Raw genomic sequence first — 72,089 nt, forward strand, 5'->3', positions numbered from 1 at the left:
ACTGTATTTCAACAACTATTTCAGCACATACCATTTATTCCAGTGGCTTCATAACAAGGATTGCTTTGCTGCTGGAACAATTAAAGTGAATCGATTTTCTCATCCCCCTTTTATTTCAGATAGGGAAATGCGTAGATTAGGAAGAGGTCATGTCCAAGAAATTGTTAGTGGTGATGGAATAATTGTGACCAAGTGGTTTGACAACAAACCAGTTATCCTTGGGTCCAATTTTGTTCGAAAAGGTAAAGAAGACAATTGTCGGAGATGGGACAAGGCCCAAAAACAGGCCTTGAAGTTTCTCGTCCGGAAGTGGTGCAAATGTATAACAAAAATATGGGTGGTGTAGACACACTTGATTTTTTGATCAGTCTGTATAGAATTCATATAAAATCGAGGAAGTGGACGCTGCGCATGTTTGCACATGCAATTGACCTTGCCTTAGTCAATTCCTGGTTAGAATACAAGGAACAAGCAAAAAATGTGGGGGTAGATAAATCTAAAATAATGGATCTCCTCATGTTCCGCCACGAAGTCGCCGAAGCTCTCATCTTAGCAGGAAAACCTCTACCAAAAAAAAAGAGGGGTAGGCCCAGCAGTGCCCCAGAAGAGCCACAACGCCCAGGACATTCTAGGCCTCGATGTGAGGTTCAGTCAATAGCTGATGTCCGCGACGATCAAATTGCACATTTTTCTAATGTTGACAATAAGAAAGAGGCTACGAGCTGTAAATTGAAAGGATGCTCAAAAAAACTCATAATTATTGTACTAAATGTAATGTGCATTTGTGTAAAATGAGCTACAGAAATTTTTTTTTGAAATTTCAAAGTGAAAATAAAGTCTTGTATAAATTCATCCACAGAAATCAATTCAAACAGTTTCAGTTAATAGTAAAAGTGTATTATGTTCAATAAATTAGCAAACAGTTCAGAATAAAGAAATTTAAGCAATTTTTTATTATTATCTATGTTTCCTCAATAGTTCCTTTGAGTCACAGTGTCCATCTAGATGGACATGCCATAAAATGGTGACCTTGAAGTTTAAAATTGAAAAAATTATGTGAAAAATCTTAGAAAAAGTAGTTATAAAGGATATTATCATTGGTTGAATTTTTGCATGCAGAATGAAAATTCGTTACTGATTGGGCTATCAGAGATTGACAATGGTGTAATAACCGAAACCGGTCTTTCTAATTATCAATAAATCAGTGGTTTTTGACAATTTCTCAGTCTTTTTCATTCAATATGAATAATTACCACAATATCATGTTCTCAACTACACAAAAAGTAAAATTAAGCTCTATAAAACCATTATCAGACCTGTTGTCACATATGGATCAGAAGCATGGACACTCTCCATCGTTAACGCCAATGCCCTCAAGATATTCGAAAGGAGGATTGTTAGGAAAATATATGGGCCTGTATATTACGATGGAGAATTAAATATAAGATCCACTGAAGAAATTGATAGAATTTTACAAGGAGCTAATATTTTACAATTTGTCAAATCCAGAAGAATCAGCTGGCTTGGACATGTATACAGAATGAGCGACAATAGAATACAGAAACAGATGCTTGGAGGCAGGATGCTGGGCACAAGGAAGAGAGGTAGACCAAGGAGACGATGGCTGGATGATGTTGAGATCGACCTGACGTCAATGTTAGTGAGAGGCTGGAGACGAAAAGCGGTGGTGCGAGATGAATGGAGGCGAATAGTTGAGAAAGCCAAGGTCCACCAAGGACTGTAGCGCTTAGAGAAGAAGAAGAAGAAGAAGCCACAAACTACTATGAGATACTCCGAGGTTGAAGTAATATATCAACAAATAGTACATAACAAAAAGAAGGAGAGATTACTTACTCTCACTGGTCTTTCATTTTGTTTCCGCAAATCTCGCATTCAAACAAAAAATTCAGCGGGCAAACGGGGCCACCTCCAAACATTAACAACATACAACGAAATTTACTATTTTCAATCCAACATTAATTATTTCTAGTGGTATTAATAGGGCGAGTTAGTTTAACAAGGCTACACTGACAAAATCCTATTGTACCCCTCCTCAATGGAGTTGGTTGGAAACTACATAAAAACACAAAATTTGTTTTGAAAAGTATAAATTGAGGAAGTCATAAAGTATTGAATAAATTTTCAAGTATAAAAACGGTAACATTGATCATAGAACATGGATCAGTTTACAGCAGATTGTATCAGGAGGAAACTGCCATACTTGTCAGACTAACGAACACAAACAAGTGATTCGCCACAATGCACATAAAACATACATTCCCAGTCAGTTCATAGGTTAGAAAGATTCTCTCCAGTTATTTACTCATTAACATATTATTTGCTGATTGTGTGGTGGGAAATATCGCGCATTACTTGGCCATGAATGTCTGTTGCGTGGCTAATGCCTTGACTGGAAACATCATGCAATATGATTTTGCCATTTCAAGGTAGTTCAACCATTATGAAGGTTGGTAGCACTGGCTGCCTTGTTTGTTTGTTCTAGAACTGCATCTGTATTTAACGTTAAACTATTGAGAATTAAGGAGGTTTTTTAATGGTTCAAAAGTGTTTTCTGTGAAGGTTTGTGAGTGACCTCAGGATTTGTTCTTAAAATTGAGTGTAGGGGTCTTGGATCCCTGGTTTCTTGTTTTTTGCGTTGTGAATCTGTTTCCTAACCTATATAGTGTGATTTCAGCGAGGATAGGCTATAATGCTTTTGATGGGCTTGTGGTGAACTCTGATCCTCTTGCTTTAAACTTGACGAAGAGAAATTATCCCTAGCAAATCTTTCATCACGGGACACTCAGTTTGAGAGGGGCTAAAAAGTAAGACGTGCTCTGTATCATTGCAATGGAAGTGAGAAGATTGGCTAGAATTACAGAACAGCTACTGCTGTCTGTTATCTATTGATACTGAATGAATACTGTATCTTTTCTCGGAGTCTTACTGACTGTTTTCTTCCGAAGAAAACGTAACTAATTTTAATCAGATGATTTGTAACCTGCGATAATTGGGACTTGCGAGTGGGATTGTAGTCCTTATCTATGACTGACTAACAACGTTTAGTTCATCTATGTTGTATTGATGAAAATGAGAGTAAGATAAGTGGTATAAAATTATAATGTGAATAAAATTATGGAGATTGGAATGAATTATTTGGTGAGTATTCTGAATAATTCTGCATTGACATCCTTGGGTATTGATTGTGGCTTCATAGATGCTGTTGTATCTTACAACAGGAATGGTGCACAGCTGAAGGTACCAGTACTTGATTTGCACTGCTGTGGGTTCTTTTCTTCCAATGATTATCGGTGTGAAACATTTGACAATATCTGCAAAAATATAATCAGTTATGACTACCTGAATATCAAGTGCCTGAATATCAATCACGATGTCAAAATTATTTATAATTTTATTTCACAGTAAGATAAGCGAAATTGACAATAGCAAGAAAATCAATGTTTTTATTTTCTTAATTATTGTGGTTTGAAAAGTGTTTCTTCCATATGACATTCCAATATCTATTTATATAAAACACCTCAGAAAAATCGACTTGAGCGCTCTTCTTATGAGAACTTGCAACATTACTCTCAATTTCCTTTCTTTTCTAACCTATTACCACCTATGTAATCAGGAGGTATGGCAAACATGAGTTGGGAGTTGGTTTCATTGTTCAGAAAAAGTTTATGCATAACATACTGGATTTCAAAGCAGTGGATGAGCGTATATGTACCTTGCGAATCAAAACAAATTCTTCAATATGTCCATTATAACGTACATGCAGAAACTGAAGATAAGGAGGATGAAGTAAAGGAACAGTTCTACTGTAAAGTGGAAAGCATTTATGACAGCTTGCCCTCGAATGACATAAAAATGGTTATTGGGGATATGAATGCTAAAGTGGGTAGAGAAGATCACTGGAGAGATATTATTGGCTCAAATAGTCTTCATGAAGTCAGTAACGACAATGGGAGAAGAGTTATTGAATTTTCAGCATCCAGAAACATGATTGTCGCATCAACACAACATCCCAGGAAAAATATACATAAGCAAACATGGATGTCTCCAGATGGCAGAACCTTCAATCAGATTGACCATGTCATTATCAGTAAAAGGGGAATGTCCAGTGTCATGAATGTGCGTAGTTACAGAGGGGCAAACTGTGACTCGGACCATCATCTAGTAGGTGTGAAGTTTCGATGCCATATTGCAGTTAATAAAGAGAGATATCAAGAGCGACCAAAGTTTGATATAAACAAACTGCATGTGGCTGAGAAGAGAGAAGAATATGAAGAAGCACTGAATAGAAAAATGGAAGAGATGGATGGGTCTATTGAAGATATGATGATAGAAGAGCAATTACAAATCCTGACCGAAGCGGTAACTACCTCAGCAGAAGCAGTACTTGGCCTGGAAAGGAGAAAAATAAGAGAAGTTTGGTTTGATGAGGACTGCAGAAATGCAATTGAAGAAAAAAATATGAATAGAAATAATTATCTGCAAAGGCCCACTAGAGCAAAGAGGGAACTGTACGAAACGTCAAGAAAGGTATCTAACAAGACAATTAGAAGAAAAAAGAGAGAGTACCAAAATAAAATTGTAGAAAGAATTGAAAAGAATTTCTTGGACAATGAGACACATCACGCATATAAAGAAGTCAATGTTTTTAAAAAAGGATATCAACCCCATACAGTGTTGTGCAGAAACAAGGAAGGAGAAGTGATTGGAGATAGGGAAGCAATCAAAGAGATATGGAGAACCCATTTCAGTGAATTGTTGAATCAGGCTGCTCCCCGAATAGTACAAAATGGAGATCCTAGGTTGGAACAGGATCAGGAAAATGTAGACGGTGCTGAACCTCCAACTCTGGAGGAAATTATTGAGGCCACTAAGCTGCTAAGAAACAATAAAGCTCCCGGAACAGATGGAATTTCAGGTGAACTATGGAAGTATGGAGGCATGCAAATATACAGACGGCTTCACAAGCTTATTGAGCAGGTGTGGTGTGAAGAACAGCTCCCAAATGAATGGAAGAAAAGTATTATTTGTCCCATTTACAAAAAGGGAGACAAACTAGACTGCCGAAACTATAGAGGTATATATCTGTTGAACACAACATATAAAATATTCACCACAGCATTAAAGGCACGATTAGGGGTGTATGTGGAAAACATAATAGGAGAATACCAGGCAGGATTTAGGCCAGGTAGATCAACTACTGATCAATTATTCACCCTCCGACAGATTACAGAAAAATGCTGGGAGAACAATATAGATATATTCGCAATGTTTGTCGACTTCAGGCAGGCCTATGACAGCATCACAAGAGACAGGCTGTATACAATCATGTTAGACTTCAACATTCCATCAAAGCTGGTGAGGCTAGTCAGAGCCACAATGGAGAATACGGTTTGCCAGGTCAGAGTGGCTGGAGAGCTGACAGAATATTTCGAAACGAAGCATGGCCTAAAGCAAGGAGATGGAATTGCACCAATGCTCTTCAACTTGGCACTAGAGCATGCAATAAGGAGGACTTCAGTGGATAGGTGTGGAACACTGATGATGAAGTCAGTCCAAATACTAGGCTATGCAGATGATATTGGCATACTTGGTAGATCTATGATGGCTATGAAGAATGTAGCAATGGAGTTGGAGGAGGGTGCATCGGATGTTGGGCTGGAGATAAACACTGAAAAAACAAAAGTATTACTCCAGAGTAGACAGCATCGGAATAGACTCGGACAACGTATGGAATGTGGAGGGAAGCACTATGAAGTAGTTGATAATTTCACTTACCTAGGGAGTTGCATAACAGATACTAATGAGGAACTCAAAGAAGTTCAAAAACGTATCACTGCAGCCAACCGCACATTTTTCTCCCTTATATGCATATTCAAAGCTAGGAATGTACACCGTGAATGCAAGATAAAACTATATAAAAGCATTATAAGGACAGTGGTGTGTTACGGAAGTGAGACATGGACAATGACAGCCAGAACAGCAGACCTGTTGAATGTATTTGAGAGAAAGATGCTGCGAAGAATATATGGACCGGTGTGTGAGGCAGGACAGTGGCGTATCCGTACTAATGCAGAGTTAGCAACACTCTATAGAGAACCCCCACTATCGGCCCACATAAGATTGATGCGGCTCCGATGGGCAGGACATTTGCAACGGATGCCAGATATACGTGTGCCAAGGAAGGTATTCGTGGGACAGCCTGGAGGAAGGAGACCTGTTGGAAGACCAAGAGAGCGATGGGAGGATAGAGTGGCAAAGGACGCTAGGGAAATGCTACGTTTGAGGAGATGGAAAGGTGCAGCAATGGATAGAGATGGCTGGAGGCAAAGTTTAATTGAGGCCAAAGCCCGATTTGGGCTGTAGCGCCATTGGAGAGAGAGAGAGAGAGTGTTGATAATATTTATTGAACAAAGTTACCTGTCTGTTACCTTTTCTCCCCCTATCAATATTTTTCATTGAGAGTCAACCTAAACACTGACACAGAATAATGCTCACCAGTCATGGTGAACTGTCAAAATTGTCTGGTGAAGATGGCATGCATCTATATGAAGGTTTGATGCATGAAGAAGTCATTGAATTAGCTATTGAGATCCATGGCGCACTCGGTGTCATATCGTCGCATTGTTCGGGTGATGCATTGGTTGATATGGTTGTGGAGGTGCGCGCGCAGCTTGTACTGCCGGAATGTTGTGTCTGTTGTTGCTCTGTAGAAAATAGCTTTGTATTTGAAGTTTAGTGAAAGGTTTGCTATCTAAGTAAATTTCTCATTCTCTATTAGTGTTTGGGTACAGACTTTTCGACTGTTACTCTAAAAAGTGTAGAGAGGTTAGATGGAATAGTTGAAGTATCTGGTAATGTTTTGGAGGTTAGGTTTGAAGAGTAAGTGAGTATTGTTACTTGTCAGTGAATATTGTTATCGGCTAGAAACAGCAGAAGTTGGATGCTTTGTTGATAAGGTAAACTACTGTTAGCCCAGATCAGTGATTATTTCAGAGGCTCCAAAAGGGTGCTCTTGTTGTTCTGCTTTCGCCCGCCGGCAATTTGAGTTTGATAAGCACATCTGAAGCGTCGCCGGTTGCTATGACAACGACTGTTTTGAAACAGGTGTAAGAGACGCGGTAATTTTAAAACTCTTTTTCTGCCTTCGCGCTCTATTGCATTATCACTGATTACGAGAACAATAATATTAATTATGGGATCTCATACTGTTGCTATTTCAATTCCCTATATATAATCGCATTCCTCTAACCAGGAGCTTCCCGTTTCTCCCGCCTTGAAAGCTCTCTAGGCTCTTTCGACACCTTTCTATACTTTCCTGTCCTCGATAGTTGAATAGCACCCAAGTTATTTTAGAAAAGATCAAAATGACTAGAACTCGTAGTGAATATGACAAAGCCAATGGTATGGCACAGCAACACTTAAATGATATAAAAAACGACTTAATTAATCAGGAAGTGGCTGAGACTGCAGTAACCCTTCATGGAATCCTCTCAGTGTTATGTGAAAAGTACTCAAGTGATGCAATAATTGATTTAGTGCCTGAAATCACGTCGCTATTAAACAAATTTGATGCATCCATCAAAACAAATAACGACTTGCAGGAGTGTGTTACCGATATGACTAAAGAAAATAAGTTGTTATTGAATTCTTTAGAATTAGAAAAAAGTAAAAGAAAACTTGATTTTGAAGAGTCATTACATTGCGAAGAGATAGCGGAAGATGAAATAAAAATCCTAAAAATTGAAATTGAAATGTTAAATAAAAATAAGCTATCATTAAAGAAGGAGATAGAGGATAAGAATGCAATCATTAGTCTTCTAAAATCCGACTGTGAGAAACTCTCTCACACAATTCAGCCGGAAAATACTGATGGAATATTTGTTAGACCTAAGTACAATACCAGACTGAAAAATCGTGCTCCTAATCCCTCAGTTAGAACTCAAAATAGATTCTCTGCATTGGAAGTAAGCGAATCACCACCCCTACCTGCTGGGGACGTTGACCACAACCATGTGCAGCCAACACGTCGTCCACAAACGACTGCTAGGACTAGGTCATTGAACGTACATTTGTATGCTGATAGCCAGGGTAGGGACGTCTTCAAGCATTTCAATGTCAAGAACCATAAGTTTCTTGGTATGGTGAAACCTGGAGCTAGATTCAAGGATGTAGTTGAGGAGACCATTCAACCAAGTGCCAATGATATAGTCGTCTTCTTAGCTGGTACAAATGATGTTGCTCATAATGAAAGAAAGGAACTTCACACCTCTCTCCGGAATAAACTACGGGAACTGCACAACAAACGGGCTAGGAATGTGATTGTATTTTCAGTCCCTCACAGACATGATCTCCCAATCTGGTCAGCCATCAACAAAGAAATTCAGGAGGCTAATGAAGAAAACTTTAACTTATGTGAGCATTTTAGTAATGTAACTTTTGTAAATATTAGTAACATAGGTAGACGTTTTCACACATCAAATGGACTACATCTAAACAGGCTAGGAAAGAAATATGTGTGTGATAAAATCATGGGTTTAGTCGATAAGATAGCTTGTGATCATGAAATCGTTTCCAAATCTATACCTTTAAAGTTTACCTTCGAACCGCAAACTGCAATGGACTCTTCCAATAATTTAAACTGTATAGCAGCGTCGACAGCAGTCAATACCTAACCAGCGAAGAAGTACAACATACGGATTCAACAATAAACAGGAGTGAATTGAACATTTTTTTCATAAATATCTGCTCACTTAAATACAAGCTGAACCAGATAGAGCAAATTTTGTTGGAGAAGGGAATTAATATTCTATGTATTAATGAACACTGGTTAAATTATGATGAGATATCACTATATGTCCCAGGTAGCTTCGTCCTAGCAGCCTCTTACTGCAGGACACCTCCACTCATACACGGAGGCTCATCTATATTAGTCAGTCCTCTATCAAGTACAGTACACTGAATGTTAGTAAATTTTGTAAGGATAGGGTATTTGAAATGTCAGCCATAAAAATTGTCCAAAACAACTGTATTATAATGTGTCTATACAGGACACCTGACTCTGATCTTCAGGACTTCTTAACTAGATTGGAAGAAGTTTTAAACTTTATCACTGAAAAACCCTACTCTTCTATTGCAATCACTGGAGATTTCAATATAAACATACTTTATGATCATAGACCGGAGGTCCTCCAATTCATGGATGTAATGAGATCCTTCAATTTATATAATGTACACTCCCTTCCAACAAGGGGAAGAGCAAGCCTGGACAATGTGTTTACATGTATTAAACCTGAGTTTACTAATATGAATTGTATGAACAGGACCTTATATCTGACCATGCAGGTATTTTTGTTAATTTTTCAATAGGAGTTACCAATAGTACAAAGAATGACAAGGAAACAGAATTCCGCAAAAAGCGTCTTATCTCGGCTGTTAGACTAAATAATTATAATAGGTGTCTATCTAATTACGACTGGTCGAATATTTTCAATGTCTGTGATACAAATACTGTGATATCTACGTTTATAAATGTTTTAACGTTTTACCTGAATGTTCATTGTCCTCTAATTGACTATAAACTTAGGCCCAAATCTAGTCAAAAAAATTGGTTCACGCCTGAACTGAAGCTAATGAGGGAACGTCTAATGATGTATTATAGTATCTGGAAGATAAACAATACTGGGAATGCAAAGGATGACTTCAAAAACTATAAGAAGCTGTACAATACAGCTATAGATCAAGCAAAAATTGCAGCAAATGATAACATTATCAGCAAATCAGCTAATAGATGTAAAACAGCCTGGAGAATTGTTAAAAAAGAGACAGGGCAAAACATGGCGCATCCAAAAGTTATCTCTCACCAGAAACGCTAAATGATTACTTTATTAATGTCCCAAATAATGCAGCCAAAAAGCAAAACTCCTCTCCACTCACCTATTCTGATTTTTTAAAAAATTATAAATTTACTGAGGGTATTAATAGACAAATGCTCAACTTTTCATGGAAAGTGGTAGATCCAGATACTATTAGATCGATTGTTAGTAGTTTAAGTGCATCAAAAAGTGAAGATTGTTTTGGTATGTCCAATTTTTTGCTAAAAATATTATTGAATCTATATTGGCCCCCTCAACAGTGATAATAAATTTAGTTTTGCTTACTGGAAAATTTACCGATTGCTTAAAGCTCTCATTACTCAGTCCGATTTTCAAAAAAGGCCAATAGCAATTGTTACAATAATTAGCAAGATAATAGAGACTTGTATTTTCCATCAATTGTATGACTATTTCACAATCAACAAACTGTTAAATGTCAACCAATTTGGGGTCAGGCCTAACTGCTCAACCACAATGGCGGTTGAAAAAATAGTAAATTACATCCTTGATGGTTTTGAGAAGAGGATGGTTGTAGGAGGTAAAATGTTGGACCTGAGTAAAGCGTTTGATGTTGTTTCACATGACATTCTTTGCAGGAAGCTTGAACACTATGGAATCAGAAACAGTAAACTAGAATTAATAGAAAGTTACCTTAGAGATAGATACCAAATTGTTAAGCTCAATAATAATTGTAAATCCAAACCAAAGAAAGTATTGGCTGGAGTACCTCAAGGTTCGGTCCTTGGGCCCTTTTTATTCTTAGTTTTTATGAATGATTTTAATGTAAATGTACCCAGCTTTTCTGTGCTTTATGCAGATGACACTACCATTTTGGATTCGAATGGAAATGTAGATAATGTGTTAGACAGCCTTGTTTTGTCAATGGACCGTAGTAAAGAGTGGTACGGAGCAAATTGCCTGACACTTTCTTTGTAATAATTTAAATATTGAACACCAGCCGTACCTAAAGCCAGTGAAATTATTAGGAATCATGCTGGACAGCAAGCTGACCTGGACTAGTCATGTAGAGTATTTATGTAAAAAGTTGGCCAGAGTCATGTTTCTTTTAAGGAAATTGAAATGTAATGTTAGTAAGGAAGTCTTGATTCTTACCTATTATGGTCTTTTTCACTCTCAACTTAATTATGGACTTCGACTGTGGGGTAATAGTAGTGAGATGAAAAAAGTATTCGTATGGCAGAAAAAAGCTATTCGTTGCATAGTTGGCCTGAAGAGTGATGAAACTTGTAAAAATAGCTTTATTGAACTGAATATTATGACTCTTCCATCTATGTACATTTACTGTAACCTAATTTATGTTAAAAAAAATATAAATGATTTCAAACAACACCATCATCAGCATGCACATCTAACAAGACACAGGGATAACTTAGTTATGCCATATATTAGACTAAGCAAATCATTAAAAAGCCATAGGTATCAGCAATATTTATTGTTTAACAAATTGCCGCGCACAATCAGGATCCTGCCAACAAAAAAATTTATCCCAGCAATATCCTATTGGCTGAAGCAAAGTGCTTTTTACTCTACTGAAGAGTATCTTAATCTTACTGACATAAATAACTGGACTGGTAATTGATTTGTAATCTTAATTTTTGTAATATGTTTGACTGGGTCGCGTGTTGCGCCCTCACAAAGTGACAAAGCCTATTGTATAATATTATGTACTTATTGGTCAATAAAGATTCTTATTCTTATTCTTATATCATCCCTCATTTGATAAAGACATTGAATCGTCTGGATGCATGTTTAAAAATAAACGGTGACCTTCAGATGAGTTTAACTGACATTTCAACGGAAAACTCGCAGATAAAGAAGAAACTCAATGAAGAAATTCAAAGAAGATTTCAGTGCTTCAAAGAGTCACTGAACATGGAGGAACAGACGGAGAGTGAAATTGGAGAGTTGAGATCAATGGTGAATGATTTATTGATGGGTGAAAAAAGACTTCAAAATGAAATTTTGGAGAAGGATAAAATGCTTGAAGCGTTGAGGGCTGATTGTACTGATCGTAATCGCAACCATACACTTCTCCATAAAATTCAACAACTTGAGAGGCAGCTGGAGAGTTATGAGCGGACACGGGAATCGTTGGATGGCCGGCCGGGTGAGCGGAGTGAGGCTGCTGATGGGGGAGTGGAGCGGCCGAATCGCTGTGCAGCTACTCTTGGACTTTTGGCTGAGCAGAGCTTTCCACCTGTCGTTCAACCACAATGTTCTACATTGCTTGAAAGATTGAATATGTTTGTTTGTAATGAACTCTTATGTGATAATGATATAAACGCCTATTGTTGTGAAAGGTTTTCCCAAATTAGAGATCTTGCAGTTATTGATCCGGTTGTGACATCGCTTTTAATTAATGACAGTAACTACGATCCTTCTTTTCTAGTTTCCGAAACATATGCACAAAAATATAGCTTTCATTATCAATGACAATAATATCATTTGTGAAGGTTACTTGAGCTCGGGTTGGAATGGCTCACACTGGAGCCTTCTTATCTATGATTATACAAAATCCTGACTCCTCCTTCTACAATTTTGATTCTTTAAAGAACTACAATGAGAAAATCATGCGTAAGTTATTTGATACATTGAAACTAACTTTCAACACAGAAAGGATAACAAACGTAAACTGCCTTCAGCAGGACAATTCACTTGATTGCGGAATTTATGTACTGTATCATCTCAAAAACTATGTAAGATTGAGGGTAGGGAATAAAGATAAATGTTTTACTCAAAATCTTGTATTATCAAAGTTTGATACAAAAAGGTTCAGATGGAAGGTGTTGAGTACGATTGGTCAATATTTGAAACATGAAACATTTAATGGTGCGAATTGTGTTAGTCAATCGGAAGAAGATATTGGACCTCTCAGGAAGGAAAGAGAATGTGATTTGCTAATTGCAAACAGTCTAATGGAGTGTGGAAAACCAGATGAAATAAAAGTGATAAGTGATGAAAATGAAGTGTGTGATGAATTACCCAACGGTGATGGAATTGATTCACGTCATTCGTCCCAGACTAGATCTGTCTCTAAAAAGAAAATAAGAATTTTTGCAGATAGCCAAGGTAGAACAGTGAGTGACTTATTAGCTAGTAAGAGTGATTATGACATCCGAACGATACTCAAACCAGGAGCAAAATTTCAAGATGTCACGAAGGAATACATGAAAGTGTTTAGATCTGGGATTACAGGATGCGGCAGTTTTTATATCGGGCACTAATGATATAGCCTGTAATCAGGCTGAAAAATAACACTGCGTCAAAGACTTTACCACATGAGACATACACAAGTTTTTGTAACGGATGTTCCTTTCAGGTATGATTTACCAGACTGGTCTTGTGTTAACACAGTGCATGATGATTCCGGATGGAGTCAACTTTGTTTTACAGATGTTGAGCTGAAATCTTGACTCTAAACATAATCTTTATGCATTCAGGAATCGTTTCAATACTATAGAAGCTCTAATAGTTACACCAGAAGGCACTAGATAGCAGCTCTGTACAGTAACATATGATTGAATAGTGAGCGGTTCCATAACAAGAATTCACGGATTTTGACAGTTTTGTTTGATTTTTAGAAATTATTCTATTTCCAAATTGCACAAACAAAAAATGTATTACTATTTAGCATATTATAATGTACTTATCTAACTTATAATGCAAGTGTTTAATGACTTCTAGATTATATTTTTACTAAAAAAGCTTCGCGACTCCATTTGGAGTCTTCATGCATTGGCGGTAATAGTATGAGAGTCAAGTTTATAGGTTAGTTTGTACGTTTAGTCTTTCGAGTTGTGTATTGGTGTTGTGCGTTCACATTTATCTCTGTTTGTTCTGTTTTATGAAACTTTTTTATCTGATTTTATTTCATATTTGGTAATTTAAAAATGGAAGAAGAATGTGTGTATATCGTGGGAGATGACGGATCTCTAACAGAAATAACAGAAGATGTAATATATTCCATACCTGTGACTATACCAGACGATAGTGAAGATGAGTTTGATGTGAATGAAGATGAAATTTTAGAAGTCAATGATGTGTTTTTTTTTCGAAAAAAGCCAATGAAAATATTATTCCGTTGATGTGTGATACTGCTTTGAAGTGATCCGTGGTCTAGTGGATAGAGTGCTTGCGTAGCAGCATAGAGATCCCGGGTTCAAACCCCACTGAGAGCCAAAAGTTTTTTAAACAGATCACTCCCGTGTTATCGGATGGGCACGTTAAACTGTCGGTCCCGGCTGAAGTATGACAGTCGTAAGGCCCATTGACGGCTTAAATTATATATTCAGGCGGTGGAACATTCCCGCAAGGAACTCCCCACCAACAAAAGCCATACGAATTTATTTTTATTTTTACTGCTTTGACTACACTATCAGCTTCAACTACATTACCAACTCCAACTGCGAGTACATCATCAGCTTCAACTACATCACCAGGTCTGTCAACATCACCTACTACAATTAACCAGTCACTACCTAGTACCTCAGAGAGAGAAAATACTGATGAACAAGTAAGTAGGCAGCCAATGAAGAAATTACCAAAGAGGAATGTAATTTGGAAAAAATCAACATTGAATATTGAAGATTCAACTTTCATAGGAGACTCATCACTCCCAAAAAATATTCTTGAATTGAATACCCCATTTGAGTTTTTCTCCTACTTTTTTTCAAATGATTTATTAGAAAAAATTGCTGCAGAATCTTCATTGTATTCTACAAAGAAGGATCCAAATAAACCGGAAAATGTGACAACCAAAGACATTAGAAATTACTTGGGAGTCCTACTCATAACATCTATAATGACTGTGAAAAATGTTAGGTTATATTGGCATTCAAAAATAGGACTAGATATTATAAAAGAAACTATGACTTTAAACAAGTTCGAGTTGCTGAGACGAGTTCTACACTTCAATGATATGGAAAACCCTGATGATAAACTGTGGAAGCTTAGACCTGTGCTAGACCATCTCCTGAAGAATTTTAAAAGCATACCTATTGAAGAAAATTTGAGTGTAGATGAACAGATGTGTGCCACCAAAGCACGGCATCATCTGAAAGTCTACATGCCAGATAAACCGCACAAGTATGGCTACAAAATATTCATATTATGTGGAGTCTCAGGATTTGCATATAACTTCGAGATTTATACTGGCAGAGAGAATGATTACAGACCATTGGATGAACCAGACTTGGGTGCTAGTAGTAATGTTGTTGTTCGTTTAATGATGATTGTACCCAAAGATCAAAATTACAAAGTATATTTTGATCATTATTACACATCTCTCAACCTATTAGACTATTTGAAAAAATGCGGAATTTATTCACTAAGGACTGTAACGAGAAATAGAGTGAACAACTGTAAACTACCAGAAGATAAAGAATTGAAAGATATGGCAAGAGGTGAAATAATAGAATATGTTGGTGATTATGATAGGACCCTAACTTCTAATCTTCTTTGGAAGGATAACAAACCAGTGGTTATGCTGTCAACATTAGCTGGGACTCATCCAGTCACTCAAATAAAACGCTATGACAGAAAACAGAAGAAAGATGTGATGTTGAAATGCCCAAACGTGATTCAAGTTTATAATAAACACATGGGCGGTGTGGATATGTTGGATAGCTTGATTGGACGATATAGAGTGATTATGCGATCAAAAAAATGGTATATGCGAATTTTTTATCAACTACATTACCAACTCCAACTGCGAGTACATCATCAGCTTTACTTATACTTTTCTTGTCCCAAATTGTTGTGCGTTATCAAATTTTCATCTTAAACTATAGGAGGCAGAGTTCCAGTAATGGTTTAATGGTCATAGTTGTTACCTGCGATTGCGGCAATTCTATTGTCATAATCTTTGCCGTATTACATAATATTTGTGAGTCCATCAATTATAGAAATTACTTTTGCAAAATGGAATCCCATGAAGAAGCTGAAACTTGTACGGACATTTGTTTATGGTCCTTTTAAACGCAGGAGGCAAGCGAGCAAAATCGTCGTTTTCAACTGCACCGGGCTCGACGAAATTTTTAGATTTGTTTAGCCACAGTTTGGAAATCGCATACAATGTTGAAGATCATCGGCAATGTGCAAGGCCCACTCCCTTTTTTCACGGGTTGCAGGGCTGTCACGTTTTCTGAAACATTCATACAGCATACATTTCAAACTTGACAAGTGCAAGTACAACTTTAATAGGCTATAACTATATAGTGACTAGTGATTTTACTCCAAGGAGTTTTCTAGAAACTGTGAATCAAACTGTAAGAGGAAAAGTCTTACAGCTAAAAATATATATTTGTCATCTACTTGGCATAATCTAGACACTAATAGTAAAACACTGAAATATTGCCTACATATATCACGAATTTATAAATAAGTTACAAACACGTTTCAACATCTACGGTATCATCTTCAGTGTGAAAATTCAAAATCTAAATGAAAATTAAAATTTTTACACCACAGATGTTGAAACATGTTTGTAACTTTTCAATAAATTTGTGATATTTTTACACAATATTCCAGTGTTCTATTATGAATAAATATCACTATATCTCACCAAAAACAGTATCTGAAATCTAGACACTTTTGTCATCATGAACCTATCAGTAGTTCAAGTAAAATTCAACGCACTTTGTCATATCATCTTCATTATCTAATTAGTGCTGAATAAAATTATTCACATCAGAAATGTCAATAATGCTAAACTTGAATACTTTATTATTATTATTATTCATGATATCCTTATTGTTTAACAGTGTACAACAACTGGTTAACATTAATAGTATGAAGAAGGGTCTTCACATGAGCTAATGCCTATGATTGAGGAGCGAGTTCCTAAGATAATGTATAGTATTAGAAGACCATTAAAATGACATTATTATACTGTACATGATGACATTGAAGCATACTGATTAGAAAATAGAGAAAGAAGGTTACATTCTGTACACCAGGAGCGTTAAATCAAGCATCTATCCTTCGTATTACCAGTAAAATTGAAAACATGTGTAAATCAATGGAAATGGACTAACCTATAAACCAGTAGGTATGCTTCACATGAAGCAACCTTGTCATCTGTGACATTGGTCACACGTTCATCATCATATTCAAACCAGATGTCCGCTATTAGGACTCTCTCCTTTGTGGCATATAGTTGCCATAAGGTCGTAGGTTTTCCCCTCCGACTGGCATTCTGAAAAACAAGTCAAACATGTTACCTTGCAATACCTTACCTTAATCGAATAATGCCTTACAATAATCGAATGATGCATCGTCTTGGAGCTCTTCCCTTGCTCAGTTATTTCACATACATTAGCTCCGAAACCACTAAAGCAATACATATCAAAATTCAATTCAAAAACATTTTGATTTCACCAACACAATTGAGAAATGCCAATTGAGATACTGGTTACTTGGAAATTGAGGAATTCATAAAAGTTTGAAAGTAATAAACAAATTATTCAGAAGCCAGCAAATTCTGTACTACTACAGGCATTCATCAAGTGGAATTTCGTCATTGATTGGCTTCATCTATTTGACTATGTTTAACATCATCTAGTCAATAGCAAAACTGGAAATAATGGAATGTTGTAGGACAACTCACACATGAAAATTCAATCAGTTTCTAGACAAGGAGAGAGAATAGCAGAGAAGCATTACCAGAATGAACATATGGTGTCATGTCGAGTTCAGTGAACGGGAATGAAACCTGTCGAATTTTTTCTGTTGAGTCCGGCAAGAACCTCTTGAGGTTGATACACAGTAACTCGGGTAACTGCATAATTTTGGAAAATGTTATCCCATCACGGGCTGCATTACACTTTTTACACCTGCAAATTGAATAAAATTTAATAATTTGCCAGAAATTGAGCAGGGGTCGCTTGGTAAAGCTCTTTAAATACATAACTACAATTAATGGATTCACTCAAAATAAGAGTGAATTTGTTCTACTGCATAACTATAACAGCTCTAAGCACCATTAGCCAGCAAGCTCGCTTTCAAAACATTCCAAAACATTCATTTCACCCTTTCAAGTTTCAATCTACTTGAAAAATCTAGAAGAACTACTGTAAAAGTTCTTTGAAAAACTGTAAAAAGGAACCCTCAAAAGTAGCATCACGACCTAATCCGAACGTATTTGGTTCAGTAGATTTACAGTTCTGTTGATTTATGAATCTAAGTGAGTGATTGAGGGGATGAATCAGTGCAATTTCGCTTTTATATACAGAGTGTTTCCGAACTCCCTACCATTATTCTAGGGCATTGTTTCTGGGTACAAAAAATGATTCAATCAATTTACATGAAATTATTAGGTGAGTAGGTGGTACATACATTTCATAACTGGATTTGCAATATAGACTCCAAATATTTGATGGTCTGACAGATGTGGTTCTTCCACTGCACACTAAATTTCACCCCGACTTATATTAGGAGAAACGTTGTACAGACAAGAGTTGAATCAAGTCGGTTCGTAGTTAAGGCAGTAGAAATTTGTTAATTGCAGCATATTGAGAAAATTGAGAGTCTTTGCACGACTATGCCTAACATCAACATCAAGATTTATGTCACCTGTTACAACCACTCTAAAATGTTTATACTTTTGTGAATTACAGAGCAAAGAAGTAGAATTGTTGATATTCTCTGTAAATAGTTCAATATTAGAACTAGGAGTTCTATATACAGAGGCGATAATTGAATGTTGACTAGGAAAAGCAATAGCCACTATTTCACATTAAATGGGACACTAACATTAAAGGAAAGTAATAAAGTATTGAGTGAATTTTCAATTATAGAAACGGCAATAATTATAGGAAACTGCCATACTTGTCAGACTAAAGAACGCAAACAAGTGATTCACCACAATGCACAGAAAACAAACATTCCCAGTCAGTTTCTAGGTTAGAAAGATTCTCTTCAGTTATTTACTCATTTACATATTATTTGCTGATTGTGTGGTGGAAAATATCGTGCGTTACTTGGCCATGAATGTCTGTTGCGCGGCTAACGCCTTGACTGGAAACATCATGCAATATACTTTTCTTGTCCCAAATTGTTGTGCGTTATCAAATTTTCATCTTAAACTATTAATAGGAGGCAGAGTTCCAGTAATGGCTTAATGGTCATAGTTGTTACCTGCGATTGCGGCTATTCTATTGTCATAATCTTTGCCGTATTACATAATATTTGTGAGTCCATGAATTATATAACTTACTTTTGCAAAATGGAATCCCATGAAGAAGCTGAAACTTGTACGGACATTTGTTTATGGTCCTTGTAAACGCAAGAGGCAAGCAAGCAAAATAAATCGTCATTTTCAACTGCACCGGGCTCGACGAAATTTTTAAATTTGTTTAGCCATAGTTTGGAAATCGCATACAATGTTGAAGCTCATCGGCAATGTGGAAGGCCCCCTCCCTTCTTTCACGGGTTGCAGGGCTGTCACGTTTTCTGAAACATTCATACAGCATACATTTCAAACTTGACAAGTGCAAGTACAACTTTAATAGGCTATAACTATATAGTGACTAGTGATTTTACTCCAAGGAGAGTTTTCTGGAAACTGTGAATCAAACTGTAAGAGGAAAAGTCTTACAGCTAAAAATATATATTTGTCATCTACTTGGCATAATCTAGACACTAATAGTAAAACACTGAAATATTGCCTACATATATCACGAATTTATAAATAAGTTACAAACACGTTTCAACATCTACGGTATCATCTTCAGTGTGAAAATTTAAAATCTAAATGAAAATTAAAATTTTTACACCACAGATGTTGAAACATGTTTGTAACTTTTCAATAAATTTGTGATATTTTTACACAATATTCCAGTGTTCTATTATGGATAAATATCACTATATCTCACCAAAAACAGTATCTGAAATCTAGACACTTTTGTCATCATGAACCTATCAGTAGTTCAAGTAAATTCAACGCACTTTGTCATATCATCTTCATTATCTAATTAGTGCTGAATAAATTATTCACATCAGAAATGTCAATAATGCTAAACTTGGATACTTATTTAGAATCTATGGGCGACTCAACATACATCAGTAAATGCAAAGGAAATGATTAATATAAATCCTTAGAAACATGATCAATCTCAATATTATTATTATTCATGATTGGTATTTTGAATTGAAATTGTATTCATCCTTATTGTTTAACAGTGTACAACAACTGGTTAACATTAATAGTATGAAGAAGGGTCTTCACATGAGCTAATGCCTATGATTGAGGAGCGAGTTCCTAAGATAAAGTATAGTATTGGAGACCATTAACATGACATTATTATACTGTACATGATAACATTGAAGCATACTGAATAGAAAATAGAGAAAGAAGGTAACATTCTGTACACCAGTAGCGTTAAATCAAGCATCTAACCTTCATATTACCAGTAAAATTGAAAACATCTGTGTATATCATTGGAAATGGACTAACCTATAAACCAGTAGGTATGCTTCACATGAAGCAACCTTGTCATCTGTGACCTTGGTCACACGTTCATCATCATATTCAAACCAGATTTTTTCTTTGTCCTTAAACGCGTAGCAAATGTAATGTCCGCTATGAGGACTCTCTCCTTTGTGGCATATAGTTGCCATAAGGTCGTAGGTTTTCCCCTCCGACTGGCATTCTGAAAAACAAGTCAAACATGTTACCTTGCAATACCTTACCTTAATCGAATAATGCCTTACAATAATCGAATGATGCATCGTCTTGGAGCTCTTCCCTTGCTCAGTTATTTCACATACATTAGCTCCGAAACCACTAAAGCAATACATATCAAAATTCAATTCAAAAACATTTCGATTTCACCAACACAATTGAGAAATGCCAATTGAGATACTGGTTACTTGGAAATTGACGAATTCATAAAAATTTGATTGTAGTAAACAAATTATTCAGAAGCCAGCAAATTCTGTACTACTACAGACATTTATTAAGTGGAATTTCGTCATTAATTGGCTTCATCTATTTGACTATGTTTAACATCATCTAGTCAATAGCAAAACTGGAAATAATGGAATGTTGTAGGACAACTCACACATGAAAATTCAATCAGTTTCTAGACAAGGAGAGAGAATAGCAGAGAAGCATTACCAGAATGAACATATGGTGTCATGTCGAGTTCAGTGAACGGGAATGAAACTTGTTGAGTTTTCTCTGTTGAGTCCGGCATGAACCTCTTGAGGTTGATACACAGTAACTCGGGAGGCAAGCGAGCAAAATCGTCGTTTTCATCTGCACCGGGCTCGACGAAATTTTTAGATTTGTTTAGCCACAGTTTGGTAATCGCATACAATGTTGAAGCTCATCGGCAATGTGGAAGGCCCCCTCCCTTCTTTCACGGGTTGCAGGGCTGTCACGTTTTCTGAAACATTCATACAGCATACATTTCAAACTTGACAAGTGCAAGGACAACTTTAATAGGCTATAACTATATACAGGATGATTCATAATTATGGTGAAATAATTTAATACGTGATAGTAGAGGTGAAAATAAGAAAAAAAGTTCATATAAACATATATCCATAAACGCTTCATTAGCGAGTTATACAGGATGAAAGATTTCGCCCGGAATTCAGTTCCTCTGGTGAAATACACCGATGCTGAATTGTTTGGGGACTAGTTTTTTAAAAACTTATGCTATATTCATATGGAAAAATATCTGAAAAATTGAATAAAACTAGTCTGGAAGCTGTAGTGTGAGTAGTTTTTGAGAAAAAAGTTGAAATATGCAAAAAATCCAAGTAGAAAAACACAGACTTTTACGTTTGATGCCCAATAACTTTCTTTAATAACCAGTGAACAAATAATTTTTCGCAATAAAAATTGTAGAGAATTTAATTCTGAAAAGAATTATGTAAGCTGTGTAAACTAAATTTAAATAAAAGTTGAATAAAATGAATTCTTATGTAGTACATTACACCACAAAAATTTGCTGTTTTATGAGGAGAGAACTAATAACTCATATGTTGTAGCTGATTGCAAATAAAACATGGATTTTAATAATAGCTGTTCCAAAACAGCTGATTTATTATGTTTTAAATAAGAAAATATTTAAAAGAAATTATCAGCTGAAAATTATTTTCAGAAATATTCTAGTTCACTGTTGAACAAAAAAAAAAAAACAAACTGTAAGTTAGGCCTACTGTAACCACGCTGTTTTTTTTGTTCAATCTATTAACCAGTTATTTGTAACCATTCCACTCTGCTTTTGTGTTAAGTGCTAACTTTTAAAAAATGGCAGGTAATCTTAGACATTATTCATACTCCGAATAAGCTGACATGCATTTAATGTATGGAATGGGACACTACTGTAATAGTACTGAAGCAAGACGTTTGTATCAAGAGAACTTTCCCAACCGAGTATGTCCAAGTTCAAGGTTTTTTGCCACTATTCATCAACGTCTGTCTGAAACAGATTCTTTGATATCCAAAGAGCACATTTATGCAGGCAGACCCCGATCTACTATGACTGTTGAGTTAGAAGAACAAGTTCTTAATGAAATTTATGAACATCCAGAGAAGAGCACAAGAGAATTGTCAGTGCAGTTTAATGTCCATCAATCTATTATTTGGAGGAAACTAAAATAGCAACAATTACATCCATACCACCTCCAGAAAGTTCATACTCTATTGCCACGAGACTGTATTCCCTGTGCTGGTATTTGCCGATGGTTTTTAGTAAAACTTGTCTACCCAAACTTTTTAACAACCGTTTTATTTACCGACGAGGCACACTCTCCAAGAACAGCTATCGTTAACGTCAACAACCAACATATTTGGGCAGCTGAGAATCCTCATTCCATCAATCCTAATCTTCCACAACATCAGTTTTCAGTAAAAATTTGGGCAGGAATCATAGGAGATCATCTACTTCTGTTCGAGCTTCCTCCCAGGCTTAATGGCATAATCTACTAGTCTTTTGGTATAAGTTTAATGTCATTTAGATATGCTACTTTCATAAAAAAAAACTTTTCATAAAAAACCGAATATTCTATTTGCAATCAGCTACAACTTATGAGTTATTAGTTCTCTCCTCATAAAACAGCAAATTTTTGTGGTGTAATGTACTACATAAGAATACATTTTATTCAACTTTTATTTGAATTTAGTTTACACAGCTTACATAATTCTTTTCAGAATTAAATTCTCTACAATTTTTATTGAGAGTGTGCCTCGTCGGTAAATAAAACGGTTGTTAAAAAGTTTGGGTAGACAAGTTTTACTAAAAACCATCGGCAAATACCAGCACAGGGAATACAGTCTCGTGGCAATAGAGTATGAGCTTTCTGGAGGTGGTATGGATGTAATTGTTGCTATTTTAGTTTCCTCCAAATAATAGATTGATGGACATTAAACTGCACTGACAATTCTCTTGTGCTCTTCTCTGGATGTTCATAAATTTCATTAAGAACTTGTTCTTCTAACTCAACAGTCATAGTAGATCGGGGTCTGCCTGCATAAATGTGCTCTTTGGATATCAAAGAATCTGTTTCAGACAGACGTTGATGAATAGTGGCAAAAAACCTTGAACTTGGACATACTCGGTTGGGAAAGTTCTCTTGATACAAACGTCTTGCTTCAGTACTATTACAGTAGTGTCCCATTCCATACATTAATGCATGTCAGCTTATTCGGAGTATGAATAATGTCTAAGATTACCTGCCATTTTTAAAAGTTAGCACTTAACACAAAAGCAGAGTGGAATGGTTACAAATAACTGGTTAATAGATTGAACAAAAAAAACAGCGTGGTTACAGTAGGCCTAACTTACAGTTTGTTTTTTTTTTGTTCAACAGTGAACTAGAATATTTCTGAAAATAATTTTCAGCTGATAATTTCTTTTAAATATTTTCTTATTTAAAACATAATAAATCAGCTGTTTTGGAACAGCTATTATTAAAATCCATGTTTTATTTGCAATCAGCTACAACCTATGAGTTATTAGTTCTCTCCTCATAAAACAGCAAATTTTTGTGGTGTAATGTACTACATAAGAATTCATTTTATTCAACTTTTATTTGAATTTAGTTTACACAGCTTACATAATTCTTTTCAGAATTAAATTCTCTACAATTTTTATTGCGAAAAATTATTTGTTCACTGGTCATTAAAGAAAGTTATTGGTCATCAAACGTAGAAGTCTGTGTTTTTCTACTTGGATTTTTTGCATATTTCAACTTTTTTCTCAAAAACTACTCACACTACAGCTTCCAGACTAGTTTTATTCAATTTTTCAGATATTTTTCCATATGAATATAGCATAAGTTTTTAAAAAACTAATCCCCAAACAATTCAGCATCGGTGTATTTCATCAGAGGAAATGAATTCCGGGCGAAATCTTTCACTCTGTATAGCTCGCTAATGAAGCGTTTATGGATATATGTTTGATATGATAAACCATATGTTTTCGTTGTCATTGATTCATTCATAAATATCAAATGTTGTTGATCCGTTACTAGTAGAAAGTCATGTTCAATTTTATTTGATTAAAGCTCTACAAATGAAGAGTTTACTTATTTCAATTTAATCAAATAAAAATGCCGACAAAGAAAAAGAGAAAAACGATTGAAAACCGTAACTACGAAGAAGATAAGATGGAATCACATATTGACAAGTTTCTCAAGCCAAAGGAATTATCTATCGACCCAGATTCGCCTACGGCAGAGAGAGAGTGGAAACATTGGAAAAAGACGTTCGAAAATTTCTTAGAAGGAACGACAACCAAAGACAAAATGAAAATATTGGTAAACTTCTTATCACCTGCTTTATACGAAATTGTGGAAAGCTATACTTCATATGAAGAAACTATATCCATGTTGGAAGATATGTTCGTTAAACGAAGAACGAAATTTATGCACGATACTGCCTTGCTAATGCAAAACAACAAATAGGTGAGTCCATTGATCACTACTATTCTGAACTAAAAAGATTAAGTTTATCATGTAACTTCACTAGAGTGTCAGCCGAAGAAAACAAAAACGAGCATATTAGAGATGCTCTTGTTTCAGGGTTATGTTCTATTGAAATTAAAGAGAAACTTTTTCAACAAGAGATTTGAGTCTACAAGAAACCGTTTCCCAAGCACGTGTTCTTGAATCCGCAAAAACATATGCCGACTCCTTTAAAAGTACTTGTTATACAAACTCTGTTGAAGAAAATAAAAACATAAGCTTGAGTGAATCTTTCTCAGATGTTAATGCTGTAACCCAAAATCGACAGGCAATTGTAGAGAAATCCGTTCAATGCCAACGTTGCGGATATAAAAAACACTCAAATTCTCAAGAATGTCCTGCAATAGGAAAGACTTGTCATAAATGTTCCCGAATTGGACACTTTTCCCATGTGTGTAAAAGTAAAACGCTCAAAGAAAAACTAACTACGTCAACTATTACTGCAGCTGGTATAGCCAGTAATCTTTCTAAAGCTACAATTATTGTTTCGGTGAATGGAATAAATACACCAGCTCTTATTGATACCGGAAGTGTTGCCAGTTTTATTGATGAAAAATTTGCAAAAACAAATAAATTTAAAACTGCATCAGATTCTTGTTTTATAAGATTTGCATCTGTTCAACATAACACCGCTACAAAAGCATGTGTTTATAGCAATATTGTGTACAAGGAAATGAATACAACAATATTAAACTCTTGGTATTAAAAGAATGCTGTTGCAATGTGATACTTGGTCACGATTTTTTGATGAATCACTCTACAATAAGTTTAGCATTCAATGGTAATAAACAGCCTCTTGTAATAGATAATAATTCTACAACCACACCACCCTTGAAAGATTGCCTCTTGGTGGAGGCCATGATAAAACCATGTTCCCTTTTCAATGACTTGACTCCCGATTGCCACCCAATAACTACCTGATCCAGAAGACACCCACAAGATGACTATGAATTCATGAAGAATGAGGTCAATCGCCTCCTTACAGAAGGAATAATTGAGGAAAGCCAGTCCAGTTGGCGTGCCCAGCCTTTCATTGTAACCAATGGACAGAAGAAACGAATGGTCATAGACTATTCACAGACTATTAATAAATTCACAATTTAGACGCATACCCTCTCCCATTGATCGAAGATCTTGTAAACACAATTGCCAAGTACAACTTTTTTAGTACTGTAGATTTCAAGTCAGCTTACCATCAAATACCGATTCTTGAGAATGAACGACATTACACTGCCTTTGAAGTAGGCCGAAAACTTTATCAGTTCAAACGAATACCATTCGGAGTAACCAATGGAGTAGCTGCCTTCCAACGTACAATAAACGGACTTATAGAAAGAGAGAATTTGAACGACTGCTTTGCCTATTTGGATGATGTTGTCATTTGCGGTTCAGATCAAGAAGAACATGACAGAAATCTTAAAAAATTTCAACAAGTAATTGAATTGTATGGCTTGACTATAAATGAAGAAAAATGTAAATTTTCAAAAAAATCATTGAAGTTCCTTGGGTATGAGATAAAACATGGAGAAATTAAACCTGACCCAGAACGTCTTGCACCACTCATGAACTTTCCACCCCCAAGAAATGCTAAAGAAATGAAACGACTCATGGGATTACTGGCTCATTACTCCCGATGGATTAAAAACTTTTCTCAAAAGATTCACCCCCTTGTCCACATACAGAAATTCCCTCTATCTCAAGATCAGATGGAAACTTTGGAATTGTTGAAAAATGAAATTGCTTCCACGGTACTGCTCTTTGTTGATGAAAATGTACCATTCATAATTGAGACAGATGCATCAGATTTTGCAATTGGTGCAACATTAACACAAAATTCTCGACCAGTAGCCTTTTTCTCACGAACTTTGTCCCAAAGTGAAACCAGGCATTCAGCTGTTGAGAAAGAAGCCTATGCCATTGTGGAGTCTATAAGAAAATGGAGACACTATTTACTACGAAAACAATTCACTTTGATCACTGACCAAAAATCAGTCACATTCATGTTTGGCACTCAACACAATAAAAAAATAAAAAATGAAAAGATACAAAGGTGGCGCCTAGAATTATCTGAATACAAATTCAACATAGTCTACAGACCTGGAAAAGAAAATGCACCAGCTGATGCACTCTCTCGTATATGTATTACAGCTGGTTGTTCAACATTGAACTCAGCTTTGGCAAAATACCATGATGAACTTTGTCACCCTGGTGTAACTCGTTTCTACCACTGGCTCAGAATGAAAAATCTCCCCTATACTGTAGATGATGTAAGGAAAATTTGCTCCAATTGTGCAATTTGCTCTGAAATAAAACCACAGTATATGAAGACAAAAGGAAATCTCATAAAGGCAACAAAACCTTTTGAACGAATTAATATGGACTTCAAAGGACCCGTACAATCAAAAACAAGAAATAAATACCTACTGGTGATGGTTGATGAGTACTCAAGATTCCCTTTCGTATTTCCTTGTCCAGACATGACTGCGAGAACAGTCATAAATTGCCTGGTCTCATTAATATCAATGTTTGGCCTTCCAAGCTATATTCACACAGACAGAGGAACATCCTTCATGTCAACTGAGTTGAAGAGCTTTCTTGGCTCAAAAGGGATAGCAACTAGTAGATCAACGCCTTACAATCCGAGAGGGAATGGTCAAGTAGAGCGATATAATGGAATTATATGGAAAGCAATAACACTAGCTCTAAGATCACGAGGACTTGATTCAAATCGATGGGAGGAAGTGTTGCCTGATGCACTTCACTCTATTCGATCTCTTTTGTGTACTACAACAAATTGCACCCCTCATGAACGAATGTTCCTACACATGAGATCCTCAACAAATGGACAGTCACTACCATCTTGGCTAATGAGCCCAGGACCAGTTTGGCTGAAGAAAATGAACCGAAATTCAAAGCAAGATTCATCAGTAGAAGAAGTTGAATTGATTGAGGCAAACCCAGAGTATGCTCACATTCGTCGCCCTGATGGACAAGAGTCCACTGTGTCGCTCCGTCATCTTGCCCCTAAGATAACACGAAAATCTAGCCGGGTAGAATGATATGATAAACCATATGTTTTCGTTGTCATTGATTCATTCATAAATATCAAATGTTGTTGATCCGTTACTAGTAGAAAGTCATGTTCAATTTTATTTGATTAAAGCTCTACAAATGAAGAGTTTACTTATTTCAATGTTTATATGAACTTTTTTCTTATTTTTACCTCTACTATCACGTATTAAAATATTTTACCATAATTATGAATCACCCTGTATTGACTAGTGATTTTACTCCAAGGAGGGTTTTCTAGAAACTGTGAATCAAACTGTAAGAGGAAAAGTCTTACAGCTAAAAATATATATTTGTCATCTACTTGGCATAATCTAGACACTAATAGTAAAACACTGAAATATTGCCTACATATATCACGAATTTATCAATAAGTTACAAACATGTTTCAACATCTACGGTATCATCTTCAGTGTGAAAATTAAAAATCTAAATGAAAATTAAAATTTTTACACCACAGGTGTTTTTCAATAAATTCGTGATATTTTTACACAATATTCCAGTGTTCTATTATGGATAAATATCACTATATCTCACCAAAAACGGTATCTGAAATCTAGACACTTTTGTCATCATGAACCTATCAGTAGTTCGAATTCAACTCACTTCGTCATATCATCTTCATTATCTAATTAGTGCTGAATGAATTATTCACATCAGAAATGTCAATAATGCTAAACTTGGATACTTATTTAGAATCTATGGGCGACTCAACACACATCAGTAAATGCAAAGGAAATGATTAATATAAATCCTTAGAAACATGTTCAATCACAATATTATTATTATTATTCATGATTGGTATTTTGAATTGAAATTGTATTTATCCTTATTGTTCAACAGTGTACAACTGCTTAACATTAATAGTATGAAGAAGGGTCTTCACATGAGCTAATGCTTATGATTGAGGAGCGAGTTCCTAAGATAATGTATAGTATTGGAAGACCATTAACATAACATTATTATACTGTACATGATAACCTTGAAGCATACTGATTAGAAAATAGAGAAAGAAGGTAACATTCTGTACACCAGTAGCGTTAAATCAAGCATCTAACCTTCATATTACCAGTAAAATTGAAAACATCTGTGTAAATCATTGGAAATGGACTAACCTATAAACCAGTAGGTATGCTTCACATGAAGCAACCTTGTCATCTGTGACCTTCATCACACGTTTGTCATCATATTCAAACCAGATTTTTTCTTTGTCCTTAACGCGTAGCAAATGTAATGTCCGCTATTAGGACTCTCTCCTTTGTAGCATATAGTTGCCATAAGGTCGTATGTTTTGCCCTCCGACTGGATTCTGAAAAATAAGTCAAACATGTTAATACCTTACCTTAATCAAATAATGCCTTACAATAATCGAATGATGCATTGTCTTGGAGCTCTTCCCTTGCTCAGTTATTTCACATACATTAGCTCCGAAACCACTAAAGCAATACATATCAAAATTCAATTCAAAAACATTTTGATTTCACCAACACAATGGAGAAATGCCAATTGAGATACTGGTTACTTGGAAATTGACGAATTCATAAAAGTTTGAAAGTAATAAACAAATTATTCAGAAGCCAGCAAATTCTGTACTACTTCTTCTTCTTCTTCTTCTGGCTTTACAGCTCGATGTGAGCTTTAGCCTCTCGCACAAGAGCCCTCCACACATCGCGGTCACATGCCTTTTGTCTCCATGCTCTTATCCCCATCTTTCGGAGATCATCCTCCACTTCATCAATCCATCGGTTGCGTGGTCTCCCCTGTCGTCTTCTGCCTTCCATCCTGGCCTTCTAAATTGCTCTTGGCATTCGATGTTCTGCCATTCTCTCAACATGACCAGCCCAGCGCAATCTTTGTGATTTAATAAAACGGACCACATCCTCACCCCCAAGAATTTCATTGATTTCATTGTTAGATCTTCTTCTCCACACTCCATTGTCGTTGACACCCCCATATATTCGCCTGATAATTTTTCTTTCAAAAATTCTTAGTTTAGAGGCATCAACAGCGGTGACGTTCCATGTCTCTGAGCCATAAGTGATTATTGGTCGGATCAGCGTTTTGTAAATTTTCAGTTTGGTTGCCCTGAATAGAGACCGAGAGGTGATCAATTTAATATTGGCATAATAGGCACGATTGCCAGCTATTACTCTCTGCTTTATTTCATCACTCAATCTGTTAGCATTTTTCACATTGGCACCAAGGTATGAAAATTGCTGTGTTCTTTTAAAAGCTAATCCTCCAACCACAAAGTCGTTCACCACTCTTCGTGCAACATTTCTTGACATTGTCATATGCTTTGTCTTTTCCGTATTCACTTCCAGACCCATCCTCTTTCCTGCTGTCAGAAGCTCCTCAAACATTCCTTTCAGCTCTCTCTCGTTCCTGGAAATGAGCACAACATCATCAGCATATGCGCAGATTTGTCGTGATTTGTAGACAATACAGCCTGTGTCGTTAACGCTTTCTAAAACCTTCTGAATAGCAATATTAAACAAAGTCGCCGATAGAGCATCCCCTTGCCGCACCCCTCTTGACAGCCTGAAGCGAGCTCCACTTCTACCCTCCACGAGTACCTTAGCTCCAGCTTCATTCAGCGTCATTTGGACTAACCTGACAACCTTCTTGGGCACTCCTTTCTGCTCCATATAACAGTATAGACCATCTCTGTTTATGCTGTCAAATGCCTCACGGAAGTCAACAAACAGCACGTGTAGGTCAATGGAATGCTCGTATGCTTTCTCCATCATCTGCCTTATCATAAAAAGTTGGTCAACGGTTCCTCTTTGCTTTCTGAAACCACATTGGTATTCTCCAAGAATCTCTTCTGAGTATACACTTAGTTGTTGCAGTAGAAGGTTTGAGAAAACCTTATAAGCTATATTAAGCAAGGTTATGCCTCGATAATTGGCACATTTCATCTTGTCCCCTTTTTTATATATTGGACATATCAGACCTATCTTCCAACTTTCTGGCATCACTTCATCATTCCATATCTTTACAATTATTGCATGCAGTTCCTTAATCAATGCACTTCCAGCACTCTTCAACAACTCACTGGTTACTCCATCTTCACCAGGGGCTCTATGATTCCTCATTCTCTTAACTGTGCACTCAACATCTGCCAGTTTTGGGATCTGTATATCTGGCTCTGCGCTATGATAGTCCAGTCGTTCAATTACTTCTTGATCAGTTGTTTCCCTGTTAAGGAGTTCTCGGAAATGCTCTGTCCACCTTTCAGTTACCGCAGCCTCCTCACCCAGCATTTCACCAGTCTTGGCTTTACATCCAGTCAGACGTGGGCGAAAACCTTTCCTAGACCATGCTGTTTCTTTGTAAAAATTTCTCACTTCATTTTGTTGATTGAGTAATTCAATGGCCTCCAGCTTCTTCCTCCACATTTCCTTCTTTTTCGATTTACATATCCTATTTGATTCTCTCCTCAACCGATCATACATCTCCTGTTTCTGCCTAGTTGGTCTTTGCAGCAGTTGCTTCCTAGCCTGGTTTTTGGCCTCAATTGCATCCAAACACTCCCGGTCAAACCATTCATTTTTTACCCTTCTTTTCTCTCCTATAACTTGCTCAGCTGTTCTCACGATGATGTCTCTCACACATCTCCATCTCTCTTCAACCTGTTCCTCTCCATTACTTCGATTCTGCATCTCCCTCAAACCTTGCTCGACTGACCTTCTGTATCTGTCACCTACATCAGGGTCACTGAGCTTTTCCAAGTCCCATCTTTTCCTTTCTTGAGGCCGTCTATGCTGCGCATTTGATAGTCTTTCTCTAATAACTGCCTTGACAAGAAAATGATCGGAATCGCAATTAGGGCCTCTACAGGCTCTAACATCAATAACTGATGAGGCATGTCGTGAAGAAACAATCACATGATCAATTTGGTTCATCATATTAGTTCCTGGCACTCTCCATGTACCCTTATGTATATTTTTATGATCAAAGGCTGTACTCTTAATGAGGAGATTGTGTGCTGTTGCCATCTCTACCATCAGCAATCCATTTTCATTGGTATCATCATGAAGTGAGTGTTGCCCAGCAATGCCTCTCAGGAAGTCCTCTTTTCCTACCTTTGCATTGAAGTCACCTAGTATCAGAATCATGTCATATCGTGACACTCCATCAATTGCCTTGAAAAGCTCATTGTAGAAGTCCTCTTTTACTGCAACTTCTGCATCCTCAGTTGGCGCATATGCTGATATGAGTGTTATGTTGCGGAAACGACCTTTCATTCTCAATTTGCAAAGCCTATCTGTTATTGGTTCAAATCCCAGTACGCTCTTGGTGCATTTCCTCATTACCATGAATCCAGTGCCTCTCTGCCCACTTTTTTGTTCATTTCCACTATAATAAATCGTGTATTCACTTTTCTTGATCTCACCCTGTCCCTTCCACCTTATTTCCTGCAATGAAACAATATCAATACCAAATTTCATGATTTCTCTAGCAATTTCTTGCATTTTTCCAGGCATGAGCATTGTTCTCACATTCCATGTGGCCAGTTTCAAATCATATCTTTTCATAATTTTCCGTTTTCGTGATTCTGTTCCATTTCCATTTAATCCGTGAAATCCGTCCGTCCGAGGCTCTGCGTGAGTGTTCTTAACAAGTTTTTTTTTTATGAGATGGAGAAGTTAACCCCATGCTCAACCCCCAACCTGGAGGACCAGGGTCGTTTGTTTAGAGTTGCCCTCTCCTAGGCACTTGCTTCCACCATAGCTCTCAGAGTGTGCCTATCCTGGATTTTGTTCGGGTTCACTCCCTAGGCTCTTCCGCCCTCTCCGCCGTTGGGATTTCTCATCATTCGCCTTTGAGGCCGTTGACCGGGTATCACCTAGTAACCCTAGGAAGGGGCGCAGTGGATGCTTAAAATGCTGTGTCTCCAGATGTTGTGAGGCCAATATATAGCATCCACCACTTGCTGGGATTCCCGGGATTGCCACACCCGTTAACTTTCATAATGAAAGTTCCCCTGAGGGTAATTCTGTACTACTACAGGCATTTATTAAGTGGAATTTCGTCATTGATTGGCTTCATCTATTTGACTATGTTTAACATCATCTAGTCAATAGCAAAACTGGAAATAATGGAATGTTGTAGGACAACTCACACATGAAAATTCAATCAGTTTCTAGACAAGGAGAGAGAATAGCAGAGAAGCATTACCAGAATGAATATATGGTGTCATGTCGAGTTCAGTGAACGGGAATGAAACCTGTCGAATTTTTTCTGTTGAGTCCGGCAAGAACCTCTTGAGGTTGATACACAGTAACTCGGGTAACTGCATAATTTTGGAAAATGTTATCCCATCACGGACTGCATTACACTTTTTACACCTGCAAATTGAACAAAATTTAATAATTTGCCAGAAATTGAGCAGGGGTCGCTTGTTAAAGCTCTTTGAATACATAACTACAATATTAATGGATTCACTCAAAATAAAAGTGAATTTGTTCTACTGTATAACTATAACAGCTCTAAGCACCACTAGCCAGCAAGCTCGCTTTCAAAACATTACAAAACATTCATTTCACCCTTTCAAGATTCAATCTACTTGAAAAATCTAGAAGAACTACTGTAAAAAGGAACCCTCAAAAGTAGCATCACGACCAAATCCGAACGTATTTGGTTCAGTAGATTTTCAGTTCTGTTGATTTATGAATCAGAGTGAGTGATTGAGGGGATGAATCAGTGCAATTTCGCTTTTATGTACAGAGTGTTTCCGAACTCCCTACCATTATTCTAGGGCATTGTTTCTGGGTACAAAAAATGATTCAATCAATTAACTGAAATTATTAGGTGAGTAGGTGGTACATAGATTTTATAACTGGATTTTCAATATAAACTCCAAGTCTTTGGTGGTCTGACAGATGTGGTTCTTCCACTGCACACTAAATTTCACCCCGACTTATATTTGGAGAAACGTTGTACAGACAAGAGTTGAATCGAGTCGGTTAATAGTTGAGGCAATAGAAATTTGTTGATTGCAGCATATTGAGGAAATTGAGAGTCTTTGCACGACTATGCCTAATATCAACATCAAGATTTATGTCACCTGTTACAACCACTCTAAAATGTTTATACTTTTGTGAATTACAGAGCAAAGAAGTAGAATTGTTGATATTCTCTGTAAATAGTTCAATATTAGAACTAGGAGTTCTATATACAGAGGCGATAATTGAATGTTGACTAGGAAAAGCAATAGCCACTATTTCACATTAAATGGGACACTAACATTAAAGGAAAGTAATAAGGATTGAGTGAATTTTCAATTATAGAAACGGCAATTATAGGAAACTGCCATACTTGTCAGACTAACGAACGTAAACAAGTGATTCACCACAATGCACAGAAAACATACATTCCCAGTCAGTTTCTAGGTTAGAAAGATTCTCTTCAGTTATTTACTCATTAGCATATTATTTGCAGATTGTGTGGTGGAAAATATCGTGCGTTACTTGGCCATGAATGTCTGTTGCGCGGCTAACGCCTTGACTGGAAACATCATGCAATATACTTTTCTTGTCCCAAATTGTTGTGCGATATCAAATTTTCATCCTAAACTACAGAAGGCAGAGTTCCAGTAATGGTTTAATGATCATAGTTGTTACCTGCGATTGCGGCAATTCTATTGTCATAATCTTTGCCGTATTACATAATATTTGTGAGTCCATCAATTATTTATAACTTACTTTTGCAAAATGAAATCCCATGAAGAAGTTGAAACTTGTACGGACATTTGTTTATGGTCTTTGTAAACGCAGGAGGCTAGCGAGCAAAATAAATCGTCGTTTTCAACTGCACCGGGCTCGACGAAATTTTTAAATTTGTTTAGCCACAGTTTGGAAATCGCATACAATGTTGAAGCTCATCGGCAATGTGGAAGGCCCCCTCCCTTCTTTCACGGGTTGCAGGGCTGTCACGTTTTCTGAAACATTCATACAGCATACATTTCAAACTTGACAAGTGCAAGTACAACTTTAATAGGCTATAACTATATAGTGACTAGTGATTTTACTCCAAGGAGAGTTTTCTGGAAACTGTGAATCAAACTGTAAGAGGAAAAGTCTTACAGCTAAAAATATATATTTGTCATCTACTTGGCATAATCTAGACACTAACAGTAAAACACTGAAATGTTCCCTACATATATCACGAATCTATCAAAAAGTTACAAACATATTTCAACATCTACGGTATCATCTTCAGTGTGAAAATTCAAAATCTAAATGAAAATTAAAATTTTTACTCCACTGGTGTTGAAACATGTTTGTAACTTTTCAATAAATTCGTGATATTTTTACACAATATTCCAGTGTTCTATTATGGATAAATATCACTATATCTCACCAAAAACAGTATCTGAAATCTAGACACTTTTGTCATCATGAACCTATCAGTAGTTCGAATTCAATTCCCTTCGTCATATCATCTTCAGAATCTAATTAGTTCTGAATAAATTATTCACATCAGAAATGTCAATAATGCTAAACTTGGTACTTATTTAGAATCTATGGGCGACTCAACACACATCAGTAAATGCAAAGGAAATGATTAATATAAATCCTTAGGAACATGATCAATCACAATATTATTATTATTATTCATGATTGGTATTTTGAATTGAAATTGTATTTATCCTTATTGTTTAACAGTGTACAACAACTGCTATACATTAATAGTATGAAGAAGGGTCTTCACATGAGCTAATGCCTATGATTGAGGAGCGATTTCCTAAGATAATGTATAGTATTAGAAAACCATTAACATGTCATTATTATACTGTACATGATGACATTGAAGCATACTGATTAGAAAATAGAGAAAGAAGGTATCATTCTGTACACCAGTAGCGTTAAATCAAGCATCTAACCTTCATATTACCAGTAAAATTGAAAACATCTGTGTAAATCAATGGAAATGGACTAACCTATAAACCAGTAGGTATGCTTCACATGAAGCAACCTTGTCATCTGTGACCTTGGTCACACGTTCATCATCATATTCAAACCAGATTTTTTCTTTGTCCTTAAACGCGTAGCAAATGTAATGTCCGCTATTAGGACTCTCTTCTTTGTGGCATATAGTTGCCATAAGGTAGTAGGTTTTCCCCTCCGACTGGCATTCTGAAAAACAAGTCAAACATGTTACCTTGCAATACCTTACCTTAATCGAATAATGCCTTACAATAATCGAATGATGCATTGTCTTGGAGCTCTTCCCTTGCTCAGTTATTTCACATACATTAGCTCCGAAACCACTAAAGCAATACATATCAAAATTCAATTCAAAAACATTTTGATTTCACCAACACAATTGAGAAATGCCAATTGAGATACTGGTTACTTGGAAATTGACGAATTCATAAAAGTTTGAAAGTAATAAACAAATTATTCAGAAGCCAGCAAATTCTGTACTACTACAGGCATTCATTAAGTGGAATTTCGTCATTGATTGGCTTCATCTATTTGACTATGTTTAACATCATCTAGTCAATAGCAAAACTGGAAATAATGGAATGTTGTAGGACAACTCACACATGAAAATTCAATCAGTTTCTAGACAAGGAGAGAGAATAGCAGAGAAGCATTACCAGAATGAACATATTGTGTCATGTCGAGTTCAGTGAACGGGAATGAAACTTGAGTTTTCTCTGTTGAGTCCGGTTGATACACAGTAACTCGGGTAACTGCATAATTTTGGAAAATGTTATCCCATCACGGGCTGCATTACACTTTTTACACCTGCAAATTGAACAAAATTTTAATTTGCCAGAAATTGAGAAGGGGTCGCTTGTTAAAGCTCTTTGAATACATAACTACAATATTAATGGATTCACTCAAAATAAGAGTGAATTTGTTCTACTGCATAACTATAACAGCTCTAAGCACCACTAGCCAGCAAGCTCGCTTTCAAAACATTCATTTCACCCTTTCAAGTTTCAATCTACTTGAAAAATCTAGAAGAACTACTGTAAAAGTTCTTTGAAAAACTGTAAAAAGGAACCCTCAAAAGTAGCATCACGACCTAATCCGAACGTATTTGTTTCAGTAGATTTTCAGTTCTGTTGATTTATGAATCTAAGTGAGTGATTGAGGGGATGAATCAGTGCAATTTCGCTTTTATATACAGAGTGTTTCCGAACTCCCTACCATTATTCTAGGGCATTGTTTCTGGGTACAAAAAATGATTCAATCAATTTACATGAAATTATTAGGTGAGTAGGTGGTACATACATTTCATAACTGGATTTGCAATATAGACTCCAAATATTTGATGGTCTGACAGATGTGGTTCTTCCACTGCACACTAAATTTCACCCCAACTTATATTAGGAGAAACGTTGTACAGACAAGAGTTGAATCAAGTCGGTTCGTAGTTAAGGCAGTAGAAATTTGTTGATTGCAGCATATTGAGAAAATTGAGAGTCTTTGCACGATTATGCCTAACATCAACATCAAGATTTATGTCACCTGTTACAACCACTCTAAAATGTTTATACTTTTGTGAATTACAGAGCAAAGAAGTAGAATTGTTGATATTCTCTGTAAATAGTTCAATATTAGAACTAGGAGTTCTATATACAGAGGCGATAATTGAATGTTGACTAGGAAAAGCAATAGCCACTATTTCACATTAAATAACCATCAATGCTATACTCACTGACATTAAAGGAAAGTAATAAAGTATTGAGTGAATTTTCAATTATAGAAACGGCAATAATTATAGGAAACTGCCATACTTGTCAGACTAAAGAACGCAAACAAGTGATTCACCACAATGCACAGAAAACATACATTCACAGTCAGTTTCTAGGTTAGAATGATTCTCTTCAGTAATTTACTCATTTACATATTATTTGCTGATTGTGTGGTGGAAAATATCGTGCGTTACTTGGCCATGAATGACTGTTGCGCGGCTAACGTCTTGACTGGAAACATCATGCAATATACTTTTCTTGTCCCAAATTGTTGTGCGTTATCAAATTTTCATCCTAAACTTTTAATAGGAGGCAGAGTTCCAGTAATGGCTTAATGGTCATAGTTGTTACCTGCGATTGCGGCTATTCTATTGTCATAATCTTTGCCGTATTACATAATATTTGTGAGTCCATGAATTATATAACTTACTTTTGCAAAATGGAATCCCATGAAGAAGCTGAAACTTGTACGGACATTTGTTTATGGTCCTTGTAAACGCAAGAGGCAAGCAAGCAAAATAAATCGTCATTTTCAACTGCACCGGGCTTGACGAAATTTTTAAATTTGTTTAGCCATAGTTTGGAAATCGCCTACAATGTTGAAGCTCATCGGCAATGTGGAAGGCCCCCTCCCTTCTTTCACGGGTTGCAGGGCTGTCACGTTTTCTGAAACATTCATACAGCATACATTTCAAACTTGACAAGTGCAAGGACAACTTTGATAGGCTATAACTATATATTGACTAGTGATTTTACTCCAAGGAGGGTTTTCTAGAAACTGTGAATCAAACTGTAAGAGGAAAAGTCTTACAGCTAAAAATATATATTTGTCATCTACTTGGCATAATCTAGACACTAATAGTAAAACACTGAAATATTGCCTACATATATCACGAATTTATCAAAAAGTTACAAACATATTTCAACATCTACGGTATCATCTTCAGTGTGAAAATTCAAAATCTAAATGAAAATTAAAATTTTTACACCACAGGTGTTGAAACATGTTTGTAACTTTTCAATAAATTTGTGATATTTTTACACAATATTCCAGTGTTCTATTATGGATAAATATCACTATAACTAACCAAAAACAGTATCTGAAATCTTGACAATTTTGTCATCATGAACCTATCAGTAGTTCAAGTAAATTCAACTCACTTCGTCATAAATCATCTTCATTATCTAATTGGTGCTGAATAAATTATTCACATCAGAAATGTCAATAATGCTAAACTTGGATACTTATTTAGAATATATGGGCGACTCAACATACATCAGTAAATGCAAAGGAGATGATTAATATAATTCCTTAGAAACATGATCAACCACAATATTATTATTATTATCATTATTATTATTCATGATTGGTATTTTGAATTGAATTTGTATTTATCCTTATTGTTCAACAGCGTACAACAACTGCCTTACATTAATAGTATGAAGAAGGGTCTTCACATGAGCTAATGCCTATGATTGAGGAGCGAGTTCCTAAGATGAAGTATAGTATTGGAAGACCATTAACACACATTATTATACTGTACATGATGACATTGAAGCATACTGATTGGAAAATAGAGAAAGAAGGTAACATTCTGTACAGACCTTGTGATTCTGGCAAGCTTGTCATCTGTGACCTTGATCACACGTTTGTCATCATATTCAAACCAGATTTTTTCTTTGTCCTTAAACGCGTAGCAAATGTAATGTCCGCTATTAGGACTCTCTTCTTTGTGGCATATAGTTGCCATAAGGTCGTAGGTTTTCCCCTCCGACTGGCATTCTGAAAAACAAGTCAAACATGTTACCTTGCAATACCTTACCTTAATCGAATAATGCCTTACAATAATCGAATGATGCATCGTCTTGGAGCTCTTCCCTTGCTCAGTTATTTCACATACATTAGCTCCGAAACCACTAAAGCAATACATATCAAAATTCAATTCAAAAACATTTTGATTTCACCAACACAATTGAGAAATGCCAATTGAGATACTGGTTACTTGGAAATGACGAATTCATAAAAGTTTCAATCTACTTGAAAAATCTAGAAGAACTACTGTAAAAGTTCTTTGAAAACTGTAAAAAGGAACCCTCAAAAGTAGCATCACGACCAAATCCGAACGTATTTGGTTCAGTAGATTTTCAGTTCTGTTGATTTATGAATCAGAGTGAGTGATTGCGGGGATGAATCAGTGCAATTTCGCTTTTATGTACAGAGTGTTTCCGAACTCCCTACCATTATTCTAGGGCATTGTTTCTGGGTACAAAAAATGATTCAATCAATTTACATGAAATTATTAGGTGAGTAGGTGTACATACATTTCATAACTGGATTTGCAATATAGACTCCAAAAATATTTGATGGTCTGACAGATGTGGTTCTTCCACTGCACACTAAATTTCACCCCGACTTATATTTGGAGAAACGTTGTACAGACAAGAGTTGAATCAAGTCGGTTAATAGTTGAGGCAATAGAAATTTGTTGATTGCAGCATATCGAGAAAATTGAGAGTCCTTGCACGACTATGCCTAATATCAACATCAAGATTTATGTCACCTGTTACAACCACTCTAAAATGTTTATACTTTTGTGAATTACAGAGCAAAGAAGTAGAATTGTTGATATTCTCTGTAAATAGTTCAATATTAGAACTAGGAGTTCTATATACAGAGGCGATAATTGAATGTTGACTAGGAAAAGCAATAGCCACTATTTCACATTAAATGGGACACTAACATTAAAGGAAAGTAATAAAGTATTGAGTGAATTTTCAATTATAGAAACGGCAATAATTATAGGAAACTGCCATACTTGTCAGACTAACGAACGCAAACAAGTGATTCACCACAATGCACAGAAAACATACATTCCCAGTCAGTTTCTAGGTTAGAAAGATTCTCTTCAGTTATTTACTCATTAACATATTATTTGCTGATTGTGTGGTGGAAAATATCGTGCGTTACTTGGCCATGAATGTCTGTTGCGCGGCTAACGCCTTGACTGGAAACATCATGCAATATACTTTTCTTGTCCCAAATTGTTGTGCGTTATCAAATTTTCATCCTAAACTATTAATAGGAGGCAGAGTTCCAGTAATGGCTTAATGGTCATAGTTGTTACCTGCGATTGCGGCTATTCTATTGTCATAATCTTTGCCGTATTACATAATATTTGTGAGTCCATGAATTATATAACTTACTTTTGCAAAATGGAATCCCATGAAGAAGCTGAAACTTGTACGGACATTTGTTTATGGTCCTTGTAAACGCAAGAGGCAAGCAAGCAAAATAAATCGTCATTTTCAACTGCACCGGGCTCGACGAAATTTTTAAATTTGTTTAGCCATAGTTTGGAAATCGCCTACAATGTTGAAGCTCATCGGCAATGTGGAAGGCCCCCTCCCTTCTTTCACGGGTTGCAGGGCTGTCACGTTTTCTGAAACATTCATACAGCATACATTTCAAACTTGACAAGTGCAAGGACAACTTTGATAGGCTATAACTATATATTGACTAGTGATTTTACTCCAAGGAGGGTTTTCTAGAAACTGTGAATCAAACTGTAAGAGGAAAAGTCTTACAGCTAAAAATATATATTTGTCATCTACTTGGCATAATCTAGACACTAATAGTAAAACACTGAAATATTGCCTACATATATCACGAATTTATCAAAAAGTTACAAACATATTTCAACATCTACGGTATCATCTTCAGTGTGAAAATTCAAAATCTAAATGAAAATTAAAATTTTTACACCACAGGTGTTGAAACATGTTTGTAACTTTTCAATAAATTTGTGATATTTTTACACAATATTCCAGTGTTCTATTATGGATAAATATCACTATAACTAACCAAAAACAGTATCTGAAATCTTGACAATTTTGTCATCATGAACCTATCAGTAGTTCAAGTAAATTCAACTCACTTCGTCATAAATCATCTTCATTATCTAATTGGTGCTGAATAAATTATTCACATCAGAAATGTCAATAATGCTAAACTTGGATACTTATTTAGAATATATGGGCGACTCAACATACATCAGTAAATGCAAAGGAGATGATTAATATAATTCCTTAGAAACATGATCAACCACAATATTATTATTATTATCATTATTATTATTCATGATTGGTATTTTGAATTGAATTTGTATTTATCCTTATTGTTCAACAGCGTACAACAACTGCCTTACATTATAGTATGAAGAAGGGTCTTCACATGAGCTAATGCCTATGATTGAGGAGCGAGTTCCTAAGATGAAGTATAGTATTGGAAGACCATTAACACACATTATTATACTGTACATGATGACATTGAAGCATACTGATTGGAAAATAGAGAAAGAAGGTAACATTCTGTACAGACCTTGTGATTCTGGCAAGCTTGTCATCTGTGACCTTGATCACACGTTTGTCATCATATTCAAACCAGATTTTTTCTTTGTCCTTAAACGCGTAGCAAATGTAATGTCCGCTATTAGGACTCTCTTCTTTGTGGCATATAGTTGCCATAAGTCGTAGGTTTTCCCCTCCGACTGGCATTCTGAAAAACAAGTCAAACATGTTACCTTGCAATACCTTACCTTAATCGAATAATGCCTTACAATAATCGAATGATGCATCGTCTTGGAGCTCTTCCCTTGCTCAGTTATTTCACATACATTAGCTCCGAAACCACTAAAGCAATACATATCAAAATTCAATTCAAAAACATTTTGATTTCACCAACACAATTGAGAAATGCCAATTGAGATACTGGTTACTTGGAAATTGACGAATTCATAAAAGTTTCAATCTACTTGAAAAATCTAGAAGAACTACTGTAAAAGTTCTTTGAAAACTGTAAAAAGGAACCCTCAAAAGTAGCATCACGACCAAATCCGAACGTATTTGGTTCAGTAGATTTTCAGTTCTGTTGATTTATGAATCAGAGTGAGTGATTGAGGGGATGAATCAGTGCAATTTCGCTTTTATGTACAGAGTGTTTCCGAACTCCCTACCATTATTCTAGGGCATTGTTTCTGGGTACAAAAAATGATTCAATCAATTTACATGAAATTATTAGGTGAGTAGGTGGTACATACATTTCATAACTGGATTTGCAATATAGACTCCAAAAATATTTGATGGTCTGACAGATGTGGTTCTTCCACTGCACACTAAATTTCACCCCGACTTATATTTGGAGAAACGTTGTACAGACAAGAGTTGAATCAAGTCGGTTAATAGTTGAGGCAATAGAAATTTGTTGATTGCAGCATATTGAGAAAATTGAGTCTTTGCACGACTATGCCTAACATCAACATCAAGATTTATGTCACCTGTTACAACCACTCTAAAATGTTTATACTTTTGTGAATTACAGAGCAAAGAAGTAGAATTGTTGATATTCTCTGTAAATAGTTCAATATTAGAACTAGGAGTTCTATATACAGAGGCGATAATTGAATGTTGACTAGGAAAAGCAATAGCCACTATTTCACATTAAATAACCATCAATGCTATACTCACTGACATTTATTATTTAGCGTATGGCAGTATACACAACACATTTATGATCACAAAATTCGGAAAAAAAAGAAAACAATAGAAAATTCATATATAAATCGAATGAAAATATCTTAGTCACTTTTGACCTGGAAATTAGAGGCATGCTTCCAGGGTATTTAAGTAGGCTATTGATGCTGGTTTAGCCACCAGGAAATCTTCATGTGCACCTGTGTATGCTGATCTGGGACATTCCTCCACTATGTGTCTCACAGTCTGGACTGCTCCACACTCACAGAAAGGGGAGTCAGCCTTCCCCCACTTATGCATCAGATAGGCACATCTACCATGATGAGTTCGTACCCTATTCAATGCCGACCATGTTTTACGAGGCAAATCGAAGCCTGGTGGCCTTTTGGTTACAAATGGGATGTCAATGTTCTGCTTTGCTGACCACGCTTGTTGCCAGGCCTCAGTTATACGGAAACCTGAATCTAAGGCTGTAATTGCCGTCCTAACCGGTGGCTTACGAGATTGCAGACGTCTCTGATTGGCATCTTGTATATCCTCATGTATTGGCAGGCTTCGATTTTCCTGTATCTTCTTGTACTCTCTAGTTAGGGCATTCATGCGTCGAAGATTTGGGGGTGGGATGTGACTCAACACCGGGAGCCATTCCACAGGGGTAGATTTTAGAACACCACCTATCATTCTCATTGAGTTATTTAGCTGAACATCAACCCTATGAACATGAGAGCTATTCATCCAGACTGGAGCACAGTACTCAGCAGCTGAAAAGACAAGGCTTAGGGCTGTAGAGCGTAATGTAGATGCTGAAGCTCCCCATGATGTTCCGCAAAGTTTTTGCATAATATTGTTTCGGGTTTTTAGTTTTTCTGCTGTCTTTGTTAGGTGCTCTTTGAATGAAAGTGTCCTATCAAGTATCACGCCCAAATATTTTGGAGCCTTATTGTGTTTAAGGCTTCTATTCTCGAATTGAATTCTTAGCTCTCTGTTAGCTTCTCTATTGTTCAGGTGGAAGCATGCAACTTCTGTTTTACTGGCATTTGGTTGGAGACGCCATCTTCGAAAGTACCTACCCATCTCTCTCAAGTCATCTGTAAGAATTTCCTCTGACTCTTCAAATGATTTACACTGTGTCCATAATACCCAGTCATCAGCATAGCCATGTTTTCTAGTCAAGGTTTCTGGCATGTCAGCAATATACAGACTGAACAAGAGAGGGGCAAGAACTGAGCCCTGAGGCAGACCATTCTTAAGTTTCCTTTGTGACACTAAAGGAAAGTAATAAAGTATTGAGTGAATTTTCAATTATAGAAACGGCAATAATTATAGGAAACTGCCATACTTGTCAGACTAAAGAACGCAAACAAGTGATTCACCACAATGCACAGAAAACATACATTCACAGTCAGTTTCTAGGTTAGAAAGATTCTCTTCAGTAATTTACTCATTTACATATTATTTGCTGATTGTGTGGTGGAAAATATCGTGCGTTACTTGGCCATGAATGACTGTTGCGCGGCTAACGTCTTGACTGGAAACATCATGCAATATACTTTTCTTGTCCCAAATTGTTGTGTGTTATCAAATTTTCATCCTAAACTATAGGAGGCAGAGTTCCAGTAATGGTTTAATGGTCATAGTTGTTACTTGCGATTGCGGCAATTCTATTGTCATAATCTTTGCCGTATTACATAATATTTGTGAGTCCATCAATTATTTATAACTTACTTTTGCAAAATGAAATCCCATGAAGAAGCTGAAACTTGTACGGACATTTGTTTATGGTCCTTGTAAACGCAGGAGGCTAGCGAGCAAAATAAATCGTCGTTTTCAACTGCACCGGGCTCGACGAAATTTTTAAATTTGTTTAGCCACAGTTTGGAAATCGCATACAATGTTGAAGCTCATCGGCAATGTGGAAGGCCCCCTCCCTTCTTTCACGGGTTGCAGGGCTGTCACATTTTCTGAAACATTCATACAGCATACATTTCAAACTTGACAAGTGCAAGGACAACTTTGATAGGCTATAACTATATATTGACTAGTGATTTTACTCCAAGGAGGGTTTTCTAGAAACTGTGAATCAAACTGTAAGAGGAAAAGTCTTACAGCTAAAAATATATATTTGTCATCTACTTGGCATAATCTAGACACTAATAGTAAAACACTGAAATATTGCCTACATATATCACGAATTTATCAAAAAGTTACAAACATATTTCAACATCTACGGTATCATCTTCAGTGTGAAAATTCAAAATCTAAATGAAAATTAAAATTTTTACACCACAGGTGTTGAAACATGTTTGTAACTTTTCAATAAATTTGTGATATTTTTACACAATATTCCAGTGTTCTATTATGGATAAATATCACTATAACTAACCAAAAACAGTATCTGAAATCTTGACAATTTTGTCATCATGAACCTATCAGTAGTTCAAGTAAATTCAACTCACTTCGTCATAAATCATCTTCATTATCTAATTGGTGCTGAATAAATTATTCACATCAGAAATGTCAATAATGCTAAACTTGGATACTTATTTAGAATCTATGGGCGACTCAACATACATCAGTAAATGCAAAGGAGATGATTAATATAATTCCTTAGAAACATGATCAACCACAATATTATTATTATTATTATCATTATTATTATTCATTATTGGTATTTTGAATTGAATTTGTATTTATCCTTATTGTTCAACAGCGTACAACAACTGCCTTACATTAATAGTATGAAGAAGGGTCTTCACATGAGCTAATGCCTATGATTGAGGAGCGAGTTCCTAAGATGAAGTATAGTATTGGAAGACCATTAACACACATTATTATACTGTACATGATGACATTGAAGCATACTGATTGGAAAATAGAGAAAGAAGGTAACATTCTGTACAGACCTTGTGATTCTGGCAAGCTTGTCATCTGTGACCTTGATCACACGTATGTCATCATATTCAAACCAGATTTTTTCTTTGTCCTTAAACGCGTAGCAAATGTAATGTCTGCTATTAGGACTCTCTTCTTTGTGGCATATAGTTGCCATAAGGTCGTAGGTTTTCCCCTCCGACTGGCATTCTGAAAAACAAGTCAAACATGTTACCTTGCAATACCTTACCTTAATCGAATAATGCCTTACAATAATCGAATGATGCATCGTCTTGGAGCTCTTCCCTTGCTCAGTTATTTCACATACATTAGCTCCGAAACCACTAAAGCAATACATATCAAAATTCAATTCAAAAACATTTTGATTTCACCAACACAATTGAGAAATGCCAATTGAGATACTGGTTACTTGGAAATTGACGAATTCATAAAAGTTTCAATCTACTTGAAAAATCTAGAAGAACTACTGTAAAAGTTCTTTGAAAACTGTAAAAAGGAACCCTCAAAAGTAGCATCACGACCAAATCCGAACGTATTTGGTTCAGTAGATTTTCAGTTCTGTTGATTTATGAATCAGAGTGAGTGATTGAGGGGATGAATCAGTGCAATTTCGCTTTTATGTACAGAGTGTTTCCGAACTCCCTACCATTATTCTAGGGCATTGTTTCTGGGTACAAAAAATGATTCAATCAATTTACATGAAATTATTAGGTGAGTAGGTGGTACATACATTTCATAACTGGATTTGCAATATAGACTCCAAAAATATTTGATGGTCTGACAGATGTGGTTCTTCCACTGCACACTAAATTTCACCCCGACTTATATTTGGAGAAACGTTGTACAGACAAGAGTTGAATCAAGTCGGTTAATAGTTGAGGCAATAGAAATTTGTTGATTGCAGCATATTGAGAAAATTGAGTCTTTGCACGACTATGCCTAACATCAACATCAAGATTTATGTCACCTGTTACAACCACTCTAAAATGTTTATACTTTTGTGAATTACAGAGCAAAGAAGTAGAATTGTTGATATTCTCTGTAAATAGTTCAATATTAGAACTAGGAGTTCTATATACAGAGGCGATAATTGAATGTTGACTAGGAAAAGCAATAGCCACTATTTCACATTAAATGGGACACTAATATTAAAGGAAAGTAATAAAGTATTGAGTGAATTTTCAATTATAGAAACGGCAATAATTATAGGAAACTGCCATACTTGTCAGACTAACGAACGCAAACAAGTGATTCACCACAATGCACAGAAAACATACATTCCCAGTCAGTTTCTAGGTTAGAAAGATTCTCTTCAGTTATTTACTCATTAACATATTATTTGCTGATTGTGTGGTGGAAAATATCGTGCGTTACTTGGCCATGAATGTCTGTTGCGCGGCTAACGCCTTGACTGGAAACATCATGCAATATACTTTTCTTGTCCCAAATTGTTGTGCGTTATCAAATTTTCATCCTAAACTATTAATAGGAGGCAGAGTTCCAGTAATGGCTTAATGGTCATAGTTGTTACCTGCGATTGCGGCTATTCTATTGTCATAATCTTTGCCGTATTACATAATATTTGTGAGTCCATGAATTATATAACTTACTTTTGCAAAATGGAATCCCATGAAGAAGCTGAAACTTGTACGGACATTTGTTTATGGTCCTTGTAAACGCAAGAGGCAAGCAAGCAAAATAAATCGTCATTTTCAACTGCACCGGGCTCGACGAAATTTTTAAATTTGTTTAGCCATAGTTTGGAAATCGCCTACAATGTTGAAGCTCATCGGCAATGTGGAAGGCCCCCTCCCTTCTTTCACGGGTTGCAGGGCTGTCACGTTTTCTGAAACATTCATACAGCATACATTTCAAACTTGACAAGTGCAAGGACAACTTTGATAGGCTATAACTATATATTGACTAGTGATTTTACTCCAAGGAGGGTTTTCTAGAAACTGTGAATCAAACTGTAAGAGGAAAAGTCTTACAGCTAAAAATATATATTGTCATCTACTTGGCATAATCTAGACACTAATAGTAAAACACTGAAATATTGCCTACATATATCACGAATTTATCAAAAAGTTACAAACATATTTCAACATCTACGGTATCATCTTCAGTGTGAAAATTCAAAATCTAAATGAAAATTAAAATTTTTACACCACAGGTGTTGAAACATGTTTGTAACTTTTCAATAAATTTGTGATATTTTTACACAATATTCCAGTGTTCTATTATGGATAAATATCACTATAACTAACCAAAAACAGTATCTGAAATCTTGACAATTTTGTCATCATGAACCTATCAGTAGTTCAAGTAAATTCAACTCACTTCGTCATAAATCATCTTCATTATCTAATTGGTGCTGAATAAATTATTCACATCAGAAATGTCAATAATGCTAAACTTGGATACTTATTTAGAATCTATGGGCGACTCAACATACATCAGTAAATGCAAAGGAGATGATTAATATAATTCCTTAGAAACATGATCAACCACAATATTATTATTATCATTATTATTATTCATGATTGGTATTTTGAATTGAATTTGTATTTATCCTTATTGTTCAACAGCGTACAACAACTGCCTTACATTAATAGTATGAAGAAGGGTCTTCACATGAGCTAATGCCTATGATTGAGGAGCGAGTTCCTAAGATGAAGTATAGTATTGGAAGACCATTAACACACATTATTATACTGTACATGATGACATTGAAGCATACTGATTGGAAAATAGAGAAAGAAGGTAACATTCTGTACAGACCTTGTGATTCTGGCAAGCTTGTCATCTGTGACCTTGATCGCACGTTTGTCATCATATTCAAACCAGATTTTTTCTTTGTCCTTAAACGCGTATCAAATGTAATGTCCGCTATTAGGACTCTCTTCTTTGTGGCATATAGTTGCCATAAGGTCGTAGGTTTTCCCCTCCGACTGGCATTCTGAAAAACAAGTCAAACATGTTACCTTGCAATACCTTACCTTAATCGAATAATGCCTTACAATAATCGAATGATGCATCGTCTTGGAGCTCTTCCCTTGCTCAGTTATTTCACATACATTAGCTCCGAAACCACTAAAGCAATACATATCAAAATTCAATTCAAAAACATTTTGATTTCACCAACACAATTGAGAAATGCCAATTGAGATACTGGTTACTTGGAAATTGACGAATTCATAAAAGTTTCAATCTACTTGAAAAATCTAGAAGAACTACTGTAAAAGTTCTTTGAAAACTGTAAAAAGGAACCCTCAAAAGTAGCATCACGACCAAATCCGAACGTATTTGGTTCAGTAGATTTTCAGTTCTGTTGATTTATGAATCAGTGAGTGATTGAGGGGATGAATCAGTGCAATTTCGCTTTTATGTACAGAGTGTTTCCGAACTCCCTACCATTATTCTAGGGCATTGTTTCTGGGTACAAAAAATGATTCAATCAATTTACATGAAATTATTAGGTGAGTAGGTGGTACATACATTTCATAACTGGATTTGCAATATAGACTCCAAAAATATTTGATGGTCTGACAGATGTGGTTCTTCCACTGCACACTAAATTTCACCCCGACTTATATTTGGAGAAACGTTGTACAGACAAGAGTTGAATCAAGTCGGTTAATAGTTGAGGCAATAGAAATTTGTTGATTGCAGCATATCGAGAAAATTGAGAGTCCTTGCACGACTATGCCTAATATCAACATGAAGATTTATGTCACCTGTTACAACCACTCTAAAATGTTTATACTTTTGTGAATTACAGAGCAAATAAGTAGAATTGTTGATATTCTCTGTAAATAGTTCAATATTAGAACTAGGAGTTCTATATACAGAGGCGATAATTGAATGTTGACTAGGAAAAGCAATAGCCACTATTTCACATTAAATGGGACACTAACATTAAAGTAAAGTAATAAAGTATTGAGTGAATTTTCAATTATAGAAACGGCAATAATTATAGGAAACTGCCATACTTGTCAGACTAACGAACGCAAACAAGTGATTCACCACAATGCACAGAAAACATACATTCCCAGTCAGTTTCTAGGTTAGAAAGATTCTCTTCAGTTATTTACTCATTAACATATTATTTGCTGATTGTGTGGTGGAAAATATCGTGCGTTACTTGGCCATGAATGTCTGTTGCGCGGCTAACGCCTTGACTGGAAACATCATGCAATATACTTTTCTTGTCCCAAATTGTTGTGCGTTATCAAATTTTCATCCTAAACTATTAATAGGAGGCAGAGTTCCAGTAATGGCTTAATGGTCATAGTTGTTACCTGCGATTGCGGCTATTCTATTGTCATAATCTTTGCCGTATTACATAATATTTGTGAGTCCATGAATTATATAACTTACTTTTGCAAAATGGAATCCCATGAAGAAGCTGAAACTTGTACGGACATTTGTTTATGGTCCTTGTAAACGCAAGAGGCAAGCAAGCAAAATAAATCGTCATTTTCAACTGCACCGGGCTCGACGAAATTTTTAAATTTGTTTAGCCATAGTTTGGAAATCGCCTACAATGTTGAAGCTCATCGGCAATGTGGAAGGCCCCCTCCCTTCTTTCACGGGTTGCAGGGCTGTCACGTTTTCTGAAACATTCATACAGCATACATTTCAAACTTGACAAGTGCAAGGACAACTTTGATAGGCTATAACTATATATTGACTAGTGATTTTACTCCAAGGAGGGTTTTCTAGAAACTGTGAATCAAACTGTAAGAGGAAAAGTCTTACAGCTAAAAATATATATTTGTCATCTACTTGGCATAATCTAGACACTAATAGTAAAACACTGAAATATTGCCTACATATATCACGAATTTATCAAAAAGTTACAAACATATTTCAACATCTACGGTATCATCTTCAGTGTGAAAATTCAAAATCTAAATGAAAATTAAAATTTTTACACCACAGGTGTTGAAACATGTTTGTAACTTTTCAATAAATTTGTGATATTTTTACACAATATTCCAGTGTTCTATTATGGATAAATATCACTATAACTAACCAAAAACAGTATCTGAAATCTTGACAATTTTGTCATCATGAACCTATCAGTAGTTCAAGTAAATTCAACTCACTTCGTCATATCATCTTCATTATCTAATTGGTGCTGAATAAATTATTCACATCAGAAATGTCAATAATGCTAAACTTGGATACTTATTTAGAATCTATGGGCGACTCAACATACATCAGTTAATGCAAAGGAGATGATTAATATAATTCCTTAGAAACATGATCAACCACAATATTATTATTATCATTATTATTATTCATGATTGGTATTTTGAATTGAATTTGTATTTATCCTTATTGTTCAACAGCGTACAACAACTGCCTTACATTAATAGTATGAAGAAGGGTCTTCACATGAGCTAATGCCTATGATTGAGGAGCGAGTTCCTAAGATGAAGTATAGTATTGGAAGACCATTAACACACATTATTATACTGTACATGATGACATTGAAGCATACTGATTGGAAAATAGAGAAAGAAGGTAACATTCTGTACAGACCTTGTGATTCTGGCAAGCTTGTCATCTGTGACCTTGATCACACGTTTGTCATCATATTCAAACCAGATTTTTTCTTTGTCCTTAAACGCGTAGCAAATGTAATGTCCGCTATTAGTACTCTCTTCTTTGTGGCATATAGTTGCCATAAAGTCGTAGGTTTTCCCCTCCGACTGGCATTCTGAAAAACAAGTCAAACATGTTACCTTACAATACCTTACCTTAATCGAATAATGCATTACAATAATCGAATGATGCATCGTCTTGGAGCTCTTCCTTGCTCAGTTATTTCACATACATTAGCTCCGAAACCACTAAAGCAATACATATCAAAATTCAATTCAAAAACATTTTGATTTCACCAACACAATTGAGAAATGCCAATTGAGATACTGGTTACTTGGAAATTGACGAATTCATAAAAGTTTCAATCTACTTGAAAAATCTAGAAGAACTACTGTAAAAGTTCTTTGAAAACTGTAAAAAGGAACCCTCAAAAGTAGCATCACGACCAAATCCGAACGTATTTGGTTCAGTAGATTTTCAGTTCTGTTGATTTATGAATCAGAGTGAGTGATTGCGGGGATGAATCAGTGCAATTTCGCTTTTATGTACAGAGTGTTTCCGAACTCCCTACCATTATTCTAGGGCATTGTTTCTGGGTACAAAAAATGATTCAATCAATTTACATGAAATTATTAGGTGAGTAGGTGGTACATACATTTCATAACTGGATTTGCAATATAGACTCCAAAAATATTTGATGGTCTGACAGATGTGGTTCTTCCACTGCACACTAAATTTCACCCCGACTTATATTTGGAGAAACGTTGTACAGACAAGAGTTGAATCAAGTCGGTTAATAGTTGAGGCAATAGAAATTTGTTGATTGCAGCATATCGAGAAAATTGAGAGTCCTTGCACGACTATGCCTAATATCAACATCAAGATTTATGTCACCTGTTACAACCACTCTAAAATGTTTATACTTTTGTGAATTACAGAGCAAAGAAGTAGAATTGTTGATATTCTCTGTAAATAGTTCAATATTAGAACTAGGAGTTCTATATACAGAGGCGATAATTGAATGTTGACTAGGAAAAGCAATAGCCACTATTTCACATTAAATGGGACACTAACATTAAAGGAAAGTAATAAAGTATTGAGTGAATTTTCAATTATAGAAACGGCAATAATTATAGGAAACTGCCATACTTGTCAGACTAACGAACGCAAACAATTGATTCGCCATAATGCTCAGAAAACATACATTCCCAGTCAGTTTCTAGGTTAGAAAGATTCTATCTAGTTATTTACTCATTAACATATTATTTGCTGATTGTGTGGTGGAAAATATCGTGCATTACTTGGCCATGAATGTCTGTTGCGCGGATAACGCCTTGACTGGAAACATCATGCAATATACTTTTCTTGTCCCAAATTGTTGTGCATTATCACATTTTCATCCTAAACTATAGGAGGCAGAGTTCGAGTAATGGTTTAATGGTCATAGTTGTTACCTGGGATTGCAACAATTCTATTGTCATAATCTTTGCCGTATTACATAATATTTGTGAGTCCATGAATTATATAACTTACTTTTGCAAAATGGAATCCCATGAAGAAGCTGAAACTTGTACGGACATTTGTTTATGGTCCTTGTAAACGCAAGAGGCAAGCAAGCAAAATAAATCGTCGTTTTCAACTGCACCGGGCTCGACGAAATTTTTAAATTTGTTTAGCCACAGTTTGGAAATCGCATACAATGTTGAAGCTCATCGGCAATGTGGAAGGCCCCCTCCCTTCTTTCACGGGTTGCAGGGCTGTCACGTTTTCTGAAACATTCATACAGCATACATTTCAAACTTGACAAGTGCAAGTACAACTTTAATAGGCTATAACTATATAGTGACTAGTGATTTTACTCCAAGGAGAGTTTTCTAGAAACTGTGAATCAAACTGTAAGAGGAAAAGTCTTACAGCTAAAAATATATATTTGTCATCTACTTGGCATAATCTAGACACTAATAGTAAAACACTGAAATATTGCCTACATATATCACGAATTTATCAAAAAGTTACAAACATATTTCAACATCTACGGTATCATCTTCAGTGTGAAAATTCAAAATCTAGGCTAAATGAAAATTAAAATTTTTACACCACAGGTGTTGAAACATGTTTGTAGCTTTTCAATAAATTCTTGATATTTTTACACAATATTCCAGTGTTCTATTATGGATAAATATCACTATATCTCACCAAAAACATTATCTGAAATCTAGACACTTTTGTCATCATGAACCTATCAACGACTCAGAGTGAGCTTTTCAGGCTTGGCTGGGATGAAAGCGTAGTTGGAGGGTTCGTGTCCTCCATCCTTAAGAGCCTGTAAAAATCAATAACAAATTGTGTAACTGAATATAATAAATAGTACATAACTGAGTACCTTTTTGGTTGAGACTACTCTTAGCCTACTTACCAAGAAATAAAATATCTAAGTACATTTCACGGGGGCACTTTAGTATATGGGCCGTGGAATCCAGCATTGAGACCTATATAATTATATCGACAGGTGAGGTCAAGACGAGGTCAACCATGTATCACATTGTTCTCGATTTCAAAGTATTAGCTAAACAAACATGGCGGAAAGTTGATTTTTTTCAATGTACTGAAGGCTACAATAAGTATTAAAATGGTACAATATTATGAAAAATTTGACGAGGAATCCAATGAAACGGTTTCAAGTTCGTAACTTTAGTAGTTTTTGAGATATTACACAGTTCAAATAGGTTAACTTGTTTACATGGTAATTGATAGGCATTTAAAACTATGGGATTTTGTAGAACGATAAATTTTGAAGGAAAAATGTTCAGTCATTTGATAGCCTGAACTCAAAATTTTTCGAGATATTTGAGAATAAGTTATAAAAAATTTGTACACAACTCTTTTTAATTTTTATTCTTAATAATTTTTTCTCAGTACCACTAGATTAACTGAATTTTATGTAAAAATTTTGCAGGGAATCCATTGGAACGAGTTTGAGGTTTGTAACTTTATAAATTATCAAGATCTTTAGGAAGAAATGCAAGAAAGAGCATTTTAGCTTTAAAAGATTTCAGATCTGTATCGAGGACTACATTCTGTTCAGCTTCCAATACAATTCAAAAGCTTAATTAAGCAGATTGTCAAACTAACCTGACCAAGCCAAACCCAACCAAATTAATCTAACGTATCCAAGATTAACGTGGTATAACCTTGATTAAGCCTAACCCAACCTGAACTAATCAAGTTTAACCCCACCTAACTAAGTTCAAACTTACCTAACCAGACAGACAAGTTTCTTCATTTCAAAAATTTCATTTAACAAAATAAAACATGTTGTGCTTATTCATTGTAATAAAAAAAACTTAATACCGGTAACCATTGTGTTACAACATCAACCTAGAACCTAAATTACCGTGTATAAAACAAAATAAATTTTCAAGTGTCTGAAATGAAATGAAAGTGTTGATTCGAATTTTTAAATTCAAGTATATAAATCTTAATGTGGCTTAGGTTTCAAGGAAAACAATGAGAACTTATATTAAAGGAAATGAGCACAATGAATAATATGAAAATGGTCTACATGGGCTAGATGCCTGTGCGCAGAGTTACTAAAACATGTTATTATAGGGAGAGAATAATAGTATTGGAAAAAAATTAGAATTCATGTTTTATTTATAATCTTTTCCTCCCTTTCGTTACTAAATGAGCTAATGTTAAAATTTTAATAAAAGAATGAAACTGCAGATATCGGCTCCCTTCAACACAAAAAAAATCAGTGATAAAATTATATGGTTCCAGCAATTTTTTTCCTGTCGATTCCGGCTGACTTGTAGCGATATTTAAAGTGGCTATATTTAAGGTTAAAATGTTTTTTAAATTGTTTTAAATCAAATATAATCGTAGGAATATGTAGCCAATAATTGATAAAAGCAATCAAAAATATTATAAAAGATGTAAGCAGTCATAAAACATGTAGCCCTACGATCACACCAGTTGCATGACGATTGAGGTTACATGGGCTCACCACAATATTCACAATTTATTTGCACCATTTATGTTCAAAACTCATTTTCACAATGCAAGATACTGTATTTTATCACTAAAGTATAGTAAGAAAAATGTGTTCAACTCACGAAATTTATTTTAAATATCTCAAATCTTTAGGTGAGCGTTGTGAAAACGTGTGTTGCAGGTTACTACGCACAGGAGAGAAGTAAGTATAAAGTAATAAGAACAAAATAATTACTTCTACCACAGAATAGATACAGAATGGAAACTTGTAATCAAACGCCTATCTAACCAATGCTTTTTACATGACCCCAATACTAAACACGTCACGTGACCTTGGGAAGTTCAAATCCTGGTCTTCTGATTGGCTCGTGGCAGTGAACGAGATCAATTGATCCGGACCATTAAAGTGATCCGAACCTACCATCAAAACTATTACAATGCGGCGCTTCCTAACAAGATGGCGGATTTTGGCGTAAGGGTATAGCCAAGATTCCTTAACTGTACGTATACTGTGCTTCTACAAAAGAATAGATACAGAATGGAAACTTGTAATCAAACGCCTATCTAACCAATGCTTTTTACATGACGCAAAATTTGCGTCATAGTATTTAATACTATGATATACTTTTTAATAGTATTTAATACTTTAATAGTATCTAATACTATTTAATACTTTTTATAGTATTTAATACTATACACGTCACGTGACCTTAGGAAGTTCCAATCCTGGTCTTCTGATTGGCTCGTGGCAGTGAACGAGATCAATAATTAATCCGGATTAATAAAGTGATCCGAACCTATATACCATCAATACTATTACAATGCGGCTCTTCCTAACAAGAAGGCGGATTTTTGCGTCAGGGTACCAGCCAAGTTTCCATACTGTATGTTTACTGTGCTTCTACTTTGTGACGTATGTCTGTGCCTTAGACCAGTTATAGAATAGACACGCCTCATTGTATATTCATACCAAAGACCTTAAAGAGATATCTTTAAGGTCTTTGATTCATACTGAAAGTCGATGAAGCCAACATCTACTGCCATATCGCCCCATCGAGACGTCAGCATCGGATAGAAAACTTTTCTGTGGAGTTTGTTTACATTGTTTTCCATAGCATATTATGTCCATTCTCATAAATAATAATTTACTTCATCTGAAGTAGACACAATCTGCTATGGAAAACAATGTAAACAAAATACAGAAAAGTTTTCTATCCGATGATGACGTCACGATGGGGCGATATGACAGTAGATGTTGGCTACAGAGGCTAGACTTCCCAGCGTGTCTATTCTATAACTGGTCTAAGGTCTGTACAAGCCTCAACCCTTCTACTACCAAGCGGGGTAATTGCAAAGACCTTAAAGATATCTCTTTGGGTAATTGGACCACATTGGACTACTCCAACCCACATTTTTTCTATTTTGTTGTAGATAATGTTGATGTATTCCATTGAAACCTTCAGTACTTGTTGAAAACATCACTTTAGCTATTTTATCTCATAAAATCATTTCATTCATTTTATTTTTGAAATTATTAGCAGATTTATCCTGGGGGGTAACTCTATTACCCTACTTGGTATTCCATGTCAAAATTTTTTGGTATATTTCATCCATCATCGGAAAACATGAGATATCAATTTAATGTTCAATTTTTATTATTTTACCAAACCTGATTTATAATGATCACTTAAAATCTGAATCTCGGTAGTAAAAAACAGAAAAACTCCCTAGGGAGTAGTGATAATTAGGTCAGAGCATTGAACTGTGTACAACGTTAAATACTGTAAATTCGATATGAAATGGGATCGCCAGAAAAACTTTCTCAGTTTCTAGCATCGGAGTTTGAGGAAAGTGAAAATACTAGATGTGAAAGTGATAATCCTCAAAAATCAATGGAGCCCAATAAAGATAATAATTTGGTTAACCAACTTTGGACTCTAAAGGCATCTTTTGAAGATTGGGGCACAAAGCTGTATGATAAGAAAAAAATATGTCAAGCAGACTATAAAGAATTTCTTGTGCTTTGTGAGGATCTTGCAGTAATCGCAGGGAAAACCGAAGTGAGCAGTGAGGGAAACGCGCAAAATACAAAGGTAGATGAAAGACTTAACATGATTGAAAAACAAATTGAGAAGCTTTCATCAAGTCTGATAGTTTCAACTCCAATCAAGAAGCCTAGCTACGCCGAGATGGTCCAACTACCCAAGAAGAAAGAAGAAAAGAAGCCAGGAGAAACAAAGGAGAAATCCAGTGAGCAGAGGAGCCGGCCGGTTCCTAAGGATAAGACTATCCTAATAAAGCCGAAGGAGATCCAGGGAACGGAAAAACAGACCAGCGAGAACCTGAAAAAAGTTATTAAAAAAACTATGTCTATCGAGAACTCTTTGAAAGTTAAAAAAGCAATCAATGTGAATGGCGGAGGAGTACTTCTTGTGATGGACTCTAGTGTAGATAAAAATAAAATTTTTAGCGATTCTACGCTACAAGATGCTAAATTCGAGGTAAGTGAGCCACCTAAAATTAAACCTAAATTGGTAATATACAATGTCCCTGCCGAGTGGAGTCAAGAAGAAATAGTTAGCGATATTTTCAATAGGAACTTTCAAGATTATATTTCACTTGAGAAATTCAGAAATTCTTTTAAACCAATTTTCAAGATAGGCCCAAAAGATAGGAAGCAGGTTAACTGGGTTGTAGAATGCGCAGCAGATATTAGAAATAAATTAAAAAATATGAGAAGAGTATTTATAGACTGGTCATCAAGCAATGTAAAAGACTTTGTATCAGTAAGTAGGTGTTTCAAATGCAATGGACTTGGCCACATCGGACGTTTCTGTTCCCAGGAACACAACACATGCAGCCACTGTGCAGAGACCAATCATGATATCAAGTCGTGTCCAAATCTAAATAAACAACCAGTATGTATAAACTGTAAAAAACGTAACAATCCAGCTAACCACAAAGTAAGTGACAAAAACTGTCCGGAGTATGAAAAGGCGCTGAGGAAGGTTGTTGAAAAGACCGACTATGGGTATTAAAAAGATTTTTCTCGGTGCCTTGCAACACTTCAGTAAACAGAAAGTTTCTATTGTTACACAAAATAATATTACCAATAAGAATATATGTGAAACACTAGATACATTTAAAATGTTCAACATGACTGTTAAAACCCCAAAAAGTAGAATCAATCTTGTTTATAATTATGGTGAATATGTAGATTTAGTTATCTCGTTTGCATGTAAAGAAGGAGACAACATGATGTTATCTAAGGGGCTTTCAAAATTCTTACAATGCTCCAAAATTGATTTTAACGAATGGTTACAACTTCCTAACACTGAGGTAAAATATGTTAAGGCCTTTTCTGTAGAATCTCACTGTCCTGTATTCATTGTAGAAACAAGCAAACAAGCTCAACTAAGATTTAATAATATGCTTGCTCTACTTAACAGGTGGAGTTTGGATAATTACCCTTTAGTAATAGGAATTGATATTTTTAACTATTCAATTCAAGATAATATACCGTCAATAAGTATGCTGAGTTCTGTCCTTGAAAATGAAGCCCTTCGCTTTGTATTTTATAATCAAGGGATTAGAAATATTGATTACTTGGAAATACCCAGTCAATTTAATAACAGCGATACTGAGTATCCTGCTGGTTTTTTTGAGGGTATATCAAAGTACGAAAGATATATTAATACAATGATAGACCTGCGTAATCTCCTTGAAAAGGCGGATGCTGAAAATGCTAAAATATATAAAGAAGTTCTCAATAGTATATACAAAGACGTAACGAACAAAACAATTGATGCTGTGAAGAGAAAAAATATGAACATATTTGATAATGATATGAAGAAATTTTTATTCAAAACAAACACTTTTTACAGAATGGGGTATAGTCTAGAAGAAGGAGGCAAATATGTTGAATTCCTAGAAGCCGAAAATAAGTTCAAAACCACTGAAAAATACATATTAGTCACTAAAGATACAGAACTTATGCTGGATGGCGAGCTAATAACTAAAATAAATAAAATACACATCAACAAGCCTCTATTCCCACAAGTCAGTTGGATAGAAGGAGTACCTGGCTGTGGAAAATCTACATATATCATAAGAGAACACACGCCAGGAAAAGATCTAGTATTAACTCAAACTAGAGCAAGCATTAAAGATATAAGAGAATCAGTCTCAAGACGTTACACAAAAGAGAACTTATCTATCCAGCTTAAATTAGATTATAGGACAGTAGCATCCTACATAATTAATAATTCGGGCAAAAAATATGAAAAAGTTTACATTGATGAGGGACTAATGATGCATGCGGGATACATCGGATTTATTGCAGAATTGAGTGGAGCAACGGAAATTATAGTAGTAGGTGACTCCAACCAGATACCTTACATAGAAAGATCTCCAGTAGTTACCAAGTGGAACAAAATTTCAGATTTCTGTGAGCCTGAGGAATATATAACAATGACTAAGCGGTGTCCTGTAGATGTCTGTTTTGCCCTTCAATCATTCTACCACGAAATCAGCACAAAAAACCCCCAAATAAAATCTATACTTCCAACTTTCAAAAACGGCGAAACTCATCAGCTAAAGGAAGATACTCTGATACTGACATTTACGCAAAAAGAGAAACAAATTCTAAGTGATTCAATGAAAAAATATAAGTCTCAAAGAATTAACACAATTCACGAAGCACAGGGGCTCACATCAAAGGATGTAGTATTAGTGAGAATTGACACAAGAGACAATACAATTTATAACAGTGTGCCGCATGCTATTGTTGCAATATCCAGGCATACAGAAAGTTTCAGGTATCTAACAACAGGCTACAATGATGCAGTTCAGGACATAATTGATAGAGTGAAGGACAGGACAGGAGAAGAGCTTTTGTCATGGAATCGAGAAAGGTTGTTGAAAGGAGAAGCTAATACTAACAAAATTGATCATGGCTGATATCGATGAAATCCTTACATCACTGGAAACTGATAACTTCACTCCAGAAATCGATGACTACATTAATTTTGTTCCTTCCATAAATGGAAAAAATGTTGAATTTTTAAATATTTTTTCAACTAATATCCGTAGCCTCCATGCAAATTTCAACCAGCTCATTTGTTGTATAAACAGCTTAAAAACTGATATACATGTAATTGTTCTAACCGAAACTTGGCATACCGAGAACATGCCATTCACTTACAAGATCTCAGGTTTCACCGAAGTAAATAAATGCTCAAAGATGAACAAATGCGACGGTCTGTGCATTTATGTTAGAGATAATATTGATGTCTGTGAGATTGCCTGTAACATAGTTGATGCCAACTCTTTGTGCTTGGAATTGAAAATGTCGGATGAAAAAATTTTTAGAATTATAGGAATTTATAGATCACCTAGAAATCAAAACACTGAGAATTTTATCAGCAGTCTAAATAACTTCCTCGATAATATACCTAATTCAATAACTGTTTGCATGGTTGGTGATATAAATATTAATATTCAATCAACTAGCACACAGGTTCAGGAATACCTGCATATTTTACTGAGCAGAGGTTATAAGTCTTATATAAATGGGAGTACTAGAGTCTCGACCACAACTGAATCGTGCATAGATCACATATTTTTCAAAAATAACAGCAAATTCAACTATATTTTTGGAAATATTTTCAAAACAACAATAACTGATCATTATTCTGTACTATTACACTTGGGTAATGAGAAAAATCCTGAAACCACTTCACATAGAAACAGGCCTACAAATAACGTTAAAATTGCATACAACTACAAACTAATTGCTGAAAAATCGGAAAAAGAAAATTGGAATACTATTTTTGGAAATGATGATACTATAGATACCCTAGTTGACAATTTTGTGGATCGTATAAATGGTTTTATGGATTCAAGTAAAACTGAGAAGTATATTCCTCGCCGAAAGCGTCCCTTAAAACCTTGGATTACGGACGGAATAATAAGATCAATTATTATACGGGATAAAATGCATGATAAAATAAGAAAAGGCCCTGCAGATGCTGATTCGATAAATACATACAGAGTTTATCGTAATACATTGAATAGGCTCATAAGTGAGGCGAAGGATAACTATTATAGGGATAAAATAGAACAATGTAACACCAATAGTTCAAAGCTTTGGAGGTGTATTAATGAGGCTATCGGGGAGGGGAAGAAAGAGTGTTGTAAAATTGGAGTTGATGCCAAGAGGTTGAATGACTTTTTCACCAATGTTGGGGAGAGACAGGCTAAAACTATAAACAATGATCCCACAAGCTCTCCAAATTTCAATTTCAACAACGATGTAATTGAAACTCCTCTACCGAATTCCTTCTTTATGAGACCGACAAACTTCAATGAAGTTCAAGCGACAATAAAAGAGCTGAAAAATAACTGCACCCCAGGCTTGGATAATCTCAATAACACAGTACTCAAACATATAAGCCACACTATTTCACAGCCGCTTTCCGTGATTTTCAACAAATGCTTTGAACAAGGCTACTTCCCTAAACATTTCAAAACCGCCAAGATAAAACCTTTATTCAAGCAAGGAGATCCCTTGGACCCAAGTAACTACAGACCAATCAGCCTTATTAGTAATCTAGCAAAAATCATGGAGAAAATTATAAAGAAGAGATTAGTTGTGTATTTGAACAAGCATAAAATAATAGATAAGAATCAATTTGGATTCCAGACTGCGAAAAGTACCGAAGATGCGTTAATTGAATTTTCTAATACTGTTTCACAAAACTTGAATTCCAATTACAAATCTATAGCAGTTTTCCTGGATATTAAAAAAGCCTTTGATACTATACCACATAGTTTTCTTTACAATAAACTCGAAAGATATGGCTTTAGGGGAATATTTCTAGAACTCATAAAGAGCTACTTGAGAGATAGAACCCAGTCTTTAACAATCGACGGACTTACTGATGTCTCCAAAATGACCTCCTACGGTTTGCCTCAGGGAACGGTACTATCACCAATCCTCTTTATATTATATGTCAATGACTTATTAAAGCTGAAATTAAAAAACGCCACAACTATATCATTCGCAGATGACACTGCAGCTATTTTCCATGGGGAATCTTGGACTGGGGTACATGAAATTGCAGAACAGAACTGTTTGCTCATAAAAAATTGGTTGGACAGAAACACCCTGAGCCTGAACATTGAAAAAACCAATTACATCACCTTCGCATTCAATACAACTGGTAAACCTGATGAGAATTTAAATCTGAAACTCCACTCAAACTGCAACAATAACTGCACCTGCCCTACTATAAAAAGAGTCAAAAGTACCAAATATCTAGGTGTCCAAATAGATGAAAATTTGAAGTGGGACATACACATAAAATTTATTTGCAGAAGAATGAGATATCTATCCTATAAATTCTACGAAGCAAAAAAAATTCTGAACTCAAAACATCTAAAAATGGTTTACTTTGCACTGGTCCAGTCCATAATTCAGTATGGTATATCCGTATGGGGGGGCTGTTATAATTCTCACTTAGAAGAGCTTTTCATAATTCAAAAATCAATAATCAAAACAATTTTAAATAAACCCAGACTTTACCCAACCGACTTGACTTTCAAAGAGTTTAATGTGTTAACAGTTAGGCAGTTGTACGTAATAAATGTAGCGAAATATATAATCAAACATAAAGCTAATTTTCCTTGCACAAATAACACAATCAATAACCTGTACAATCTGAGACCCTCCTCAAATAAGTATCTTATGTACAATACAAACATTGAAACCATCAGAAGACAACTTATATATTTAAGCACTAAATTGATAAATAAAATTCCTGAAGAATATATCTGCTGCGCAAAATTGACTAAAAAAATAAAACATGATATTAGTATTTGGATTAAAACGAACTATTTTTTCTACCTGTAAATTAAACAAAGTAAAAGAGGAACTTAGTGTTTTTGTGTGCTCACTTACCAATCTAGTGTGGACCTTTTTTTTATTTTTTTTTCTTTATTAAATTAACTATCCTATCATCCCACCTCACCTTTTTTCCTAATCCTTTTTTTCCCTCTCAAGGATTGAAAGCCTTCCTAGTACATGGGTAACCATAGTTGGAAGAGCTTCAATCCCACCCCTTTACACCAAATTCTGAATTAGCATCTTGTACGGACATTTTTGTTTTTTTTTTTGTACTAATTTTGCTAGTTGTTTATTCTTGTTGTAATTTAATATTACTTGTATTTTATGTATGTGTGTAAAGGAAAATATATTGAAAATTGTAATTTTCAAGTTAATTCTGAATTTTCTAAAGTAAACTTTGATAGTTAATTATTTTTTGCAGATATTCCGCATATTTGCTAATTACAGTTGGACAGCTCCTGAATATTGAAAAGTGAACACTCGTTGCTTCAAATGATTCCAAAACTGACAAGGCAAACTATGACATTAGAAAGTGCGTTACTTAAGGATTTATTTCCATGTGAATTGAATTGATTTGAGTCTAGTTTTAGGCTCAACTCACACTTATGCAACTCAGGTCGAGAAGAGACTAGACTCTAGTCGAGATCATGTGACCAAATGGTGACACTCAGACCAGTCGATTTTAGTCTCCGCGACGTCACCATTTGAAAACACATGCTCTCAACTAGAGTCAAGTCTCTTCTCGACCTGAGTCACGTGTGAGTTGAGCCTACTCTAGATAGTAGATTACTTTCCTCAACAGCTGAGACAATTTGTTTTCATTTTAATGATGGCGATTCTGAAATTGACATGACTGAAGGATACAAAAAACCTCTTCATCTCAAGATAATGCTCTTCAAAGAAAAAACCTTAATTGAATTTAAAAAAATTAGAATTGTTTTTACTCTGTAGTTAAGAAAAATATCGGATGACCGATCTCTAGGTAAGACCATCAATAAGTGAAAAACATTGAACAGTAAACATTGATGTTTGATGTCGAAACATCGATGTATCGATACTCATCCCTACCACAGATGTATTCTGTTCTGATACTGGCAGTACACGAGGCTCGCTGTAGAAATGCTCCTCCAGAATAGTGAAGTATGCGCATGCACTGATAATGTATTTGTTAGAGCAGTTCTGTTCACCACAGAGAAGAGGCCCCGTCTCATTTCTTTAACCCAATCGATTTTTTATGTTACAATGCAAATCAAAAATCGATTTTCAGAATAATTTTGTTATCCATAACACGTGCAAAACGAGTTGATCGATGGTAGAAAATGTGGCGGAGGGGAAAGAGCGGGTGCTTTGGCCTTAAGACAAAACCAAGGTCCCCATTCACGTTCAGTTCCACCTCAAGAGCAATTAAAATTAATCCGTCTTGAGGCCGGGCCTCACTGGATTCCAGTGCGGCCGGAATCCGGCCTTGAGACCACTTTTTGTCTTGAGGCGACACCATACACGTTTCGATCGGCCTCGGACTGAACAGTCCAGGTCTTAAGGCTCGGCAGGATAGTCGGGTAACTTCATAAAAATAAAATACCCGGATCTCTTCACTCCATGTCAAAAACACGATGGTCAGCAAGAGTGGATAGTGTAAGACCTGTTGCAGCTCATCTTCCTGGAATAGTAGAAGCACTTGAGGAAGTGATCAAACTAAATTTGACAGCAGAATGTTGTCGAGATGTAGAGGGACTGAAGAAATACTTCAAGAGCTTCAACTGCCTTCTTCTTGCATCGGTTTGGTACAAAATATTGAAACCCATTGACACAGTCAACAGAGTTTTACAGAACCGTGGTGAAACCTTAGATGTAGCGTCAAAGAATCTAAGTCAATTGATAGAAGATTTGAAAGTTTTGTGGAATGATGGTTGGGATAAAATCTTCAATGAAGTTTTGGTCGTTGCTGAAAACATAGGATGGCCGCAGCTACTTGAAGAGGAAGAGAAAAGAAGTAGGAAACGAAAAAGAGCAGCTGACGAGGACGATGAGGTGTGTGATGACAATACGGAACATGAACTTCATGCAAAGACCACTTTTAAGAACAAAGTTTTTAATGTCATTTTGGACAGTGTCATTGGGGACATGATAGTGCGTTTTAAGTCAGTCAGCGATTTGTGTAGTAACTTTGTGTGGTCATGTATATGGATTAATAAAATCAATTTCTTCAATCAAAACATGTTGTATTTTTCTTTTTTTAAATACCATTGTCTATTCAATTAATTCAACATTTACATATCTGTGATGATTTAATTAAAATTTTCTATTGTACAATTTTTTTTTAAAGGTTTCAATTGAAACCATTTTGTATTTCTTCAATGAGTGCCTAAATTTGTGGTTTACTTAAATATGAAATAGCCTGAAAAGATAATTTATGAATGAATAAGTGAAAACAGGTCTAGATTACACCAAAATGAGTTATTTTATCTGTAATTCAACATTGTTCTCAGGGACTGGGGAGTATCCCTAGACCCTCGGTACCCCACACAAACAAAACGCCTTCATGCATACCATACCTAGGGGTCCGGATTAGGTCCAGCCCTGGGGCCCGCGATCACTCTCGCTGGCTCTGTGTCTATTGTGTGGGGAATAAAGAGATTCTTTCATTATGTCTATGGACGGCAGTTTATTCTACAGACAGATCACAAGCCTCTCACACATATCTTCAATCCAGCAAAGGCACTTTCAACTATGACTGTCACTCGATTGGGTCATTATGCGGTATTTCTAAGGGGTTTTGATTATCACATCACTTATCGTTCTATCAATCATCACTCAAATGCAGATTATTTTTCTCGTGCTTCCAGCATGTCTACAACCAACATCATAGATGAACCTGAGGTGGTCCAGTGCAACCAGCTTGGTGAATTTCCAGTATCTGCCACTGACATAGCAAGGGAAACTATGTCAGATCCCGCTTCTAAGGATCTCTACTATTCGATTGTACAGGGAAACCTGAAGAATTCTGAGGAATACACTATTCAAGATGGGTGTATTTTCCGAGGCAATCGCATATACATTCCTTCTACACTTCGCAAGTTCATACTCCATGAATTACACGATGGTCATCTGGGCACTAGAAGATGAAGTCTGTGGCCCGCTCATATGTCTTCTGGGATAACATTGACAGAGACATCTCCAACATAACTCAAGCATGTCCTGCATGTATTCGCTATTCAAAATCACCGGCTAGAGTGATACATAAGTGGCTTCCACCAGATGCTCCATGGCAACATATTCATGTGGACCATGCTGGCCCATTTTTCAACAAATACTTTCTCATCTTAGTGGATGCATATTCCAAGTGGATCGAGGTCTTCATTGTTCCGAATCTATCTTCTACAAGCAATATTCCTTTCTTCCGAGAAACATTTGCTCGTTTTGGAATGCCTTCTGTACTTGTTTCTGACAACCACAGCTGTTTCACCTCAGCTGAATTCCAGACATTTCTGAAAGGAAATGGTATTCAACATATGGCAACTCCAGTGAAACATCCAGCTTCGAATGGACAAGTTGAACGGTATGTTCAGACGCTCAAGGCTGCAATTCGAAAAGCACTCTTTGGCAAGCCTTCTCAAGGTATTCATCAGGCTCTTCAAAATTTCCTTCTCAGCTACAGAAAAGCACCTCATTGCTGTAAAGGCACTTCACCGGCTCAAGTGATATATGATCTCATCTCATGAAAAACGTCATACCTCCAGCTGACAAACCAGATTCGCGACTACGAATTGGTGATACAGTTGCTTTCCGTGACCATACATGGAGCACAGGCTCTATCATTTCTTTTGATGGCAGTGCTATTGCTCTCATCCAGACACATTATGGAATCATGAGACGGCATATGGATCAAATAAGGAAAATTTCACATGGCTTCCAAGATGATGATGATGCAACACTAGATTTTCAAGATCAATTCAATGTTCCTGCATCTGTGACGACTCCTGCACCTGTGATGACTTCTCCTACTGTACCACAGGCCCCTGAGCAACTTGATTTTTCTAAACCGGATTTGACTTCACCTGAATTGACACCTACTTCTATTCCACCGGATTTGACTACCAATATCCCTGATTTACGCCTTCCTGAATCGGTTCCAGTTCTGCCCGATTTGGATCCGGGGTCTGCTAGGCCTCTACGACATTGACGGCCTCCACAGCGCTATTCTCCTACTCCGTAAATTTCTTTGTTGGGGGAGGTGTTATGATAGTGACATTGGAACATTTAAACTTACCGCCATAGCTGGCAACACAGTGGCAACACTGAATGAGAGAACTTGAAGATTTATTACAATTATTAACATTTATTCACAATTACATTAATTTACATTATTTACAATCTATAAATACAAAGACAATTAATTCAAACACTGATTTCAATTCTATACATATTGCTAAAATTAATTACAATCAGTGTGAACTGGACTTGTTCTTCTCTGCTTCTCAACTTCTCTTGTTCATGGTTAACTTCAGCCTAAATTGTTCTGTTCTATTACATATTGTATTATGTGCTTATAATAATTCATGTTCCCGAATAAAATTTCTTTCACTTCAATATTCGTTGTTTCTTCAACACAACAAAAGTATTGGGGCCTTATTGGGCCTAATTCTGCGGCGGGCCTTATTGATTTTTGATAAATCAATTTTTCTAATGTAATTGAATAATTTTGTACTGCGCCCCACTAGCAAATTCGGTGATCAATTAATTAGAATTTCAATGGTCAGCTGTTGTAATACGGTATTCAAGTTTTTTATTTTTTCTCACTCATGTTTACGGTTCAATAAAATGAAGTGGCTTTTGTGAAAAGTTAATTTATTACTTTTTGCGGAAAAATACAACAGAATTTTCATGCCCTTCAAAAAGTAAAAAGACAATGATAGCCTACTTATACTGTATCTAATATCTAGCCTACTTTATCTAACAAGAAGTAATTAATTTTAACAATGTTTGTAGACCAAATTCTTGAATTAATTGAATTTAACATATTATTTTAATCATTTATTCAATTATAATTTATGTATTTATTTTATTTTGTTTAAATAAGATTAGTCTATGTTTTAGTTTTAATTCTATTTTTTTCTCTTCATCTTGATACCTTTTTAAATTATTCTTATTTTGTGAAATTATTGTAACTGATTAGAGAACAATTTTTTGGGGTTTCTTTGCATGCTCCCACATTGGAATGTTTGAATAAATAAATGAATAAACATAGAAAAGTACTTTTTTATTATTCAAGTCAACATTTTCTAGAACTTCAAAACAATTTTTCGCAGTAGAAATCCATAAAATCCTTGTTGTATCAAGAACGAGATGGCTGACATTATAGGCATGTGTTAGAGTTCCCAGTAGAACCTCTACCCAGCCTTAGAAGCATACATGAGGCAAACTGTTTTCAATGATCCTTCCAAAACAACAGAGGAAATGCTTCACACTAGAGGTAGTAAGTTTACTAACATTTATCTAGAATTGATGTCTTATGTTCTTGCTCTGTTTACAGACTTCAATAAAGCCTCACCACCAATAATTTCTAATTTCATGTTTATTTCTGATGAATTTCATGTAATTCTTGTCAATTTCATTACACGTATCATATTTACAATATTGAGAAGTCACATGTGTTTAGTATTATAATTATTATGCTCATAGCATTTTATAGCACTCATTCAAAGAAAGCCGCGAAGATTGATGAAAATAATTTTAAATATTTTAACCAACCAAGTGGGAAACAATGGATGAGAAGTAGATGAATGAAATCCATATGGAATTTGACCAAGAATCTTATTATTATTCTAGCAGACTATTTTGGCGCGTAATCCAGAGCAGCACTGAGCTGTTTAAGATGAAAAAAAATATTATTTTACAAAACTAAGGCCCCACTAATACAATGAATTTAGCGGTTCGTTTGCACCGAGAAAAATCGTTCTTTATAAATTGCCACAGCGATTAAGTTTTTTAACCCGCAAGTCTAACTCTCTTATAAAATAATGAATGTTGATTTCAGTTCTACCATCGCTCTCATGTCTATCCGACCAAGCAGAGTGCAGCAAGGATGGATTTTTGCACACTTGACAGCTGGAGCGACCCACACTACAGTTAACAAATGCTACAACTCATGCAAATGCAAAAAAGACCCAACGTAACTTCAAACCACAATATAGTTGCAAACCATAGTTCGGTCACCCTTGGCCTACGGATCACACTATAGAGTCTGTTATGGATATTATGAGATACTATTGTGATGGTCTCTTATGGTTTGATACAAATTGAAGACATTGAGTCTGGCTGGGGGCCGGACTCGGACAGCCACAATGGATGTCGATCCCTACTTCATACATTAGAGAGCTGAAACTCATATTTATTATTCCTCAGCAGTTACCAGTTGAGTTTCTAAAACGCTTAGCAAATTTAAAAAGCTATGTCTATTGAATGTAGCCTCTGTAAAACATACATTAACATACAAATGCTGTATGAAACATACAAATGCTGGATTGAAACAGCTAATTTTTTCCTCCCATGATGTAAGATGAATAAATAATGAATTGAATGTTAAGAGAACGAACAATGACGAAAAATGGTCCAGGGAGTAAAACAGTCGCGAAATCTTATTATTATTCAGGTTGGGATCCAATATTTGTACGTTTCAACTACAGTTAATATACTTATATAATACAAGAGGGAGATAATATGCTGCTATTCTAATTTTAACTGTTATGAACGAATCAGGATGATTAATTTTATTAAATTATTTTAATGGTTTCAAATAGTATTTATAACAACATTTAAGAAAATTAATGCATGAATTATGACGACATGCATTTCTTACTTTTTTGGAAATACTAGGACATAGAACACAGATTTCTATGTAGGTCTATATGAGTTTCAGGCAGAACAGAACATTCTATTATTGAGAAAAAATCTAGTGAATAGCTTATTTCTTGTGCATTAGAACACCATAAATATTATGAAAGTAGCAGGTAAACCCGTGCTCCGCAAGGGTCTATTTGAAGCACAAATAGTTTGAATTTATTGTTATAATTTCATGCTGATATTGTAAGTATTCAGAACTGTACTAAATTACAATAGAGATTTGATTAAGCTTTTGTCTTACGTAAATTTTGTATCACAAATTGAATAAATTTGCTCCAATCATTAAAACCATACTTAATTGATTAAGTAAAATGGAAATAAACCTATAATAATACTCGATAAATTAAGAAACTTTACGCAAAAGTTCAAGTAAATCAGTTCAGTAGTTCAGACGTGATGATGCGTCATTAGTGTATTTCCTATCCCGTACATGTATAAACCAATTTTTATCTAATAATATTATATATAGATGTAGCAGGCTAACCAAATTCAAAAAGCTTGAATGGTTTGGTTCAATTTTTATTTTAAAAAAATAATTTATCACAAATAATTTTATAATTGAATAATGAGAAAATATTAGTCCCATCAAGTATGGGTCTCATTTTCCAAATAACGTTATATTATTGCAAATTAATAGCCTACTCTTAAATAGGACTACTTGCATATGATTACGAAGACACTATAAAATAGCAGTAGGCCTACACATTTAGCAATTCAAATTTTTCAAAAAGCTTTTTCAATTTGTGACAATTAACAGTATGTTTAAATCATTGAAGACCTAATGTAATGCACTTGGAATAACAGCTCACATAGCTCAAAAAATAATCCATTCATCTAATGAATAAAACAATTTGGAATTTTACTTTCAGATTTAAATCTATTCAATCGTTTTCACTATCAGAAATTAATCAAAAGATTAGGAGGCTAATGAATATCTCTACTGAAAATTAGTTTAATGATTACTTTATTTGCGTGAGTAATGGTATCAACAACTTTTGATATTTATTTATTGTAACCAACCTCCGTTGAAAGTCCTTTAAAAAAAAATATTATTTTTCGTAGATGAGCTGCTCATTGTAGAGTCGAGACGCAAGTGAGATATCATTCTAGAACACGTTTTTGGAAGATAGAACAGCATAACATTATAATTCACATATTCCATTGCCTATCATTGAGTTATAAATACGAACAATCTTATTTCAAATATACTCGTCGAGTATGAAATAATACTGTAATCACTATATTATATGAAGTATAATCAAGTCTTCACTTCTTAATTAAGGAGAATGAAAATATTAATATACGTTAAATAAATGTTATCAAGCTATACGTATTCATATCCTATTCAACCAGTTCTTACCATATAGGTAATTGAAAGCTGTTAAATTGGTTTACTCACCACTTCAATCGGTTGTGGTACCTTGACAAACAGAGGAAGTGAGTCCGAGCTTGCTGGTGTACTGCTGAGTGCTGGTTTACTGCTGAGAGCTGGTATACTGATGAGAGCTGGTGCAATGCTGGATGCTGGTGGTGATGTGGAACTGGAGCCAAGGTGGAGCTTATCAAGATCAGACGA

At 35.5% G+C, this 72,089-nt stretch overlaps 2 protein-coding genes and 1 non-coding gene across 9 annotated transcripts in view; all 3 read right to left on the reverse strand.

Annotated features, from left to right (window-relative positions):
• Positions 1-15,824: 15,824 nt before the first annotated feature.
• On the reverse strand, positions 15,825-48,918 carry LOC111044895 (ubiquitin carboxyl-terminal hydrolase 33-like). 7 transcript variants are annotated; one of them, XM_039442477.1, is made up of 10 exons: positions 48,880-48,918; positions 47,709-47,944; positions 46,110-46,287; positions 44,932-45,167; positions 36,658-36,721; positions 21,031-21,136; positions 20,368-20,563; positions 19,129-19,364; positions 16,949-17,109; positions 15,825-16,056 (listed from the first exon to the last, which is right to left on the reverse strand). In XM_039442477.1, exons 4-8 carry the CDS (start codon positions 44,976-44,978, stop codon positions 19,268-19,270), a joined length of 510 nt encoding a protein of 169 aa, XP_039298411.1. In that variant the 5' UTR covers positions 44,979-45,167; positions 46,110-46,287; positions 47,709-47,944; positions 48,880-48,918; the 3' UTR covers positions 15,825-16,056; positions 16,949-17,109; positions 19,129-19,267. The 7 variants fall into 7 exon arrangements, 5 of the variants coding, with proteins under 5 accessions (XP_039298411.1, XP_039298412.1, XP_039298414.1 ...); XM_039442478.1 differs by lacking the exons at positions 36,658-36,721; positions 44,932-45,167; positions 46,110-46,287; positions 47,709-47,944; positions 48,880-48,918 and adding exons at positions 33,227-33,313; positions 34,670-34,905; positions 35,908-36,103; positions 38,108-38,222 and having other exon boundaries at positions 21,031-21,113; XR_005573173.1 differs by lacking the exons at positions 15,825-16,056; positions 16,949-17,109; positions 19,129-19,364; positions 21,031-21,136; positions 36,658-36,721 and adding exons at positions 34,670-34,905; positions 39,283-39,460; positions 40,882-41,117; positions 42,056-42,232 and having other exon boundaries at positions 20,425-20,563.
• A 43-nt stretch (positions 48,919-48,961) lies between these two features.
• LOC111044894 lies at positions 48,962-55,973 on the reverse strand. The gene is made up of 6 exons (XR_005573175.1): positions 55,827-55,973; positions 53,908-54,034; positions 53,245-53,480; positions 51,649-51,826; positions 50,479-50,714; positions 48,962-49,057 (listed from the first exon to the last, which is right to left on the reverse strand). It is a non-coding gene; the product is annotated as an uncharacterized LOC111044894 (transcript).
• Positions 55,974-68,855: 12,882 nt separating this feature from the next.
• LOC120354787 (microprocessor complex subunit DGCR8-like) overlaps positions 68,856-72,089 on the reverse strand; it is a 9,493-nt gene continuing 6,259 nt past the window's right edge. The window contains exon 2 of the mRNA XM_039442482.1: positions 68,856-72,089. This exon is cut by the window's right edge and continues 2,399 nt beyond it. Within this exon, the coding sequence (XP_039298416.1) occupies positions 71,895-72,089 (195 nt within the window). The 3' untranslated portion in view covers positions 68,856-71,894.

Source organism: Nilaparvata lugens, chromosome X (genome assembly GCF_014356525.2).
Source record: "Nilaparvata lugens isolate BPH chromosome X, ASM1435652v1, whole genome shotgun sequence".
In the NCBI taxonomy this organism is placed as follows: Eukaryota; Metazoa; Arthropoda; class Insecta; order Hemiptera; family Delphacidae; genus Nilaparvata; species Nilaparvata lugens.

What these genes read in the sequence shown, in the direction of transcription:
- LOC111044895 (XM_039442477.1), bottom strand. Translation starts at nt 44,978, where the DNA reads ATGTCCGTACAAGTTTCAGCTTCTTCATGGGATTTCATTTTGCAAAA. An exon ending in AAATTATGCAGTTACCCGAG is followed by an intron (nt 21,137 to 36,657) that starts TTACTGTGTATC and finishes TTGCCTCCCGAG; the next exon opens with TTACTGTGTATCAACCTCAA. An exon ending in GACACCATATGTTCATTCTG is followed by an intron (nt 20,564 to 21,030) that starts GTAATGCTTCTC and finishes CTTGTTTTTCAG; the next exon opens with AATGCCAGTCGGAGGGGAAA.